The 62,780-nt window shown below is 38.5% G+C and overlaps 8 protein-coding genes, 1 long non-coding RNA gene and 2 pseudogenes across 10 annotated transcripts in view; 6 read left to right on the top strand and 5 right to left on the bottom strand.

Moving 5' to 3' along the window:
- Positions 1-596, top strand: part of LOC109128514 (light-mediated development protein DET1-like) — a 4,333-nt gene extending 3,737 nt beyond the window's left edge. The window contains exon 2 of the mRNA XM_019235136.1: positions 1-596. Within this exon, the coding sequence (XP_019090681.1) occupies positions 1-582 (582 nt within the window). The 3' untranslated portion in view covers positions 583-596.
- Positions 897-3,723, top strand: LOC104737020 (light-mediated development protein DET1). The gene is made up of 9 exons (XM_010457118.2): positions 897-1,631; positions 1,722-1,916; positions 2,354-2,422; positions 2,507-2,563; positions 2,662-2,742; positions 2,823-2,984; positions 3,064-3,159; positions 3,237-3,336; positions 3,448-3,723. The coding sequence occupies exons 1-9, from the start codon at positions 897-899 to the stop codon at positions 3,585-3,587; spliced, it is 1,635 nt and encodes a 544-aa protein (XP_010455420.1). The 3' UTR covers positions 3,588-3,723.
- On the top strand, positions 5,373-6,499 carry LOC104738344 (annotated as a pseudogene).
- On the bottom strand, positions 14,528-15,184 carry LOC104738345 (UDP-glycosyltransferase 71B7-like). The gene has a single exon (XM_019234583.1). The coding sequence runs from the start codon at positions 15,182-15,184 to the stop codon at positions 14,528-14,530; it is 657 nt and encodes a 218-aa protein (XP_019090128.1).
- On the bottom strand, positions 19,190-21,048 carry LOC104737021 (UDP-glycosyltransferase 71B8-like). The gene is made up of 2 exons (XM_019234413.1): positions 20,514-21,048; positions 19,190-20,287 (listed from the first exon to the last, which is right to left on the bottom strand). The coding sequence occupies exons 1-2, from the start codon at positions 20,988-20,990 to the stop codon at positions 19,316-19,318; spliced, it is 1,449 nt and encodes a 482-aa protein (XP_019089958.1). The 5' UTR covers positions 20,991-21,048; the 3' UTR covers positions 19,190-19,315.
- On the bottom strand, positions 37,761-39,944 carry LOC104738346. Its single transcript, XM_010458534.1, has 4 exons — positions 39,915-39,944; positions 38,808-39,077; positions 38,329-38,756; positions 37,761-38,238 (listed from the first exon to the last, which is right to left on the bottom strand). Exons 1-4 carry the CDS (start codon positions 39,942-39,944, stop codon positions 37,761-37,763), a joined length of 1,206 nt encoding a protein of 401 aa, XP_010456836.1.
- Positions 48,141-50,394, top strand: LOC104737023. Of its 2 annotated transcripts, XR_759681.2 has the most exons (6): positions 48,141-48,512; positions 48,857-48,983; positions 49,299-49,330; positions 49,511-49,576; positions 49,653-49,714; positions 50,065-50,394. It is a non-coding gene; the product is annotated as an uncharacterized LOC104737023 (long non-coding RNA). The 2 variants fall into 2 exon arrangements; XR_759682.2 differs by lacking the exon at positions 49,299-49,330 and having other exon boundaries at positions 48,142-48,512.
- Positions 51,332-52,453, top strand: LOC104738347 (annotated as a pseudogene).
- On the bottom strand, positions 54,726-55,617 carry LOC104737024 (B-box zinc finger protein 23-like). Its single transcript, XM_010457120.2, has 2 exons — positions 55,134-55,617; positions 54,726-55,059 (listed from the first exon to the last, which is right to left on the bottom strand). Exons 1-2 carry the CDS (start codon positions 55,332-55,334, stop codon positions 54,775-54,777), a joined length of 486 nt encoding a protein of 161 aa, XP_010455422.1. The 5' UTR covers positions 55,335-55,617; the 3' UTR covers positions 54,726-54,774.
- On the top strand, positions 56,165-56,999 carry LOC104737026 (22.0 kDa heat shock protein-like). Its single transcript, XM_010457123.1, has one exon. The coding sequence runs from the start codon at positions 56,250-56,252 to the stop codon at positions 56,832-56,834; it is 585 nt and encodes a 194-aa protein (XP_010455425.1). The 5' UTR covers positions 56,165-56,249; the 3' UTR covers positions 56,835-56,999.
- LOC104737025 (probable fructokinase-5) lies at positions 57,091-58,480 on the bottom strand. Its single transcript, XM_010457121.1, has 5 exons — positions 58,306-58,480; positions 57,807-58,217; positions 57,595-57,729; positions 57,400-57,516; positions 57,091-57,321 (listed from the first exon to the last, which is right to left on the bottom strand). Exons 1-5 carry the CDS (start codon positions 58,477-58,479, stop codon positions 57,187-57,189), a joined length of 972 nt encoding a protein of 323 aa, XP_010455423.1. The 5' UTR covers position 58,480; the 3' UTR covers positions 57,091-57,186.

The raw sequence follows: 62,780 nt of genomic DNA on the forward strand, positions 1-62,780 counted from the left end.
ACCGAAGACGGTCTCTTCCTCATTAGCTTTTCTCGTAACCACCAAGAACTCATCGTCTATCGTCCTTCTTGGCTCACTTACTCAACAACACAAGACGATTCCACCGCACCTCCTCCTCCTTTACCTCGCCGTGCTTCTAGATTCGATAGCTTCTTCACTCAGCTCTACTCAGTCAATCTCGCTTCAGCTAACGAACTCATCTGTAAAGACTTCTTCCTATACCACCAAACTCGTCGTTTCGGTCTTTTCGCTACTTCTACAGCTCAGATCCATGACTCTGCTCCTTCCCCTGACGCTGTACCTGGTGTTCCTTCGATTGATAAGATCACTTTCATACTTGTTAGATTAGATGATGGTGTTGTTCTTGATGAGAGAGCGTTTCATCACGATTTCGTCAATTTGGCTCATAACATGGGTGTGTTTCTATATGATGATCTTTTAGCGATTCTTTCGTTGCGTTATCAGAGGATTCATCTTCTTCAGATTAGGGATTCTGGTCACCTTGTTGATGCTCGTGCTATTGGTTACTTTTGTCGTGAGGATGATGAGCTTTTTCTTAATTCTAGCTCTCAGGTAAACTGAGGACTACAGTTATTCTTTTGTGTNAGAGTCAATATCCAAAAAATCCGAAATCCGAAAAATCCGAATCGAATCCAATCGATATCCAAACGCCCAGGCCTCATGGCCTTCAATTCCAATGGACCCAATATTATAGCTATTGGGCCAGTCTCAAACACCAAAATCACAGGCCCATTACTAATCTAAAACAGATTGAGAAACCAAACCCCTCTCTCTCTCTTCCATCGTCTCCTCCATTTTCACCACTGAACCAGAAACCATAAACACAACTCAAAAAAGCTTCCATTTTTTTTTGTTCCGTGTGCCCTCTGGGGGCAATGTTCACAAGCGGTAACATCACCGCCAGGGTATTCGAACGACAGATTCGAACTCCACCACCGAGCGCTTCCGTGAATCGTTCAAGACTCTTCTACGAAAACCTAGTCCCAAACTCAACACTCTACGATGTCGAATCACCCGATCACTGTTTCCGCAAATTCACCGAAGACGGTCTCTTCCTCATTAGCTTCTCTCGTAACCACCAAGAACTCATCGTCTATCGTCCTTCTTGGCTCACTTACTCAACAACACAAGACGATTCCACCGCACCTCCTCCTCCTTTACCTCGCCGTGCTTCTAGATTCGATAGCTTCTTCACTCAGCTCTACTCAGTCAATCTCGCTTCAGCTAACGAACTCATCTGTAAAGACTTCTTCCTATACCACCAAACTCGTCGTTTCGGTCTTTTCGCTACTTCTACAGCTCAGATCCATGACTCTGCTCCTTCCCCTGACGCTGTACCTGGTGTTCCTTCGATTGATAAGATCACTTTCATACTTGTTAGATTAGATGATGGTGTTGTTCTTGATGAGAGAGCGTTTCATCACGATTTCGTCAATTTGGCTCATAACATGGGTGTGTTTCTATATGATGATCTTTTAGCGATTCTTTCGTTGCGTTATCAGAGGATTCATCTTCTTCAGATTAGGGATTCTGGTCACCTTGTTGATGCTCGTGCTATTGGTTACTTTTGTCGTGAGGATGATGAGCTTTTTCTTAATTCTAGCTCTCAGGTAAACTGAGGACTACAGTTATTCTTTTGTGGTCTTGAAAGGAGTATACAAAAAGTTTTGAGATTTGTGAAGTTTTGATTTGTTATATAGGCAATGATGATGGGTCAAGATAAGAGCAAACAACAGAGTTTAGTTGGGAATAAGGAAGATGATTCTGCGGAGAATGGGTTGCAGCATCATAGTAGTCAACCTAGTGGTTCGAATTCGTTTCTTAGTGGTATCAAGCAACGGTTGCTTTCTTTCATCTTCAGAGAGATTTGGAATGAAGAATCTGATAACGTTCTGGTTTGTTATTCTTGAACATTGATATGCATTAATGCTTTTAGTTGGATTATGTTTGTGTCTGAGAATCTGTTACTGCTTCCTATCTTAGGTGTTGAGTAGGAAATTACTATAGCTGTTAGATTGTACAAGAGGATTACGGAAGTTTTAAGGTTTAGGATTGATGCAGTTGACAGTGACATCTAAGTTACTTTGTGATTTCCACCTCTATTCGTAGTTTGCAATGTATGTTGTATATCAGTCAACTATATCTTGGATTGAACTAATCGTGGAAGTTTAAGGTTTAGGACAGTTGACAGTGACATCTTAAGTTGATGCAGCTAATCTTAGAAGTTCTTTGTATTTTCCACCTTGCTTCGTAGTTTGCAATGTATGTTGTATATCAGTCAACTACATCTTGGATTGAACTAATCGTAAGATACGATTTTTTTGTTTGTCAGAGGGTTCAAAGTCTTAAGAAGAAGTTCTATTTCCATTACCAGGACTATGTCGACTTGATTATTTGGAAGGTAAAATCAATCATGTGTCCCTGTGTCAAGGTTTTGCTTTTAATGTAGAAAAAACCTAACCTTTTGGGTGTTTTTGATGCCCAGGTTCAGTTTTTGGATCGACAACACTTGCTAATAAAATTTGGCAGTGTAGATGGTGGTGTAAGCAGCTCTCTACAATACAAATTCTAGATTACATCGAACTGTCAAAACTTTTACAATTTGTTTAATTTGATTTATGATATCGATGGATAACTCAGGTAACAAGAAGTGCTGATCATCATCCAGCTTTCTTCGCGGTTTATAATATGGAGACAACTGACATTGTAGCATTCTATCAGGTAAAAGGGATGTGATTTTTGCCAGTTGGAAAATTGCATTTATGTATAACTTGACTAATATACTACATTGATTTATGCAGAACTCAGCAGAAGATCTTTACCAGTTATTTGAGCAATTCAGTGATCACTTTACGGTATCAAGTAGTACACCATTCATGAGCTTTGTAACATCGCATTCTAACAGCGTCCATGCTCTTGAACAACTAAAGTACATGAAGAACAAAGCAAACAGCTTCTCTCAGGTTAGGACACATCTTCATATAATCTCTCCTTTTGTAAGTCAAAATTTTCGATGCGAATCTAATCGATTTTTCTACACAGTTTGTGAAGAAGATGTTGCTCTCTTTGCCTTTCAGTTGTCAGTCACAGAGTCCCTCCCCATATTTCGACCAATCTCTCTTCCGGTTCGATGAAAAGGTAACCGTTATAAACCCCTTATTCTCTCTTCCATTTCAGGATTGACTTCATCTCGTTAATTTCGGATATGGTTACAGTTAATTTCCGCAGCAGATAGGCATAGGCAATCCTCAGACAATCCAATTAAGTTTATATCTCGAAGGCAACCGCAAACGCTGAAATTCAAAATAAAACCAGGTTGGTTGTTTCAGTTGTTTTAGATATTAACATAACGAAAAAAACCGAACCGAACAGAACAACGATCTAACATTAGGATTGATTATTGTCTATTAAATATGGTGAACACAGGACCAGAGTGTGGAAGTGCAGATGGTCGAAGCAAGAAGATATGTTCATTTCTCTTCCATCCCCATTTACCACTTGCCATCTCCATCCAACAAACACTTTTCATGCCACCTTCTGTCGTCAATATCCATTTTCGACGATGACTCTTGTGGTTTCCACTAGTCTAGTAGTCTCCTCCTACATGTTGTAATCTATTGTTTGTTTGTATTAAAAAAAAACAAAATATCTCAGAACAACACATAATTTTGTGAAAATGTCTTAAAACACACAAATTTCACCCATACACACATGCATAATGTGTTTGTATCTGTCCTCAAAGGAAAAAACAATTTATTAATTGACACAATAAATAAATAAATTGTAGTTTTGGCCGACTGTTGTAACTACTCTTTAAAAATATTTCTTTGTTACAACTAAAAATTAACAATCACATTTAGTAATGAAATAAGATTAGGTGGGGTGATATTGATACATTAGGTGATTAAAGACAAATTAGGTGAGATGATATGTTCATGATGCAGAGAATCTAAGATACTCCCTCACTCTTACTTGTTATCAATTTTGGTTATGGTCAAAACAATTTTCAGGTCTCAAAACTCTCATCTCCTCTATCTCTTGTAACCAAAGTTACTGGTCTGCTTTAGAGATGACGGCGACGAGTAGATCATGACGATGAAGAATCTAAATGCTCACTTGTTAGTTATGTTCCAACTTTGGTTCGAATCCAACAAGGTTCATAGTTCTTGGAGTGATGCAGAAGGGAAGTACAAGAGCTAGTAGTAATCTATTAATTAAAGTTATGATATTCAATGAATAAAAAGTCATGTTTCATATATTTAACAAAAGTACTTGATTCCTCAACCAGCTGCTTTTCTTGGAATAATGTATGTATGTGTGTGTAGACTTTATTGATAATATAAAAACGTTTATTATTCGGCATCAATGGCTCAAATTTGGTGCGATCTCTAAAGGACTTATGATAAAAGTAGGTGTCTTGTCTAGTCCCTGCTTCAATTATCTGTTTATGTCACTCTGAATCTCTGATCATGGGTTATGTCACCATACTATGTCTTCTGTTGTAGCATTCTGCTCTATAAGCATCGTATTAGCTTCATCTAGAGCCACAAGCGTATGTAATCTTCCAACCGCCTTGCTCTGACTTCTAGTTTCCATGCTGCACGATATTCTCAATACCCAGCCACAAAGACATAAACATATTAGTATTGAGACTGCCCAAACAGCAACAAGTTTCTCGACCTATTTTCATTCAAAGATGCAAAGTTATTATTATTGTGTCGTCTCTCGCAATCCCACGGTTTATCTTTGTACTCCAAATTAAGGGTTTCACCCCCAAAGACACTCTATCTTCTAGTGATTTATCAACAGTCTTCCCATGATGTAACATGATATTATTTCACAATTAGGTATGCACCAAAGTTAACATTAACACTAGTTGAACTTACCAAAACAGAATCAAATTTTGTGATAGCATGCGCTTGTGATCCGGCTTCATCTAGAGCCACAAGCTGATGCACTCCGCCTGTGGTGCAATGTGCAATGGCTGCATCATCCTCAATACATGCATGAACTCTCTAAATTGATCTCTGAAGACTGCAACAGCAAAACCTCTGCAACGTCTAGAGACTTTTGCTCTCATTTTCCAACTCATCACATAGTCAACCGTTGACTTCCTCTGCTTCCTTGCCTCTACCTGTAAAGTACTAAATAAAAAATTTCGGGTTAGATATGACCACGGAATTAACTATTAGTCATTACACAAACAAATTAAATTAATTGGCAAAAAAAACTAATTAAATTATCTAGTCCATAAACTAATTAAATTAGGTCTCATAACTTTTATCTCCTTCTCTTGCAACCCTAGTTTCTTTGGAAGCAAGTTATCATAAAACAGTCAGTTTTTAAAGATGATGATGAAGAGAGTAAACATAGTGGATCTTCCCAAGGATTTGGTAGTTGAAATCTTCTCTAGGGTTCCAGCGGTATCTTTGGTAGGACTGCGATCTACATGCAAAAGATCAAACGCTCTGATCAATGATGCGAGCCTTGCTAAGAAACACTATACTAATGCACCAAGGCAATCTCTGATCATCATGTTGATTGCTTTTAGGGTTTATTTGGTGAGCGTGGATCTTCATAATAATCACAACAACAAGGTAAAGATAACAACTCAATTAAGCCTAAACAATCCTCTTTCTGATTCGTTAAAAGAAGTTGATATACGCAACATCTTTCATTTTGACAGCTTATTGCTATGTACCACCTTAGACAATAGACTGGTTGTTTGGAATCCGTGTCTACGCGAAGTTAAGTGGATCAAACCAGGAAAGTCCTACAAGAGATTCACTATCTTTGCCTTCGGTAAATCCTCATGCAACAAGTACAAAATCTTGAGGATGGATCAATTTAATCATACTTGCCCACTATTACTTGACTAGGAAATCTATGACTTTACCTCTAAGTTGTGGAGAGTTGTTGGTAAGACTAGGGACTGGTTCATACCACGGAGTGCGGACCGCGGCGTGTCTGTGAATGGGAACACTTACTGGCTTGCTTCTACTGAAGACATTACAAGTGGGATCTTTTTACTTAGTTTTGATTTTTCAACAGAGAGATTTTCAAAGGTGTCTCTTCCCGGTGATCATCTTTCTTATCATAAATTTGCTTTATCAGTGACTAGAGAAGATCAAAAACTTTGTATGTTAGCTACTCGGGCCATGCAGCCATCCATTAGAGATGTATGGATTGCAACTAAGATTGAGAGTACCGGAGCCGCGTCATGGAGCAAGTTCTTATCAATTGATGTAGATGTGCTAATATCAACAAGCATTTTTGCTTTGGTACTGGGATGAATTTCTTGGTCGACCAGGAGAACAAAGTTTTGGTGTGTCGCGGTAAACATGGGGCCTCTAACGTTTTCTTACACGTAGTGGGAGAGGAAAAATGTATACAAGTGGATCATCATGATGCAGAATCTAGATGCTCACTTGTCGTCAGTTATGTTCCAACTCTGGTTCAAATCCAACAAGGTTCATAGTTCTTGGAGTGAGGCAAAAGGGAAGTACAAGAGCTAGTAGCTAGTAATCTATGATTTTCACATTAAGTAATATTCATATCTATGCAATTCCCAAAACAAGTGATAAGCCTTGCTTTGGTTGTTTTATTGTTTAAAATTTAAAAAGTCATGTTTTATATATTTCCTGAGATAAGTCTGTTAAGCTTACCAAAACAGATTTGAGTCCTTTACCAGCTTTTTCTTGGAAAAATATATACATATGTATGTGTGTAGACTTAATAACTTTTTATTATTAGACATCAATGGCTCATTGGGTGTGATCTCTAAGGACTTATGATAAAAGTAGGAAAAATTGGCTATCTCAGCAGAGTTTACAGCTTCAGTTTCCTCACTGAATACTGACTATTCGTAGAAACTTTTGTGTGAATTTGATAAGTTTCAGAGCAATATCAAGTCCTGCATCCGGAGTCTTCAGCACTTACGAGTGATCAGAAACTTGGACTCCAAGAAAGTAAGAATTTTTGGTGAGAATTACAAGTGTGAATGGCTCCATCATAGTCATTGCGCAGTAATGCTCTGTCCTATAAGCAGAAGAAATACCCTTTTCTCTCCTGCATACATATGTGTTTTGTTGAGACATCCGCTAAAGAACTCAGCAAGTGTCAAAAGAGAAAACAGAATGGAACCTGCCAGAGATATCACATAGACGCTGTGGTGGCTGAGGCTGCATCTTTTTATAAAGCGACTCGGTGATGTCTCAGGAAAAGTTTATTATCTTCATGAACTTTAATGTCACATACTGACATGGCTTGCAAAGAACAGTTTCATCTGAACAGGAAAATACTTCTGCTTCAGCCTTCTTGCACACTTCATTTTGTATCTTCATCCTTCAAAATTGGCAATATGAAAACAGAGCAAATGTGTCTTAATCTTTATATAATAGCAAACCCATTTTTTTGTGTCAACTTTAATCTAACGAATGTGATTAGTTCTATTATTCCATCTAATAGTCTAAAATTGTTAATGATTCTAACAGTCGCAAGTTTTATTTTCTTCAAATAATCATGTCTCTTTGTCACACCCCCATCTTTAAAAAAATCGCACCTTTTTAATTTTTGCATCTCTTCGTCTTACTCCATCTTTAAAACATCACACCTATTATTTTTTTCGTCTTTTTGTTTTACACTTCTATGTTTTACATCTTCATATTTTACCCCTCTTTGTTTATTATATATATTAGCCATGGACGTTCGGATATCGGAGCGGGTTTCGGGTCGAATGATTTGGGTATCGGGTAAAATGGATATGGATTCTAATATCCATACGGATTATTAGGCATTGACGTTCGGATGTCGGATCGGGTTCGGATCGGGCAATTCGGGTATCGGGTAAAATGGATATGGATTCTAATATCCATACGGATAATTTATTAAATGTTGGATCGGATTACGGGTCGGATATTCATAATTCGGATACAGGTTTCGGATATTTTTATACCCGATTGTTCTTTGGAAATGTGAACAATCCGACACTATGAAAATAAACAAGCCAATAACATCCTCAAATGTTTAAAACCATGTCAATAACAACCCAAAAAATGTGAAAACCATGCCAATAACATCCAAAAAAGTAAAAAACCAAGACAAGAACATCCTAAAAACCAAAGTAAATCATCATCCAAAAGAACAAAGATGAGTAAAAAGATAAAAGAGAATTGAAAGTAGTTCAAGTAATGCATTGTTGAGGTCCTCAATGATGGGTTTAGCCTACATCAAGTCTTCTAGTTTAAGTCTTGACATTCAAACTCTGAAAAGAAAGAGAATTAGTAAGTGATAAGTGTTATCCATTAAAACTACTAAGAATGAATAAACTCGGTTTGGCCATACCTTTTTCAAGTTTATCAAGCAGTTCAATGTCGGCAAGCAATTGTGTATTCGTAACAACTCCTTTCTCACCTAAGTGATTCTCATTCTTCATCCACTGCTGTGTGCATATCAAAACTTCCACCATGTAATGAGTTAAACAACTTCTGTGTGGCTCTATGACCCTCCCACTAGTACTAAATGCACTTTCAGATGCAACTGATGACACCTGCATTGCAAGAACATCCCTAGCTATTTCTGACAAAATAGGATACCTACCTCTATTGAGCCTCCACCAAAACAGTACATCCCACTCTGATCCAACAATAGTTCTAGGATTTTCAACTTTTTCCTTTAAATATACATCCAACTCATCCCCAATCTCATCAACCAACTCCTTATACACAAAGTCCATCCTCTCATACCCTATACTATCACACATTAAATCAGTGGACTCACCTTGGCTAAGAGAAGTCGAAGACTGTGATGATTGACCACTTGGTACTTTCTGGAGCCGATTGCTATACTCTTTTTACAAGGATGTCAAAAAGGTTGTGATTGATTCACTCATCTCCTTAGAATCGGTTGTATCTTTCCCATAAAGCTTGTCAAAGCACATCTTAGCAAATTGCATTTTTTTCCGTGGATCAAACACACTTGCAACAATCAGAAAAACATTGATGTTTCTCATTCCATCCCAGTACTTATCAAACTTCAATAACATAGCATCCGCCTTTGATTTCAAGTCACTATCAATACTATTGCTTAGTGTCATCAAATTCCTCTCTATAGTCACTATCTCTCCATAACACTTATAAGAAGCAACTGAAGTTGAAGCAGACACAACCAAAGTAGAATTGTAGAATATGATTAGAAATCTCACTAACCTTTCTACGACATTCCAATCAGCTCTTGTAGGCGGCCCAATCTTTTTTTTCCCATCCTCAAACTCACTAAAGTAGTCATTGTATATCTTGTCTTCTGCCTCCATTCTATCGAATGCCAATCTAAAATCAATAGCTCTTGACAACATTAAGTAAGTAGAATTCCACCTTGTTTTGATGTCCAACGGTAGACTCCCTCTAGTCATCTTCCCTGAGACAACTTTTTGCTCAAATGAATCACATCTTGAAGTAGAAGACCTCACATACTGAACGCATTTTGTATGGCTGTCACATTCTCACTCAACCCGTCCCTAACAATCAAATTGAGTATGTGCGCACAACACCTCATATGCATACACTCTCCATTTAAAACAAATGCTTCACTGTTCCTTAAGCTGAATGCCTCCTGAAATTTTTTCAAAGCAGTACTATTTGCAGTTACATTGTCAACTGTCACAGTTAAAAGCTTCTCTATGCCCCACTCAACCAAACAGTCAAGCAGAACTCGTGATATTGTTGCTCCTTTGTGATCTGTAATATACTTAAACTCAATAATCAGCTTCCTCAACCGCCAAGATACATCAATGAAGTGTGCAGTTATGACCATGTAACTAGCACATGTTGCTTTAGCAACCCAAATGTCAGTTGTCAAGGAGACTCTTGGCTTACTAGCAACAATCCAAGTTTTCAGAGATGCTTTCATCTCCACATACATTCTAACAATGTCCTTTGTAGTTGTTCTTCTGGAATGTGGTTTGTAGAGGTTGACTTTATTGTAGAAATGTTTCCAACCGATGCTTTCAATGAAAGCAAGTGGCAGCTCTGACAGCACAATCATCTCATTCGAAGCCTCCCTGAACACTTCTTCAGTAACTTTTCCACTCTGAAGCTGTCCCTGATTGTTAATTACAGTCTGTGATTGTTTCTGCTTCCATGCTTGAAAATGCTTGCAGCTCTCCATATGAGCCTTCAAGTGAGAAGTCCCTGACTTTGAATCACAACCGTAAGACTTGTGGCAGTAATTGCACTTACATCGCTTAAAATTGTCATCAAATCTTGTGAAATGTCCCCAAACAGTAGATCTTGTACTCGGCTTTCTCTTTGGTTGGTCCGGTTGTGTTGAGCCTCCACCATCTGCTGGACCATCTTTCCTTTTGTTTCCACTCTCAGGTATCAAATTTGGGTCATCTTTCTCCTTGTCAATGTTGTCTGGAAATGGTGAGGAATCCATCTAAAAAGAAAAAGAATGCAAGTTAATAAACCAACTTATACGAAGCATATGATCTTTGTTTCTAACTGGAGAAGATAACAATAATACTCACTAGTAAGAATCGGGATTGAGTAGAAGACTTATACGGATCATAGTTGTCATTCACTTCACACTACTCAAACTTTTGTTTCAATCTAAACTTGAAAAACAAACTTATACGGATCATAACTTTTTTTCTAAATGGAGAAGAGAACTATAATACTCACTTCTAACAAGAGCAGAGAACTATAATACTCAGAATCGAGATCAAGCAAACCATTAGCTAATCTAATTTAGGAGTTAAGAATCAAGCAAATTAAAATACAACATTAAGCAACTAAAATACAGATTTCACTACAACTTGAATTCCTCTCAAGGAAAAAGAAGAATAATAGAATAACTAAGAAGAATATGAATCATAGACTTACCGATATCGATTTCTTGATGCCATGAGAATTGTATTAGGGATTCAATGGAAAGGGTTTTGCTTTTATATGTAGAGAATCGCGAGAGATAAGGGAAGAAGATTATGGATACAACCATACCTGTGCATAGATCGCGAGAGATAAGGGAAGTGGAGATCGATGTATCTCGAAGGATCGAGAGAGAAAAGGAAACGGGGATCGGATGAGTTCGGGTGTTCTTCGGGTTTCGGTTTTCCTCCGATCCGGTCGGATGCCCGATGGATTGATAAATCAACAACCGTTCGGTTATTGTCTTCGATTCAGTGCATATCCGTATCCAAGTTTTTCGGATCGGATACGGTTCGGGTGATCGGGTACGGGTAAAACGCCCAGGCCTAATATATATATATATATATATATATATATATTTTTTTTTTATGGACTACAAAAATAAGTTTCGAATTTATTGTTTTCTGAGTATTTTTTAAACTTACAAGTTAATAAATAAAATAAAAGAATTGTTTTATTGCTGTGTTTTTAAATTAACCTGCATCAATCTTCAATTCAAGGTATTTTTATATTTGCGTTACATTGTAATATATATAAATAGATTTTTGAAACTCACCGAACCAATGACAAAAGCTTACGAATTAACTCGTTAGTGTCTACTTATGAACTTGTTAGTGTTCATTCGGTTAAATACAAATAAAGTTAATTTCTTCTATGTTAGATTATTATTACTATTATTATATAGTTTGGAAAGAGTATAACATTAATGATCTATAAAGACATAAACCTTTAGGCATACAAAGTTTATTTTATTCATTTTTGTATTGTTCTATTTCTAATTAAAATCATTTTTTGGGGTCAACTGTAATCTAACGGATGAGATTATTTCTATTATCTCATCTAACGGTTTAGAATTATTAATGATCCCAACAGTTGTAAGTTTTTTTTTCCAATAACCGTGTCTTTTCGTCGTACCTCCATCTTTCAAAAATTGCACCTATTTATTTTTACACCTTTTTGTTTCACACCTCTATGTTTTACAACTCTGTATTTTACACATCTTTGTTTATTGTATATAGATTTTTATGGACTATTAAAACAAGTTTCGATTTTATTGTTTTCTGAGTATTATTTTAATTTTAAACTTACAAGTTAATAAATAAAATCAAAGAATTGATTTATTGGAGTGTTTTTTTTAATATATTTTTTATATATAATAGCAAACCCACTTTTAAGGGTCAATTTAAATCTAACGGATGAGATTGTTTTTATTGTCTCATCTAACAGTTTAAATTTGTTAATGACCTCAAAAGTTGCAATGTTTTGATCCAACAGTTGTGTTTCTTCGTTGTACCCCTAGCTTTCAATATTTGCTCTTGTTAATTTTCGAACTTTTTTGTTTTACACATTTTTATTTCATACCTCTTTGTTTTCACACCTCTTTAACTAACATTGATTCACTCATCTTTATTAAAATTTGGATTGTTTTATTTATTGTTTCATTCATGATCTAAATTTTGTTTGGTGTCATTTTTCATCTAATACCCACATCGATCATATCTTCCAAGTATAAATGTAGGTAACTGATTATGATTTCTAATTTTTCATAGATTTATCTTTTTAATCAATTTGGTTGGTTGCAGGCTTGCATCTATGAGCTCTTTCTCCCTGCTTCTCTTATTATTTTTCGTAAATTTCGATAAAATATCTATTTTTTTTTATGTGAATATCTTTCAAAATTGATTATCTAAGTATGATTCAGGAAGCTAAAATTCATATATTTTTAACATTATTCTCTTATTGCCACTGAATCAACTTTTATATATACAATAAAAAAAATATTTAATTAATTTGGTTGATTCATCTTATTCATTATTTCTGACTTTTATCTTATACAAAAAAAATTATCATAAAGTTTCCACTAAATATGTGAAATTAACAATGTTAGTCATTTCAAGTTTTCACTTTCCCCTGCGGTAACGCACGGGCCGACATCCTAGTCCTTATAAAAGAGAAAGAGAGATGAGAAACACACCTCTCGCCATCATGCTTTTGGTTTTCTCCTGAGAAGCAGCTCTGTCCCTGAAACTGGTTGTACAAAGTATGTACCACTCATCCATTGCTCTCTCACCCAACCACGTCGCTAACAGTTCTGGGTTTAAGAAGAAATTATGGCACACCGGGCAGAGAGGATCCACATCTCCCTGGTGAACAAACATCAAGACATGATTGTTGAGACAAACAATGCAGACACGACACTTGCAGTCTATGATAAGGACTTCTTCCTCCAAACGCCAGCACTTCGCACATACTCCCTTAAAATTACAGAAAAAAAGAGTGAGGCTACTTCAATCCATACAGACAAACTTCTATTGAACAATGTGAACACATTTCACAAAGTCAGAACTCACACAAACTAAAATCTGTTTCACACAATTCACAATCAATCATATTTCACTAACACAGAGGAGGATTAAATTGTATGAAAGTTACACACTTCTATTGTAGGATTAGTAAAATAAAACGTAGAAGTAAAACATGTAGCTACTTATTTATCTGTTTAGTGTGATTGTTAATTTTCTTTAATTGTTTGATCATTTTCTTTTTTGTCGAAATATTATTAAACCATGACAATTGACGCGCGCCTAAATGTTGCGTCAGACAAGTGACCATGAAAATAGGTTCTTGACTTCTTGTGCCCCAAGATAAGATTTTGGTTTTTTACTTGCGAATCTTTAAACGCATCTGAAACAAGCAATCACATGGTGATGTAGGACCATGTTACATTGTAGCGCATGTACGCCACGTCGAGACATTTTGACGAACGTTTGCGTAATGGGTGTTTTTGCATTATTTTTGTGGTAACAATTCATGTCGTAGCTCAGTCAAGGCAGAGGTTGACATAGTGTATGAATAATCACAGAGAGTACTCCAATACCCAAACACATTATTAGTTTTATACTGACTAATAATGTGTTTTCCGAGAAGTAAATGTGAAATTTTAATATCAAGCATTATTTTAATATCAAGCAACGTAACTGAGATAAATAGTATTTTCTTTTTTTTTTGTGCAAAAGTAAATTATTTGACTTATTGAATTGTTTGTACTATTTTAATACTGACTCAACTTAGATCTAATTTCAATAAACATCTAAATCATTCAAGTGCATTCTTACTGAACACATAAGAAATCACAAACTCTAGAAACATTATTTTTATCATGACCGTTCATAAAACACATGCCTATCATTCAAAAGCGTTGCATGAGCCATTTCCCTAGCTAGCTATGATCATGTTAAGCACATATTTTTCATAACGTCTTGAATAAACGTTTGCAACGCAGTTTGAGACGATCCACTATCCATTAAGGCTACGTGACAGCCCTCGCTCATCTCCTTCACTCTCTTCCTCACTTCACTATCCTGTTCCATCAGACACATGATTCCTCTCTCTATTTCCTCTGCCGTCACCAAAACCGTATCCTTTCCCAATCCCACAATAAGACCACCTCGCCAATATTTTCTTATCTCCACAGCTAGTCAAAGCTCGTCCACCATCTCGAAAGCATTGGACTTCTGTTCCGCGTATAACGGCCATGGCGCCGTGGGAACACCGAACCAAAGACTCTCGAGGATCGAATTTCAACCACCGTGAGTGAAAAAACCTCCAACCGCCGGATTAGCTAGCACGTCCACCTGCGGAGCCCATCCAATCACTTTCCCTCTCTCCTTTGTCCGATCAAAGAACCCCTCCGGGAGAACTTCTTCAAGATTTGTAAACTGTCTTGGAAATTCTTTGAATATATTCGGAGATGCACGACAGAGAGACCACAAGAAACGGTGGCCGGTTCGTTCCAACGCAATGGCAATTTCTCTTGCTTGTTCCTCACGGAAGCCTCCCATGCTTCCGAAGCAGAGGAACACTACTGATCTGTTTGGTTGCTTGTCAAGCCACCCTAAAATCTCTGATTGCTTCTCGTCCTTGGAATCACCAACTCCAACTCCGTTCTCGAGTTGCAGCAGTGGTCCTACTGGATAAGGAGGAGGAGTCTCACAATAACTAGATAGAAACTTTAACGCATACGGTTCTAACTCAACAACCGTATTAATCAAAATACCCTTCATCTCTTTAAATTTTCTAGCTTTGTTAACAAACGTCGGAAGCCATTGTTTAGATGCGTAAGCGTAAGGAAGGCACTTTACCGGATAAGGAGGAGTCAAGCAACGAATGTCCATCACAGCTTCTGACTCTTCAAAATCACTTTCACTTATATCGTACTTATTGTCATCGTACAACATCTGGATGTTAAGTTTAAGTGCAAGAATGATGTGATTCTCCCAAGGAATCGACGCTCTAAGGTTGGTAGACTGATAATCCTAGAACTCCGATGGCTCGCGAAGCTGGATGATAAGGTGTGAGATAAACTAAAAGATCCTTATGCCCCAAACTCTCTTAAAACAAACCAAACAAAGCAAGGCGGTGGAACTTTAGATAGAAGCTTAGCAGAGACCGATGACAAGGCGTGAGACGAATCCCAAAAATCCTTGTGCCCTAGACTCTCTCGTAACGACTCTTCAATCCTCAGCTAATGAATGGCAACATCAATTGCGGCGGAATCACTTGATATACCGAAACTCTTTGATGTAACCCACCAAGGAGAAAGAACAAGTTCCAAAGGAACAAAGGAGTTTACCACTCTCAAATAAAAGATAAAAGACTTCTTGATTGAATCATTTCTCAAATGAGATTACATTTGTTTATATAGGGATAGAAAACTTGGTCACAAAGCCAAGTATTGATTATTCTTGAAACAATAAACATTAAAGATACTAAAAGTTGAATGAAGACCCAACTCTTGGTGCATGTTTCCAAAGTGACTCTTGATGCATGTATCTCTTATTTTCGTCACTCTTCTTTGACCACAAAATAAAGTGATTATTTTGGGCTTTCTTGGGCTTGTAATAGGCTCAAAGTGGCCTGGACTTGATAGATATCATCCCCAATACAATTTTCCATGTTCTCTTTGCTCCAAATATCTTCAAATATCAAATGAACAGCTCGAGCAAGCTGTTTGGTCCTTGCCCTTGTCATTGGTCCAACAAGTACAAGCATAGCATCCTCATGAACAAGCTCAGCTTCCATTTGATCATCCTCATTGCTTTTCATGATCATATCATGCCCCTCCTCTTCAAAATGATTTGTCCTAAAATCCGGTCCATTTTCAGCTGGAAAGCGTTCCTTTCTCAAGTGTATCTACAATAGATCTCCAACTTCAAAAACCAGCTGTCGTCTTTCTTTGTTTGCTTGCTTCTCATACTGCTTAAGAGACTCATGATCTGTGTGAATCACAAACTCCATCGGCCAAAGATAGTGTTGCCAAGTTTGTAGAGCTCTAACCAAGGCATACAACTCCTTGTCATAAGTTGGATAATTCAGGGTTGCTCCTCCAAGTTTCTCACTGAAATAAGCAATGGGTCTCTTCTCTTGCATCAACACAGCTCCAATTCCTACACCAGAAGCATCACATTCAGTTTCAAAAGTTTTCTAAAAATCTGGTAAAGAAAGAAGAGGTGCAGAAGTTAGTTTTTGTTTCAAGAGTTGAAATGCTTCTTCTTGTGTTGTCTCCCATTTAAATTCAACGTCTTTCTTGATAACCTCAGTGAGAGGAGCAGCAATGGTGCTGAAATCCTTCACAAATCTCCGATAGAAGTCAGTTTTCCACTCATCACCCTCCTTCATACGAATTTGGTGATATCCACTCTTAAGATCAATTTTAGAAAACACACAAGACTCATGTAACTCATCTAGCATGTCATCTAAGCGAGGGAGGGTGGCGATACTTTATAGTGATATTGTTGATGGTTCTGCAATCCACGCACATTGTCCAACTACCATCTTTTTTTGGCACAAGTAACACATCGACAAAGCACATGGGCTCATGCTCTCCCTAATGTATCCCTTTTCCATGAGCTCACTGACTTGTTTCTGCAGCTCTTTTGTCTCCACAGGATTGGTTCTATAGGCTGGCCTATTAGGAAGTGAAGCTCCTGGGACAAAGTCTATTTGATGTTCAATTCTCCGAATTGGTGGCAAACCATCTGGATTCTCTTCTGGAAAAACATCTTCATAATCCTGCAAAAGGGAAAAAATATTGCTCGGAAGTTTCGGCTCAAGATTAGTCAAACTCATGAGAGTTTCCTTGTACATAAGAACAATGATAGGTTGATCCAAAAATAAAGCTCTCTTAATCTTACTTGCTCTCACAAAGAAGTTAGATTGTCTCACAAGGTTACTCTCAAAGGCTTTTTGCTGGGTTTTTCTCAAACTCTCACTCTCTTCTTTATGGTTTTTAGTGTTTAGGGGTTCACTCACATTGTTCTTTCTAAGGTGCAGCTGATCTTTGTAGACCTCTTGTGGTGTTAATGGAACTAGTGTGATCCTCTTTCCTTTGTGCTCAAAAGAATGTTAGAAAAGAAACGAGATAAAAGATGTCCTTGACAAAGACTTAAAAAATGTATTTATAGTAAAAACATGTGAACCCCTAAAACTCAAAACGACAAGGTAAGGAGTCGGTTTGGGAATCCCCTGAAGCGTTTAAGACAGAGCGTCTTCCTGACATGTGTGATCGAGTCGGTGTGCGTCCAGTGGCTTGATTGGTATATGAAAGTGGCTCGAGTGGTGTGAGTGAAAATGGCCCGAGCGTGGTCGGTGAAAGTGGCTAGAGCGTGGTCGGTGAAAGTGACTCGAGCGTGGTCGGTGAAAGTGGTTCGAGTTGGGTGTATACGCATCCACTAAAACGGTGATAACTCTTGAACCACATCTTTGATTGGCTTGCAATAAACGGCGCTGGAAAGATAACTCAATTTCCTACAACTTTGGTGAAGACGTTGAAAGCTAAATCCCACTCGAGTAGAACGGATCGAAGGGGGTGACTCAAGAGACGGTTCCAGGAGTGTTGTGAGATTATCTCGAGAGAGGGTTCCGGGAGTGTTGTGAGATTGACTCGAGAGAGGGTTCCAGGAGTGTTGTGAGATTGGATTGGGAGAGAGTTCCGGGAGTGTTGTAAGATTGGCTCGAGAGAGGGTTCAAGAGAGCGTGGCGAGCGAGAGTGGCTCGGTCGGACCTCTGGGGTGTGTGGCGAGTGAGAGTGGCTCAGTCGGATGCGCTTTCAACGTCCCCTAAATACCTGAAATACTCCGAAATGCACAATGTATGCAAGAATGATGCAAGAACTACCTAAACATGCAAAATGTATAGAAAGGAGTAGAAAATGATGCAAACCAATGAATTATCCTAGCTAAATGAATGATAAATATATGATAAGGAGAGACAAAATATAAACATATCAAGCATCCATTTCGCCTCCGGGAAAAATGATTATGGAGATAGAGAGGCGGGTCTCTCTCGCAACTAGTAGCTTTGCCATCTCCACGGCTGATCTGAGATGACCGGTTCCAATAAAAGGGATGAAGACAAGCTCAACTTTCATGATTATTTTTTTTCTTGTTCTGTTTCCTCTTTTTTTTTTGTTCTGTGCTTTGTCTGAGTCATCGAGATGATGAAGCTCTACTAATTAAATAGTAACGAGTTTTGGCTTCTTATGTTTAGCACTATTGTTTGAGCCGAATAAGTCACTAATTTAGTAATTTCTATGGTTTCAACTTTTTTAAGACTTTTTGATTTTTGATGGATATGGTCAGTAGTGAGTAGATATCATTGTCGTCATATGTAAAATCAAAATGAGTTTCTCCACTTATTGAACGTCACTTCGGTACTATGGTTGTTTTTAGTTGAGTTGAACTAAGGTCAATTGGTCAAATATAAAATTTATATATCACTGTCCGCTTAATGTACGGGTTTAGAGTTTTTAAAATAAAAAAATATAAAGTAAATAATTTTAGTAAGTAAAACTATTTATAAAAGTAAATAGACACACCGAGATGTCCAATATAAGTATCTGGTGTAAAAGGTGCGACTTTAGAGTTGAGACTATTAATCACATTTTTCTTTGAATGGCCTCACTCGTGGGAAGTTTATGATTTATTTCTAACTCCGGTTTCATCAGAGGGTTTTCCATATGAGTCGATGTACTCAAATTTGGATTTTGTTTTCTGGAGGGATGTCTCTGATCCTGATCAACTTCTTCAATTACCATGATTTTTATGGGCAATCTGGAAGACCATAAATAAAAATATTTTTTTAAGGTTTAGAGATCGAGACGAATGATATAATTGCTCAGGTTTTGGACGATAAATTAGCTTGGAAAGATGTGCTATGTTTTATGGCGGTCATGTCCGCTTCAATATTGAAAGATTTGGTATTATTTTCTCATGATCATTAAAATAAATGCAACACACGTAAGAGACATGCCACATTGCCATTCCCAAGAGCGTTGCATGCTCCGGTTTATTAGCTAGTTTCAACTTTAATTAAACAACATTCTTCGTAACGTCTTGGATAAATAATTTCAAAGCAGATTGAGACGATCCACCATCCGATAACGCCACGTGACACTTCTCACTCATCTCCATCACTCTCTTCCTCACGTCACTATCCTGCTCCATCAGACATCTGATTCCTCTCTCTATCTCCTCTGCCGTCACCAGGACCGTCGCAGCTCCCACTAACTGATCGCCTCGCCAAGACTTTCTTATCCTCACCGCCAAACCAAGCTCCTCGACCATCATGAAAGCATTGAATTTTTGCTCTGCGTATAACGGCCATGGTGCCATCGGAACACCGAACCAAAGACTCTCGAGGATCGAGTTCCACCCGCCGTGAGTAACAAAACCTCCGATCGCCGGCTTAGCTAGCACGGCCACCTGCGGCGCCCATCCAATCACCTTTCCTATATCCTTTGTCCGGTCAAAGAATCCTTCCGGGAGAATCTCTTCAAGATTCTTGAATTCTCCGGGAAGTTCCTTTTCTATAACGGGAGATGCACGGCGGAGAGACCACAAGAAACGGTGACCACTTCGCTCAAGGGCGATATCGCTTTCTCTTGCTTGTTCCTCACGAAAGCCTCCTATGCTTCCGAAACAGAGGAACACTACCGACCTAGGTGGTTGCTCGTCAAGCCACCGTAAGATCTCCGAACTTTTCTCTTCTTTGGAACTGCCAACATGGTTCTCGAGATGCAATATTGGTCCCACTGTGTAAGCACGAGGAGTATCACCACTCGAGAGGAGAGACTCCAACGCATAAGGTTCAAGCTCAGCAAAAGTGTTTACCAAAAAGCCTTTCATCTCCCGGAACCTTCTCGCTTGGTTTACAAACATAGGAAGCCACTCTTTCGTTCCCAAACCGTAAGGAAGACACTTCACAGGATAAGGACGAGACAAACTCGGAACGTCCAACAAGGCTTCCGAGTCTTCAAAATCAGTTTCGGTGGCATTGTATTCCTTTTTATCGTACAACATCTGGACGTGAAGTCCAAGTGCGAGAACCCCAACGTTCGAGGTGTAAAACAANTGTTAAATTTTATTTTTTTGTATCATTCATAAAAAGTAATTCAAATTTGAATCATTTATTTATTTGATACAAAATAACTGATGCAACATGCCCATTTTTTTGTAGTGTCGGAACGTCCAACAAGGCTTCCGAGTCTTCAAAATCAGTTTCGGTGGCATTGTATTCCTTTTTATCGTACAACATCTGGACGTGAAGTCCAAGTGCGAGAACCCCAACGTTCGAGGTGTAAAACAAGTAACACGGAACACCAAACTCGTTAGCCACGTCTATCACCGAGGTACAGAACATGTCCACGACTAAACCAGCGAGCCTAGGCAAGTCCGGTAGCCTTGAATAGCCATCGACGAGTTTTGCAACGGCACGTTTCACCCTCGGGATGTGGTTCTCGACATGTAACTCAGTGGTTGTTTGATCTTCGCAGGAGATCACTTCGTAGTGAAGGCGGTCGTTGGATGCGGCGACGAGGGCTGAGATATAAGCGGAAGTACTGATATCGTCAACTGAAAGAAGAGGAAGGATGATAACGGAGATAGAGAGGCGAGTTTCTCGCTCCACTAGTAGCTTCGCCATCTCCACAGTTGATCTGAGATGACCTATAACAGGATACGGTACGAAGATAAGCTCAAATTTCATTTTGTATTTCTTTTGTTGCTTTTGATTCAATCGTAAGCGATAAAAGCCGATGGGAAGTTGTCTTATAAGCTTCTTTCGTTAGCTCTGTTTATAGGAATGATAAGAAGAATAAAATAATATTTTACTTGTTCCGAAGTTTCCTCCAATTAGTTGTCGATATAATAAAAATAAATTAACGAACAGTTTGATGTGTTAATCTCAAACTCTAATCACAGGGTATACACGTATAAAACATGCAAACTAAGTAGAGAATCATAGTAATAATGTATATTATTGTTGTGACCATATACTAATATTTTGTGAAGTGATGATATTCTCTGTTAATACGAGACCGAGAAAAAGCCGCTCCACCACAAAAACGAATCAAACTCGGAACGTGGCTTACAAGTTTCGGGTCTTCAATCACTTTCACTGACATCAGTTTTTCATATAAATATAATGTTGCCAACAATATAGTTAATTTAAACTAGAAAGAGATCATATATTTTCTAGGTGTGAGTAGTACAGTTCCAAGAAAAGATATAGATTCATGCTCAAATGGGGTTTATGGGAGCTTTGTTTAGTGCAATAAAAATGAAGAAATGAAAAGGGAAGCTTAAATTGCAAATGAACATCAAGATCAAATTACATGGGAAGCGGATAGGCGCAACCCTCAAGATTAATACCATTTGATGCTTATTACAAGACTATATATACTATGAATCTATTTGCTGAGACCTAGTAATATTAATAAGTAGAAAAATAAGTGACTCTAGACAAGAGGAATAAGAACGAAAAAGCTTGAATTGGTTCACAATTACATCATGATGTGGTTAGGTTCATTTCTCTTTCATCCTCATGTACCACTTGCCATCTCTCTATTCAAAAACACTTTTCGGCAACGACTCTTGTGGTTTCCATCAGTCTAGTCTCCAGTGTTCTTTGTAATTGTATATATATATATATATATATATAATGATCACCAAACAAAATTTTTGTGAAAATGTCTTAAACATAGAAATATATAGTCAACACATACATCATGCATGGAGCAAAATATTTTTATATAAATTCCTAAAATGACTAAGAATTATATTAACCTAGGTGATATAGTACATGTGTGTTATTTTAATGTTAAAAATAAAATAAACCTAGACGTGATTACTTTGGTATGAGAAACACATCACAGTCCCATCCCATCCCCTCAAGTTCTATCACATCTCCTCTTGTCCTATCTCATCTTCTCTCATCTTGTCTCATCTTGTCTCATCAACTTTTCTCAAAATTTAATTATTATTTATTTAAAGTATATATACTTAATTAGTAAATTAAATTACTTCAAAAATACACTGGTAAAACATATATTTAATCAAATAATACACCTTTTTAGGTCGTAAAATTTTAACTGTATAATAATAGTATTTTTCCATAAAAATTAGTTGGTCACTCTTTTACGGTGTTTTGTCATTATTTTAGTGTTTAAGTAGAATATTACAACCTGTACCAAAAATAAAATGATCATCATCTTCATTAGCTAGAAAATATACAATTTTTTTTTGTAATCTGTCAATAATAATCAAACACAGCCCATGTTTGTTGAAAATGTCAAAATAAATTTTTTACGGGGTGTTAAATCTCATCCAATCCCATCCCATCTTGTCTTGTCCCGATCCATTTGGCTAGAAATTTTATGTCTTTGAACCATTCTCTTTTAAATAATTACTAATGTAATAATGTTATTGATAAATTTTGGCTAAGAAATTTAGACAAAATACATGTATTCTCCATTTGAATGTTTAATTTATATAGTATAAATTATAATTCCCAAAAACTCTCAAAATATTTTTAAAAATACCCAAAATTCTCAAAAATACCTTTCTCAAGATAGTTCATATGTCACATAGTCAACCTCTTCTTGAAAAATGTTAAAGTAAAATGTTTTCTATTATACGAAAAACCCATTTATGTCTCATGTCCACTACTTCTTATCGTAATACCATAAATAGATTGGACTTTTAATTAAAATTTAATTTCCATTTTCTGATATGAAATTATGTGCATAAACATTAATATAATTCCGATTAAATTAAGAGTATATTTAAAAAATCTTATAATTAAAAATTTCAGTCCGTCTTTTGATTCGATTTTGGTAAAAATTTATGTTTTAATTTTGAATGTTTAGGTACGGTATAAGTAAAGAATATGCCATAAAGTAAAACTTAAGTATAGGAAGTGTCGAAAATGACTTATTTAAAATATTTAGACCATGTAATGAATCAATTATGTATTTCCAAATTAGTTTCAATGCGATTTTGGTAATTTTTTTAAAGGAATTTATTAGTTGATAGCCGCTAAAGATGCACAACATTTACGATGAAATTATTTTGTTCCTTCTTTTTTTTTTATGCAGAGATTTTGGATTTTGTTAACTAAGTTCAAGGAATAGTTTCGTTAATATAGCCGCTAATGGTGGTACCATTTATTATTGAATCAAATACATTTAATTTCTACTTTATGTATTGCTAAACTTGTGGAGAAATCTTTGAATATAATAAATTATATATTATTAAAGTTAATAATTTGGATTTGCTAAGTATCAGCTTTCTATATTAACTATTAGTCTATATTCGAAGATATTTGATTATCAGATTAGTTCAAATCAAAAATCGAATTCAAAAATTGAACTTGATTAAAAAGTGAGATTGATGATAAAAAAGAATATATTAGTATTAAATAATTAATTTTAAAAATATCCTTGATTTTTAAAAAAGTTTGTTACCAAATTTTAAAAAATGAATTCGATTTAACTTAAATTTTTTGAGAATTAGGAAACTGCAAGATTATAATTTTGAAATTTAGTAGGGTAAGTAATTAAAAAATAATATATTTTAAATATATCAAAGTTTAGTAAGTATCAGTCTAGTAAGTAAGGGTAAGTAAGTATATTTTAGTATATTTTAAATAGAACAAAATTTAGTAATTTATACTTCCAGTAATATAGTAAATTTATTCCTCCTATAATATATATGATAGAATTTTATACCAATTAACACCATAATTATAGGACATGCAATCAAATAATTTGCGTTAAAAATCCAGCTTAAAGTTTGGTATATCTAATATGAAGATTTATATTACAGTTTAAATTTTTCGTCTTTTTTTAAAAAATAAAGAAATAATAGAAAAACATTAAATTAATGTATAATATCTTTTAAATATATACCGTTTGTGGAAGTAGAGTATATAAAAGAGTCCAATATTAACAAAGTGGTTAGTTGGTTACAATATCGATTGGTTCAATAATATAACAAAGAAATTGAACATTTCACAACACGCAGTCATTTTCTAAAATATATACACTAACTTTATAAATCTGTTATGAGTGAACGCTTACCATGTGATTGGAAGATGATTCCATCGATCTAGATAAAAAGAAATCAACTTCCATATATTTGGTGGAACGAAACGTTAACTAAAACTTTAAACAGAGCTGATTGTAAAAAGAAGAAACACACATAGCAAGAAATTTAGAACTATATGGATTAAGAAAAAAAAAAGAGAAAACAACCATCATAATTGAGAACAAACAAAAAATATGAAGTAATCGGATGTGTATAGTATTATATTTATAGGGAATTAAATAGTTTGTTATTGTTTCCTAAAATTCCTATAATAATAAAATTTAGAAAATATTAAATTGATTATGGTTTCTGAAAGGGAAAATATAGATATGCCGATATTCTTTCCATTTAAACCTTAAATGCTCACGGTTTTATCCTTGTATGTAATCTAAATTAGTCTTTGGGAATTAAATAGTTTGTTATTGTTTCCTAAAATTTCTGGAATAAAAATATTTAGAAAATATGAAATTGATTACGGTTTCTGAAAAGAAAAATAGATATATACCCTTTTTTAATTGGAATATTTGGTCATAACTCCAATGACATACCCTTGTAATTTCTTACAAAACAAAGGTTTATTAGTTAAACAACTTTACAAATAATAGTAGAGATATTATGAATATTTCACAACGAAGATGTAACTGTAATCTTCACCGACAATGATAACTACTTCAGAAAATAGGATTATACACGTTATATGATTTCTTGTTTTATTTTCTAATATTTTTAATGATGATTTCTTGTTTGATTAATGGAAAACAGATAAATCACCAAGATATCTTCAAAATCCACCTATTTTTTTTTTTTTTTTTGAATTTAATGTTAAATTATATTCAAAGAAAAAATAGCTTTGTTACAACAATTGCAGTTAGTGTTTGAGTGTTTAAGCTAGAAAGGATTACAAATTTAGCTAGAAAACAAAATCAAGGTCTAGTTTGGAATCAAACCTGAAGGCTATTGTCGAACCTCCTATCCCCCGTTCGCTGAATGGACAGGATGTGATCCCTCACCTGGCGATCAATCCATTTGATCAATTGTCCTGACGTGTTGGCATGTTGCCATGTCGACGTCCGTTGCGTTCTCTCCATATGGTGTACACTGTAAGTTGAAAAGTGTAATGTGTTAAAAAGCTTCCAAGGCGATCAAGGCATGTGTCTGATAAAAAATTCAGAAGCTGGTGCCAGTCAGTAGAGTACTCGGTTCGGAAAACCCCCTTTGCTGTCGCAGCCCACACTTCGACACTTTGCTGACATAAGACACATGTCCCAGTAGCCCCAATGTTCCACTTTAGCATTCGATCCCTTGTGGCCAGTTTATCATGAGCTCTGTTCTCTGTTGAAACTACAACCGTAGTGTATCCACAATCGAGAGGAGATGTGGGATACGAGGTGTCCGTCGTCGCCTAGTCGACCAGGCCTCTGCCACAGACATTGTTCGACTTATCCCCAGATCAGTGACCCCTTGAGACCCAGTCACATCCACCAACCTGCCTAAAGAGGACCAATTATCATACCAAAAAGAGGTCTGCATACCATTTCCCACCTCCACCTTACAAAACTGTTGGGCTACAGCTCTGTATTTTAAGATCTTCTGCCAATTACAAGAGTCTGATCTCGTATTCTCCTGAACCACCCACAACGACCTTCCCCACAACAAATAACGTTTAACCCATTGAACCCAGAGGGAACGACCATGAGAGAGTATCCGCCAGACCAACTCTCGCAAGCTACGTAGACCAAGCCCTCCCTCCCGGCATGGTTTACAAACTTTTTCCCATTGCATTTTAGCCTTTTTTGGATTGATATCAGCTCCCGACCACAAGAAAGCAGAGCAAATCTGCTCCACTTCTCGAATGCAAGCACGGGGAAGCCGGAAAGCACCTATCCAGAAGTTGCAAATGCTCCACAGAACAGAGCTGACGAGATTGTAACGACCCTGCAAAAAGAAAGGAAGCGTGACGTCCAAGATCCGATACACTTCCTTATTTGCTCAAGCAAAGGGGTGTAGTCAGCGGATGTAAGACATTTAGTCACCAATGGCAAACCTAAATATCGAACAGGGAGCTCCCCAACCACAAAATCGAACTGATGTGATATTTGTTGACGTGCTTGATCCGCAAATCCAGCAAGATATACCGTTGATTTCTCCATACTTATTTTAAGGCCTGAGATCTTGGCAAATTGATCAAAAACGGATACAATACCTTCAATGGAGCTTGGTTTACCATCAGATAGGACCTTCAAATCATCAGCAAACTGACCGGCACCTATAGCGTTATCTAGAAGCTTAGACAGGACATCCATACAGATGACGAACAAATAGGGGGACAGAGAACAGCCTTGCCGTAACTCCCTAGAACTATGAAAATATCCTGCAAGCTCTCCATTTACTTGGACAGAGAAAGAAGCGGTTGTAACACATAATCTGATCCAATGGATAAAATCTGCTGGTAGCTGCAGTGCCAAGAGAACATTCAAGAGGAAGGGCCATTGGACCGAATCAAAAGCTTTCGATATATCAATCTTAATCGCACAATGCTCCGAGATTGTCTCCTTATGATAGTTCTTGACCAATTCTGTAGAAAGCAACACATTTTCAATCAGCAACCGATCCTTGACAAAGGCCGATTGGTTCCCTGCAATGAAACTAGGCAACACCACCTTCAGCCTATTTGCAAGAATTTTTGAGATGACCTTATATAGAACATTGCAACAGGAAATTGGCCTATCATCCTTCATCTCCATAGCATCCAATTTTTTGGGATAAGCGCTAATATAGTGTCGTTAATCCCTTTAGGCAGAAAACCTTTAACAAAGAAAGATTGAACTGCAAGAGTAAACTCTTGGCCAAGTATATCCCATGTCGCCTTATAGAACTCAGAATTAAAGCCATTCGGACCAGAAGACTTGTCATTTGGCATAGCAAAGAGAACATTCTTAATCTCCTCAGCAGTAACAGGCTGTATAAGTCGAGCTTGTTCAACCGAAGAGCATCGAAATGGCAACAAATCTTGGAGCATTGCAACCTCAGCCCCTTCAAAGTCAGTGGGAAGGAATTGTAAAACTCCTTAAAGTATCGCTCAACCTCCAAATTAATATCCTCACCCTTAGCAACATTGCCATTTGGGCAATTAACCTCATTGATAGTATTCACCGCTTTTCTAGTGCCAACAGCTCTATGAAAAGCTTTGTTATTCTTGTCTCCAACCTGCAGCTAATATAATTTTGACTTCTGCTTGAGAAACCTTTCCTCTAACGAGGCGACATTGTAGTGACCCTCATTAAGGGCAGAAATTCTAAAACAAAGTCCGGAGAATCAACCCGGAAAAGACTCAGACAGAAGAGGAAGAGGAAATAAGGAAAAACGACCGAAGGAAGTCCGAAGAAAAATCAATGTGTCGAAAAAATGGCCAATGATCGGAGGTTAAAGGCCAAGCCTAAAAAGGTGTCGAAGAAGAACAATGGCCGAGTCAAAAACCACGAAAAAGGTCATGGTACGGTCAAGACAGACGTACACGGACAGGGACGGTACGGACTGACGTACATGATCAGAGGCGGTACGAACGAACGTACAAGGTCGGACACGGTACAGACACATAGGACGTACGCATATGGAGATGGTGCACACAGGTCGGGTGTACATGAACAAAGGCGGTACGGACCGGGAAGTACGGTCGTAAGCCGAGTGGACACGGTAAAGGACGAGTACCACCAGTGAAGACCGGTAAGTTGCGGTACTGTCAGGAAGTTTCGGTACTGTTAGGAAGTTTCGGTACTGTCAGGAAGTTGCAGTACGGACATTGGAGTTGCGGTACGGTACGTACCAAAGAAGTGCAGAATGGCCGAAGCGTTGCGGTTGAGGACCGAGTTTTGCGGACGAGCCAGACGATCGACAGACAAACCCGACAGAATCCTGGATTTTGCGGAAATTGTCGGCAGCGCAAGAAAGATTCCTATTTTGCAAATCAGCCAATAGGGATTCATGCAAAACTGATGTTCAATCATTGTGTCTTTCCTAAGTGTTGGCCAATGAAGTTGCACCAAGTGGGAGACAAAAGAGATTTTATTCTCTTCGTTTTTGCCAAGGGAGAAGGAGAAGAATCTTTGGAAGCTTAGGCGCCAAGTGTTAGCCAAAGAAGAGAGAGGAGGAGGATCGAGCAAGTGCACGCCATCCATTGGCGAGTTGCACCGCCCATTTCACTATAAAAGGAAGACCATTCCTTCTCATTTCATCACTTAGCTCATAAAAAGAAAATCACTCAAAGTTCTCTAAGTCTTACTCTCTCTCGAAGTAGAGTGAGACACTCTCGAAGCAAGGGAGGTGCTGTCGAAGAGAAGAGAGAAGCTGTCCAAGTGGAGTTTGACGCTGTTAGGCGCGAAGGAGGAGAGTCGTATGATCCGCGGTGCTGTGATGTCTGACATCGATCTGCTAACTGCTGTGAGTCATGTAGTGTAATGAGTTCTGTGGTAGGTTGGGTGGGGTGCTGCATGGTTCTTAGGACCCATGCACATACCCATTGTGTGTTGCATTTAGACTAGGTTCATGTTGGAATCAGTTTAATATGTCGCATGCGTAATATGGTAGGATTCATGCTAGATTCTTGTTTAAAAGCACATAGAATTTATGCTAGGAATCACCATGCATGATGAGAATTGGGGAATTGAACTGCATATTTTCTTGATGAAATTGATGCATTTTTTAGCAATATGGATTGCTTAACATTTGGACCACAGACTTGCATGTTGGGTAGAACTAATGGATTTTTATTTGCAATAAATTCTTGCTTGAAAATCGGATAAATTAGTTGCATGCATGTAGAACAATCTAGGATCCTTGAATTTTATTTCTTGTTGCCTGTTGATTGTTGCTTGATTTTCTTGCTTGTTTGTTTGATATCTTGCTTGAATTTGCTGTTGTGGTAGTACTAATCTCTTAGTGTGTTGCTAACCCTTTGAGTTGTAGTACTTGTCTTAGCTAGTCTCTTGAATTATATTCGTTATTTTTCTCGAGTCGTAGCTAGGATAGAATTGCCGATCTTCTGTTCCAAGAATAGTTGGTTGTCTCGCGTGGAGTTCCCGATGACCACTCGCACGGGGAAAAGTCATGTCTAGTTGGCCACTAGAATGACCGCTACTAGACGTAGTAGCTTGTGGGGGCTCATGCTGGGTTGCCTTTGTGGTTTCAGCATGGGAAGTGTTGTGTAACGGAACAGATTATCGAGGGCTTAGGCGAAAAGAGTCTAGAGTACTCAAGTAACCCTTGTAGTATTCTAGTCGTCTTTGTCGTTGTAGGTGAAAAGAGTCTAGACTACTCAAGTAACCCTTGTACTATTCTAGTCGTCTTTGTCGTTGTAGGTAAAAAGAGTCTGGAGTACTCAAGTAACCCTTGTTGTACTCTAGTCGTCTTTGTTGTTGCGTAAGAGTAAAGAGTCTAGAGTATCCAAGTAACCCTTGTCTTACTTTAGTCGTCTTTATTGTCGAGGGAAGAAGTGTAGGTTGATCGAGTCAAGTCTTTTGATATGCTCAAATTAACCCTAGAGCTACTCTCTCAAACAAGAGATCAATGTAGTACTTAGGGGTCGAATCCACAGAGACTCAAGATCAAACACAATAAATTATAGAGTTTTTGATATTACGCTAAACAGATTAAATTGCATTAAAAACAAAAGAAGACAATGCAAAATATTAAATCAAGGTGTTGTGAAATCAGGAAATCAAAAGATTAAGCCTAGGAAATTTCTCAGGTAATTATGAAGTATTAATTCAATAGATTAATTAGGGTTAATGCAATAAAAATCAGATCTAGAACTCTAAACTTTTTGGTAAAATAATTCAGTTCTCACTGCAATTATTATCTAAATTTAAAACCAGAAAATCCAAATCTCTTTGTAAAATTCTAAGTTAAAAATCAGCTTTAAAAACAGGTTTAGATAAGTTCACAAAATCACTAATCCAAATCTTTTTGTAAAAAGTAATTTTGTTCATCAATGGTTTTAATCAGGAAAACAATTATATTCTCATATCAATTAATTTCCCTAAGATAATAATTCTAGGTGATCAATCAAGAACTATTGTGAAGAACAACCAAAGATGAAGATCATAAAAGATTAAGAACCCTAAAAATCACAGATCTAATAAATCATAAAAACCCTGTGAAAAACCCTAAACCTAACAAGCAAACTAGTCAGACATATTTAATGAAAAACAAGACATCATACTGAATAATAAGCAATAGATATTAAAAAATAAGAAGGGAGTTCAAGAATTCTTCTCTACAAAGCGGTTCTGATCTCTTTCTCTCCCAAAAGCTCTCAATATCTCTCTCTCAAAAAATTGCTAGAAAATAACTTTCGGGTTTTCTTAAAACACTATTTATATGTCCTAAAACACGTCACGGACTTGTGTTGCAATTTAGGAAAACTTTGGGTAAAATTGTAAAACTTCCAATTTCTTCTTTCTCTCGTCGGATAAACATAAGTGTCGACCGATGCTCCTTCGGTGCCGGTCGACACTGTTACTCTGATCCGAGTCCAAGTTCTTTTCCTTCTGTAAAATGCTCCAAAGTCATCCAAATAGCTCCACTTTGCTCCTTCCGTGCCAAATTCCTAAATAACCTGTAAAGACTTAAAAACAATCCTAGAAACAAATGAAAAGACTCAAAAAGCACACTTGTATCAAGGTTAAAAACCGTAAAAACCATGATATATCAACTCCCCCAGACTTAGCCTTTGCTTGCCCTCAAGCAAAACAGAAACTTAGACCTGTGGAAGAGGTTTGAAAACATAGGAACTCCCTCAACTGCAGACAACTGATCTTCGCACTCTTCATCGCCTTAACTCTCAAGAACATTCCTTACTTAAATCCCATAATCCTCTAGAATCTCTAGTCTCACCATTGTCATCTCATTACATAAATTAAAGCAAATACAGATGAGTTCTTACCTTGGTGTATCGATCAGTGGCATATGGACTCTCTTCAGACCAAGACATTCTTCATACAGCTCCTTTCCTCTCCCTTTTCTCACTTCTAATGAGTTGTTTTTTTTCTCTTTCAAATCAAGGATGTAAGCAAATATTGGGGTCATTGGTAATTTACCTATCCCTCGCTTCCAAGCTTTGTGTGATCATTTGATTCAATAATAGAATACTGAGGTCACAGGTAATTTACCTACCTCTCTAAACTGATCAAAATCATCTCATCTTTTATTCTTCCTTTTTTTTTTTCACAAAACACTGAAGGGAAGAGAGAGGTGAAACATACCTTGAAAAATTGCACTGTCTTGTATGGCCTGAAAAGGAAGTTTAGTCCACTGATTTCCAACCCCAAAATAAGAGATTAAGTCCGGTTAAAATCCTGATAAAAGTTGAGACAACGTTAATTTAACTAGATATCCTTTGAATAAGGGCTTTCAGGATTGTTGATACAGCTTATAGTCTTTTCCACACTTCAGTTCTGAGGTCAAGCTTAGTCAAGAGTCATTAGAGTATTAGCCAAAGAACGGTAGTCATTAGTTAAAGATCATAATTCCAAAATTTTGAAAAATTTGAACCAATAAAAACAAAAATCGGTTTTGACACACTAAAAACCCAAAACTAAGTTAGTAGTTAGTACTAACTCCCCAGACTTAAACGACACTGTCCCCAGTGTTTTCAAGCAAGGGAAGGGTAAAGAAACAAAAATTGTGTTGAAAAATTTGAATGAAAAGATGAATTTCCTCGGGTTACCCTATGGTGCCGACCGATGCCAGAGTGGTGTCGATCGACACCCTCGGCGAACAGTGAATTTGGCCAAAACTCCTTAGTTGCAGTTAGTTGTGTTCTTGTGTTGTGGGATCAATCCTTTTGATGTTAGTTCTCTTAAGAACTCAAACATAAACACAAGTTAAAAGCAACATGATAGAGAGATAATTCATAAGTTCACACAAATTTCAAACACAAACTGACTCAATGCAAGAATAAAAATGACTCAATCCTAAAAAGGGAAAAAAATAAAAAAAAACCATGATCAGGGGCTAGCAGAAACATCATCGTCATCAGAGACGGAATCACCAGGTGACCTGCGCCTAGTACGATGCCTAGTACGACCAAGGCAACGACAACGAGACAATCGAGCAATCGCGTTCCAGATGGCACGCATGGTGGATGTCTGGTACTCCTGGTAGGCGGTAGGACTCATAGTAGCAAAAGGTTGTGGAGGCTCAGGAAAAGGGGGAAAATCAGATGCTGAAGTACCAGAATAAGAACCAATCTCCAAACCCCCAACAGGGTTAGGACCATCTAAGTCCTCAACAGGTGCAGCAGCGGCAGTAGCCCTTGAAGTCCGATGGCGACGGGAAGGAGGAGCAGTGACAAGGTCAGCAGCGGACGGTAGAAAACGTAACTGCTCTGGATCATCTCCAATAGTAGTGAGGTCTGGTCGGAGAAGGCGTATCAGATGCTCTCCAGTCTCATCCCTGAATCTCCACAACAAACCTGGCTTCATACAGGTTGTACTCCTCATATACTGCTCATCCATGAGAACCCGTTGTTGCAGCATACTGTACCCGTCAGTCGGAACGTTCTTCCACTGAAGAATAGCTGTGATAAGGCTCCCAACATACTCAATCTTGCGGCCGCGACCCAAAAACGGCTTGCTCTGAAGATCAACCAAGTGATGTGCAAAAACAGCCCCATAGTTGGGCGCTGAAGGATCCTGCCGCACAGTCAAATTCGGAATCAATCGTCCAATCCCAATACCCAATAGATAAAGCTCAGCAGCTCTCATCTTGTTAGGCTCCATCTTACACTGAAAAGTGGTCCCAAAAGCCCAAAGAACGTATCGAAGTGCGGANGATGCTCTCCAGTCTCATCCCTGAATCTCCACAACAAACCTGGCTTCATACAGGTTGTACTCCTCATATACTGCTCATCCATGAGAACCCGTTGTTGCAGCATACTGTACCCGTCAGTCGGAACGTTCTTCCACTGAAGAATAGCTGTGATAAGTCTCCCAACATACTCAATCTTGCGGCCGCGACCCAAAAACGGCTTGCTCTGAAGATCAACCAAGTGATGTGCAAAAACAGCCCCATAGTTGGGCGCTGAAGGATCCTGCCGCACAGTCAAATTCGGAATCAATCGTCCAATCCCAATACCCAATAGATAAAGCTCAGCAGCTCTCATCTTGTTAGGCTCCATCTTACACTGAAAAGTGGTCCCAAAAGCCCAAAGAACGTATCGAAGTGCGGAATGGCGAACATCTGTCTGAACACTCTTCTTAGAGTCATAAACTCCATTTCCTATATAAGACCACAAAACACCAACATCCGAATAGGTCTGAGGCAAAACAGTACCTTCGTAAAAATGTGGCCAGTCAAACACATCACATATCTCCTGCAACCTAATCGTGTACTGTTTTCCCTCAATAAAGAAACACAACCAACCATCTCGTGCCTCTAGTGCCTGCTCATTAGCATAAACAACTCTAACACTAGCCATAAACCGTCTGACTAGATCCGGAGAGCAATCGTACTGCTTAGTGCAAATATTCCCCAGATGTATCCTATCTATCAATCTCATGACCTCATCATAAATTCCAAGTCTGCGCAGAAGAGCAGGATCAACAAACTTGGTTGGTTCAATTTCTACTCCTAACCAAGCATTATACAACATTGTCTCATACTCTCCCCAAACATCTAATGGTTTGTTGATAAATTCAGCCTTCTTCGGTTTTAACGGTATCGACCGATGCCTAGTAAGTGGCATCGATCGATGCTACTTCTGTCGGACCCGGCCCAGTGGCAAATTCAGGCCCATTTTCGCAAACCCAAATTGCTTAAACCCATTAAACCTTTCTTTGATCACCTGCGATCCAGTAATGGTGCCGACCGATACCCAGGTGGTATCGATCGATGCTGAAGTTTGATCAATGGTATCCGAAACTTTTTCCTTTGTTTTTTTTTCTGAAACAATAAAACTCAAAACCACAAATTAATATGTTAGTAATCGTAAAAATTGAAAATAAAAAAATTCCCAAGTGGGTTGCCTCCCACTCAGCGCTTGTTTTAAGTCATTAGCTGGACTTGGCAACGGATTAGGCGGAGGGTGCTTCGTCCAGACGCACAATGTGTCCGTCTAGTATCTCTGCTTTCGCCCAATAATGTTTCACCCTTTGGCCATTAACAGTGAACTTATCTCCTTTGGAATTCAGCAACACAATGGCATCATGGACAGTAAAAGGACCAGATTAACGGGAACTGAGTTTACCCGGAAATAGCTTCAAGCGAGAATTGTAAAGGAGTACCTGGTCATTAGGCTCAAAGTGCATGGAGATGATCTTCTTATCATGATATGCCTTGGTTCTCTCCTTGTACAGATTTGAATTCTCAAATGCATGAAATCTCAGCTCATCCAACTCATTCAACTGCACTAACCTTCTCTCTGAAACTGTCTTGGCATCAAAATTCATTAACTTAACTGCCTAGGCTGCCTTGTGCTCTAACTCCACTGGAAGATGACATGCTTTCCCATAAAGCAGATGAAAAGGTGTGGTGTCAAGTGGTGTTTTATATGTAGTCATATATGCCCATAGTGCATCATCAAGCTTTGCAGCCCAATCCTTCCTTGTAACACCAACTGTTTTCTCAAGAATCTCCTTAATCTGCCTGTTGGAAACCTCTACTTGCCCACTAGTTTGAGGGTGATATGGAGTAGCCACTGTATGTTGAACTCCATACTTTTTCAGTAGCTTGTCAAACACTTTATTGATAAAGTGCTTACCTCCATCACTGATGACAATTCGAGGCACTCCAAACCTTGGAAAGATAATGGTCTTAAACAGCTTAAGAACCACTGCAGAATCATTCTTTGGACATGCAATTGCTTCAACCCACTTGGAGACATAATCAACAACAACTAGGATGCAATTTTTCTTGTAGGAAGATGGGAACGGTCCCATAAAGTCAATACCCCAACAATCAAACACTTCAACTTCAAGAATGAAGTTTTGTGGCATCTCATTCCTCTTGCTAATCTGACCTTTCCGCTGACAAGCATCGCATCTTGAGACATATTCATGAGCGTCTTTGAACATCGTTGGCCACCAGAAGCCTGCTTGGAGGACCTTGGACACTGTTTTGAATGTAGCAAAATGTCCTGCATAGTCAGACTCATGACAATGAAACAAAACATCAGGTACCTCAGTCTCTGCCAAACATCTTCTGTAAACTCCATCACGGAAATGCTTAAATAAATAAGGTTCATCCCAATAATATCTCCTAAGCTCTCTCAAGAACCTCTTCTTGTTATAGCCAGTGAATTGCTCTGGTTCTACCTCAGCAGCAAGCTAATTGGCAATATCAGCATACCAGGGTGGATTGGAGCTAGCCACAACAGCTAAATCTCCATCATACGACCAGTCTGTCTCTAGAAAGCATGGGTGTCGACCGATGCTATGGTGGTATCGATCGGCACCACCTGCATCCGAGGACAGACACTTGTTTTCATCAGTTGAAGACCATGTATCCACAAAATAGACGTGTTCCTCAGGCAAACAATCTTGGATTGGCACATCATCATCAATTCTAATCCTAGACAAGTGATCAGCAACACCATTCTCAATCCCCTTCTTATCCTTCGCTTCAATCTCAAACTCTTGAACTAAAAGAATCCATCTCAAAAGTCTAGGCTTTGCATCCTTCTTTTGCATCAAATACTTCAAAGCAGCAAGATCAGTATGAACAATGACTTTGGATCCAACTAGATAAGAACAGAATTTTTCAAAAACAAACTCAACCGCCAACAACTCCTTTTCTGTTGTTGCATAATTTATTTGTGCATCATCAAGTGTTCTGTTTGCATAGTAAATTGCATGAAGCTTCTTGTCTCTTCTCTGTCCCAGCACTGCTCCCACTGCATAGTCACTAGCATCACACATAACTTCAAAAGGGAGATCCCAATCTGGTGGCTGAATAATAGGAGCACTCACAAGTTCTTGCTTAATCCTTTCAAAGGCTATCCTGCACTCATCAGTGAATTCAAACTTGACATCTTTGCACAGCAAATCAGAAAGTGGTCTACCAATCTTGCTGAAATCCTTGATAAATCTCCTATAGAAACCTGCATGTCAAAGAAAACTCCTTACTGCCTTCACATTCTCTGGCATTTGAAGACCTGTCATCACCTCTATCTTAGCGCGGTCAACTTCAATACCAGCTTCTGAAACCTTGTGACAAGCACTATACCATCTCTAACCATAAAATGGCACTTCTCCCAATTGAGCATTAAATGCTTCTCCTCACACCTTGCCAACACCTTGCATAGATTTTCTAAACAGTTCTTGAATGAAGACTCATAAACTGAAAAATCATCCATGAATACCTCCATATAGTCTTCAATAATATCAGTGAAGATAGACATCATGCATCTCTGAAATGTCGCAGGAGCATTACAGAGACCAAAGGGCATTCTTCGGTAAGCAAAGGTGCCATAGGGGCAAGTGAAATTAGTCTTCTCTTGGTCATCAGGATGAATCGGAATTTGGAAGAACCCGAAATAGCCATCCAAAAAGCAGTAGTATGAATGATTGGCTAACCTCTCAAGCATTTGGTCAATGAAGGGCAGCGAGAAGTGATCTTTTCGGGTTGCAGCATTCAGCTTCCTGTAATCTATGCACATCCCATGTCCGGTGATTGTCCTTGTAGGGATCAGCTCATTCTTGTCATTCTGCACAACTGTGACTCCACCCTTCAGAGGAACAACATGTACTAGACTAACCCAATTGCTGTCAGATATTGGATAGATGATCCCAGCATTCAGCAATTTCATGATCTCCTTCTTGACAACATCTTGCAAATTGGGATTCAGCCTCCTCTAATGCTCAATGGATGTCTTAGCTCCTTCCTCAAGATGAATCCTATGCATGCACAAGTCTGGAGAAATCCCTACAATATCATCAAGAGAATAGCCAAGAGCCTTGCGAAACTTGCGCAGCTTGCTTAGCAGTAAAGTGAGCTTTGCATTGTTTAAGGAAGCATTAACTATAACAGGATAAGAAGAATTTTCACCCAAGAATGCATACCTTAAACCAGCAGGAAGTGGCTTGAGATCAAGCTTTGGAGCTTTCTCTAAACTCCAATCGGAAAAAATTTCAGCTTGTGAAGAAGTACTAACCAATTCCTCTTTAGCAACCAGCTTCTTCACTTGTTCATTAGCATCAAGTAGCTTGACATACCCAGCAGCAATGTCATAAAGATGCTCAACCTCTTCTACATAAGTAACCAATGCTCTTTCAAGTGGGTCTTTAGGATGCAGCTCCTTGAATACCTCTTCAGCAAGATTAGACAAAGTGTCTACATAGAATGTCTGACCAGCAATGGTTGGCCTCTTGTCCATCTTGTCCATGTCAAAGCGCAGTTATAGATCACCAATATTAAGCCCAATTTGTCCCCTCTTGACATCAATTATAGCTCCAGCAGTGGCTAAGAATGATCTTCCCAGGATAAGAGGGTCCTTAGGTTCTTCTTCATACTTGAGTACCACAAAATCAGTAGGTAACAAGCATTCACCAATTTTAATTGGAACATCTTCAAGTACACCATCAAGAATGCGAATTGAGCGATCAACAAGGATAAGAGTGAGCTTGGTAGGCTTGAAGTCTGTCATACCCAGGCGAAGAGCCACTGATCTTGGCATAAAGTTGACACTAGAACCAAGATCACACAAAGATCTAGCAAATCTGTCAGTGAATATAGTGCAATGAAGAACAAAACTACCTGGATCAGGAAGCTTCTCTAGGATCTTGTTCTGGATAATAGCACTGACTTGAGCTGATATCATCATCACTCCTTGCTCAGCATTCAAATCCTTAGTCACCATCCTCTTGACATATCTCCTAAGCATTGGAGAAGTCTTCACAGCATCAATCAAAGGTGGCTCAAAAATAAGCTTGTCCATCATTGCCTTGCATTTAGCATCATCTAACTCTTGTTTGGACTTCCTTGGATTCTTAGGAAAAGGAACCTTGGGTTTGTAAACTCTCTCTGCAACTGGTGTGGAAGATGTGTCTTTCTGGGTTTCGGTCCGTGGTTGGCATCGATCGGTACCAAGGTGGCATCGATCGATGCTGACTTCTAGTGTAGAATCTGTGGCTTCGGGTGGACAGGGTGTCGACCGATGCTCTTCTGTGTCGGTCAGCACTAGTTCCGCAGAAACATCCTCATCCTCTTCAACATCAATCAACTCAAGTAGATCATGAGATTGATCCTTCTGGGGTGTAGAATGGAGTTGTTTGCCACTTCTCAAGGTCACTGCATTGCATGAATGCTTGGGATTTGATTCAGTTATCCCAGGGAGAAATCCCTCTTGCCTTTTGATGGATCCAACTGTTTGTGCAACCTGACTTTCTAGCTTCTTGACATGAATATTCAAAACTTCAAACTTCCCATTAAGCTCAGTGTAGACATTGTCAAGCTTCCCATTGAAGGTCACTGTCATCAGTTCTTGACCTTGCAAAAGCTGCTCAAGCATAGCTTCCACACTACTACTCTCAGCTGTTTTTGGAGGTGGAGACTGATATGAATTGTTGCCATAGGTCCTTGTGTATCCACTGCTTTGTTGCTGCTTTTGATAGTCAGGTTTGGGAGTGAAACCAGAAGAATTGCCTTGAAAGTTACTGCGTTGGCTGTTTCCACTGTAAGGTCTGTTACCTTGCTGATTTCCAAACCGTTGTCCCTGATTCCCATAGACATAGTTAACATCCTCTTACTCACGATTTTCTTGATCAGGTTTTGGCTCATATGTCTCAGCTTCAGCAGCAAATTGAACATATTTCTTACCCACAAGGAGATTGTGCACTGAATCCAGCTTTGCATCAACAGAAGCTAACTGGTTTGAATCAAACCCTCCATGTAATCTCTTCTGTTCAGCATCAGCTCTCTTAGTACTATTGCTGGAGGCCAAGTTTTCAATCAAAGCTTCAGCATCTTCTGGAAATCTTGTCTTGAAATTCCCATGACTTGCAGCATCTAAAGCCAACTGATACTCCCAGTCACACCCTCTGAAGAAAATGCTCAGAAATTGAACCCTTGAGAAACCATGGTGTGGGCAGTCCCTCTGATAATCTTTGAATCTCACCCAAGCGGCCTTGAAAGCTTCATCTGGTCTTTGCTTGAAAGATGACAGCTTTACTCTCAACTCATCTGACAATGCATCATCATAAAAGTAGTTGAAGAAGGCTACCTTGACGTCATGCCAATTTGTCAATGATCCAGCTGGTAACTGCTTCAACCACTGAGATGCCTCTCCTGCAAGTGAGTAAGGGAAAAGCTTGCAGAAGATGTAATCCTCGTCCCTCCATTAGCCTTGATACTGGTTACAAGATCCTCAAAATGCTCTATGTGGTCCAAAGGCTTCTCATTGAAAAATTGATAAGAAGATCATCTCCAGGGCATATCATGATAAGAAGATCATCTCCAGGCACTTTGAGCCTAATGACCAGGTAATCCTTTACAATTCTCGCTTGAAGCTATTTCCGGGTAAACTCCGTTCCCGTTGGTATGGTCCTCTTACTGTCCAAGAAGTTAGACCATATGGAGCCATTGTGTTGCTGAATTCCAAAGGAGAGAAGTTCACTGTTCATGGCCAAAGGGTGAAACATTATTGGGCGAAAGCAGAGATACCGGACGGACACATAAAATAAGTCTGGGGGAGGAATAATAGCAGACCGGTTCTCATACACAAGATCAGCCCGGTTGTAGTCAGCAATGGTCCTGATCAAGTCTCGGTTGTTCTCCTGTCTTCGAACCGGATTATTGACATGGTTTGCAGCTCCACGTCTGTCTGCAGGAAGGGGGTGTCGACCGATACCCTGTTGGTGTCGATCGACACCGTCGGCCTGTTCGTCAACTACCAGATTTTGGTCGTTTCCGACAGCAACTTCAACAATAATATTCCCTTCTGCATCAAGCTTTTGGCCCTGCTCATTGTACAAGTGGCCCTCTTGATCCGTCAAAGCACCATCCGCATCTGGTCTCAATATGATTGGGTTGACCATCTTGGCTGATTTGGCTGCTTTTGTGTTATCACGCTCTAGTTGTCCTAACTCTTGGTTTGTAAGCTTAACAACTGGACCAGTATGATTCTTCCGGGTGTTAGGCTTAGGCCTGTACCTGAAACACACAAGAGAAAAGAAACAAAAGCGTGTAAGTAGAAAATAAAATGAAAAATTTAGACGAAAAACAAAACTCAAATCTAATGGTAGATCAAAGAGTCCCCGGCAACGGCGCCAAAATTTGATATGCTCAAATTAACCCTAGAGCTACTCTCTCAAACAAGAGATCAATGTAGTACTTAGGGGTCGAATCCACAGAGACTCAAGATCAAACACAATAAATTATAGAGTTTTTGATATTACGCTAAACAGATTAAATTGTATTAGAAACAAAAGAAGACAATGCAAAATATTAAATCAAGGTGTTGTGAAATCAGGAAATCAAAAGATTTCTCAGGTAATTATGAAGTATTAAATCAATAGATTAATTAGGGTTATTGCAATAAAAATCAGATCTAGAACTCTAAACTTTTTGGTAAAATAATTCAGTTCTCACTACAATTATTATCTAAATTTAAAACCAGAAAATCTAACATCTCTTTGGAAAATTCTAAGTTAAAAATATCTTTAAAAACAGGTTTAGATAAGTTTACAAAATCACTAATCCAAATCTCTTTGTAAAAAGTAATTTTGTTCATCAATGGTTTTAATCAGGAAAACAATTATATTCTAATATCAATTAATTTCCCTAAGATAATAATTCTAGGTGATCAATCAAGAACTATTGTGAAGAACAACCAAAGATGAAGATCATAAAAGATTAAGAACCCTAAAAATCACAGATCTAATAAATCATAAAAACCCTGTGAAAAACCCTAAACCTAACAAGCAAACTACTCAGACATGTTTAATGAAGAACAAGACATCATACTGAATAATAAGCAATAGATATTAAAAAATAAGAAGGGAGTTCAAGAATTCTTCTCTACAAAGCAGTTCTGATCTCCTTCTCTCCCAAAAGCTCTCAATATCTCTCTCTCAAAAACTTGCTAGAAAATAAGTTCCGGGTTTTCTAAAACCCAAAAACACTATTTATATGTCCTAAAACACGTCAGGGACTTGTGTTGCAATTTAGGAAAACTTTGGGTAAAATTGTAAAACTTCCAATTTCTTCTTTCTCTCGTCAGATAAACATAGGTGTCGACCGATGCTCCTTCGGTGCCGGTCGACACTGCTACTCTGATCCGAGTCCAAGTTCTTTTCCTTCTGTAAAATACTCCAAAGTCATCCAAATAGCTCCACTTTGCTCCTTCCGTGCCAAATTCCTGAATAACCTGTAAAGACTCAAAAACAATCCTAGAAACAAATGAAAAGACTCAAGAAGCACACTTGTATCATGGTTAAAAACCGTAAAAACCATGATATATCATCTTGTCTTATACAACCTTATCACTTGCCTTTTGGTTTGTTAATGCTTCCGCTATCGTTTCTGTTGCGTGACTTTGATTGCTTTGCTTGTTTCCTTGCTCGTTGGGGTAGTCGGGTGGGGGAAAAGTAGAATGCATGTTTAGGGAAAGGGTACCCAGGCTCTTTGAGTAATACTAGATTACTCATGATAATATTTTTGTCTCGCAGGAAGTCTAGGAAGTGTCTAGAGCTGGAGCAAACGTTAGGGTACTGGATAGGGCTTGTTTTCATGTGTTTTTGTAAAACCCTATATATTTTCAAGATGCATTCTATGAAGTATCCGACTATTTATGTATATTGGTTTGATAACTATTTTAAATGTAATAATTATTAAAGTAATATAATTGTTTTTAAGGAAACATGGCAAGTTGCATTTGATACTCGGCCTTATATATTTTTAAGGAAACCCTTGCGGTCAACACAACGCGCCAGGACCGCAAGGGTTGCAAAGCCTAAGCGAACCTCGGCCGCGGGCGGAGTCGTGTCCAGGAGGACTGGTCGGGAAGTTGCAGCTTTTGTCCCTCGACCGGACCATCAGGGTGCGATCTCCCAACGTGACGTCCTGCGGGCTGTCTGTGTCCTTGTCCGGGGCATAGGTACGGTTTGGGGGCGTTACAAGCGGTGGTATCAGAGTGGTGTTTTCGGACCCGCTGGCACTTGTGCTTTTCAATGTTTTCTCTTGTAAATGCGTCGCAAAAACACATTTAGAATTCCGGTTGTTAGCTTGTCTAGTTTTAAGTTTGAACCTTAGAATGGACTAGCAATTTACCTACCCTTGTGTGTGTTTAGATGTCTCCAGGTGACTCAAATTGCGGGGATTGTTCAGGTGGAGGGTGGCCGAGACATGGGGATGGTTCAAGAGGAGAGTGGCTGGGATACGGTGATTATGGGAATCACAATGGGTACTTGTCGACCGAGTCAGAGAGCAGTAGCCTAGATACTTGGAGCTTAGAGGGTCTGGAAGGGTTGGAAGAGATGGAAGTGGATCAAGATAATCAAGCAGTGGTGTTGGAGATTGGAGATCCAAGTCGTATCCAAGTTAAGATGGACGCGCAAGGGAACTTTCAAACCGTTCCAGTTGGAGATCATGGGGAGAAGGAAGTCGAGATCGCTGACAGGTTGCGGCATCTACTGTTGGACCTTGTCGAGGACCAGATTGGCGACGAAAGTGCATACGAATATATGAGAGAACACCCAGAAGCAGTCGACAGAATTCTCAATTTTCTGCTCGAAGTGTATCCAACAAGTGAAGTTGGTGGTGAGGAAGTGACGCCGGGAGAAGTTGCTGGAGTTGGTGGTAACGAAGCAGTACAAGAGGTCGAGAGAGATCGAAACCCAAGTGACGGAGACTTCAAGTCGTATGAGCCAATACCAGAAGCGAAAGAAAACATGGAGGTGATCGAGGTATCTTCGGATGTGGAGGATTACGTCGAATTGATCGAGATATCGTCGAGCGATGGAGAAGGAATATCGACCTTAGTGGTCGAGGTGAGAAGTAATCAAGGCAGGATGCCGCGAGACCAAGAACCCAAAGTTGAAGCCAGCGTGGAACCGAGAATGGATGCGAGTGCGAAGAACAGACCAGATAGAGTTGTGCCAGACCCGAGATGGACCAGACCATGTGGAGCCGAGACAAAACAGTCCAATTCGAGCTATACCATTTCGAATGGTGTTGCCTGACCAAATTGGAGAACCAAGAGTCATAGAGACGAGAAGGATCAGCAGAATGTTCGAGCTAGGGAGATTGAACCGAGAATATGCAAGGTTTGAGGAAGAAAAGAGTAGTACCAAAAGGTCAAGGGTGATCGACCAGGAGGTGCATTCAGGGGCGCAGCCGGACACTCATTCCGCATTTTTGCAGCCAAGAGGACGCCTAACGACCAGGGCTACCGCTCAGAAAAGGGTGACCTATCCAGATCGTGTTCAACTTAGGAACCACTACTATTGCGATTTGTGTCAAGGAGTGGGACACCGAACCAGAGATTGTTGGAGAACGTCGCTTAGACGCATGTTCAATTCAGAGCATGCTGAGTGTCTCGAGTGAGGGATGCAATGGCACTTTTCCTATCGTTTTCTGAACCAAGTAGTCCAAGCGGAAGTGAATCCGATAGGCCAAGTTGTGCGTGCGAGTGAGACCCAATCAGCTTAGGATGTTTGAGCCGAGAACCAGCCGGACCAAGTCGGAACCTCATCGTCTGCTGCCCCAATCTCAACCGAGCCTCCCGCTGAACCACAATCTGACGAGCCAAGTGGGTGGTGTGTGTGCACTTGTGAGGAGTGCAGTAAGCCACAGAACCAGTGAAGAGTGGGTTACGGGAAGTTTTTCTTTTGGGGGTGTGTGTAAGGGTCGAATAGGTTTTCCTTTTGTGTAATCTGCTAGACTTAACCTTAGTTGTGTTGTTTTTTAGGATTCGAACCATGTTTAGTAGACGGCTAGGAGGAGGAGGAACTCATCTATTTTTTCCTTCGGGGTGTAAAATATTTGTGTTAATCTCTAGTGCGGTTATCTACTTGTTGTGTGTTGCTTGCTAATCTTGCTTGTTTAACTGCTTGCTTTAATTGCATTAGCATCTAGTAGGTTGCATAGTTAATTATTCATAATTAGCTTGCAAAGGTTTAGTATGATTGATTAAGGATTCACGTAAGCCACCACGAAGCGCGATCAGACAAGAGAATTCGACCAAGGAGAGGTGAATCAGATCAGTTAAGGAGAAAGAGCTAGAAAGAGTAGTGATGAACAGGACTAGGGCGAATGAGATTGAGTAAAGGGCAGAATCAAACAAAAGAGGAGAAGTGCAAACCAATCAAAAATTGGCAGAGCGAATTGAGAAGGAGGATTGATCAAGCATGATCAAGAGTGTGCAAGAAGATAATTCATGGTCAAGAGGGATCACATGAGTGTGAAGGAGAGGGTGCAAGAAAATAATGCATGCCAAGGAGGAAAAGCAAAGTTTATATTTTACGCCAAAACCAGTGAGGTTCTATCGAACCAAGCGTGGTGAAGAAGATAAATGAGGCGTGCGAGGCGAACGAGAGTTTGTAAATAAATGCAAACAGCAAAAGTGAAGAAGTCAATGGTTTATACCAAAGACCATGTGAACAAGTCCAGTGATAAAATCAATCAAGGACATGGAGGTTACAGAATGAGAAGATAGAGTCCAAGTAGACTAGAGGAAGAGCTAAGAAAAAGAGCGAAGGTTGAAGAACCAAGAAGTCGGAGTAAATCAAAATTTACGACAAAAGAAAGGACTCAGGAACAAGCTGAAGAAAGAGAAGCATGGAGACAAGGAGTTAAGTGATTAGATGGATCACGGTACACCAAGGAAGCAACTTTAGTACCTAAAGGAGGTAGTATATGAAAATCGGATGAATGCTGGAGATGAAGAAGCTTAACAATGGAGTGAAGGGATCAAGTCTATGGCGTAGTGGCAAAAGTTAGGAAATTGGCAAGGTATATTGCTGGTAGTAAGATGAAGACGCAGATGACAAGAAGCAATATCATCGCGTTAAAAGAAGAAGAAGACTCCAGAATTCGAGGACGAATTCTTATAAGGGGGGGGAGAATGTAGTGACCCTCATTAAGGGTAGAAATTCTGAAACAAAAGTCCGAAGAATCAACCCGGAAAAGACTCAGACAGAAGAGGAAGAGGAAATAAAGAAGAACGACCGAAGGAAGTCCGAAGAAAAATCAACGAGTCGAAAAATGGCCAGTGATTGGAGGTTAAAGGCCAAGTCCAAAAAGAGGTCGAAGAAGAAGAATGGCCCAGTCAAAAACCACGAAAAAGGTCATGGTACGGTCAGGACAGACGTACACGGACAGGGACGGTACAGACGGACGTACATGATCGGAGGTACAAGGTCGTGCACGATACAGACACATCAGACGTACGCGGATGGAGATGGTGCGCACAGGTCGGGCGTACATGAACAAAGGCAGTACGGACCGAGAAGGATGGTTGCAAGCCGAGTGAACACGGTAAAGGACGAGTACAGCCGGTGTAGACCAGTAAGTTGCGGTACTGTAAGGAAGTTGGGGTACTGTCACAAAGTTGCGGTAATATCAGGAAGTTGCGGTACTGTCAGGAAGTTGCGGTACGGACATTGGGGTTGTAGTACGGTATGTACCAAAGAAGTGCGGAAGGGCCAAAGTGTTGCGGTCGAGGACCGAGTTTTGCGGACGAGCCGGACGATCGACGGACGAACCCGACAGAATCTCAGATTTTGCGGAAATTGCCGGCAGCGCAAGAAAAATTCCTATTTTGCAAATCAGCCAATAGGGATTCATGCAAAACTGAAGTTCAATCATTGTGTCTTTCAAAAACAAAAAAGTATGACATAATCATTATGTTCCTAAGTGTTGGCCAATGAAGTTGCACCAAGTAGGAGACAAAAGAGATTTTATACTCTTCGTTTTTGCCAAGGGAGAAGGAGAAGAATCTTTGGAAGCTTGGGCGCCAAGTGTTAGCCAAAGAATAGAGAGGAGGAGGATCGAGCAAGTGCACGCCATGCATTGGCGAGTTGCACCGCCCATTTCACTATAAAAGGAAGACCATTCCTTCTCATTTCATCACTTAGCTCATAAAAAGAAAATCACTCAAAGTTCTCTAAGTCTTACTCTCTCTCGAAGTAGAGTGAGACACTCTCGAAGCAAGGGAGGTGCTGTCGAAGAGAAGCGAGAAGCTGTCGAAGTGGAGTGTGACGCTGTTAGGCGCAAAGGAGGAGAGTCATCTGATCCGCAGTGTTGTGAAGTCTGACATCGATCTGCTAACCGCTGTGAGTCCTGTGGTGTAGTGAGTTCTGTGGTAGGTGGGGTGGGGTGCTGCATGGTTCTTAGGACCCATGTACGTACCCATTGTGTGTTGCATTTTGACTAGGTTCATGTTGAAATCAGTTTAATATGTCGCATGCGTAATATGGTAGGATTTATGCTAGATTCTTGTTTAAAAGCACATAGAATTTATGCTAGGAATCACCATGCATGATGAGAATTGGGGAATTGAACTGCATATTTTCTTGATGAAATTGATGCATTTTTTAGCAATATGGATTGCTTAACATTTGGACCACAGACTTGCATGTTGGGTAGAACTAATGGATTTTTATTTGCAATAAATTCTTGCTTGAAAATCGGATAAATTAGTTGCATGCATGTAGAACAATCTAGGATGCTTGAATTTTATTTCTTGCTGCATGTTGATTGTTGCTTGATTTTCTTGCTTGTTTGTTTGATATCTTGCTTGAATTTGCTGTTGTGGTAGTACTAATCTCTTAGTGTGTTGCTAACCCTTTGAGTTGTAGTACTTGTCTTAGCTAGTCTCTTGAATTATATTCGTTATTTTTCTCGAGTCGTAGCTAGGATAGAGTTGCCGATCTTCTGTTCCAAGAATAGTTGGTTGTCTCGCGTGGAGTTCCTGATGACCACTCGCGCGGGGCAAACTCATGTCTATTTGTCCACTAGAATGACCGCTACTAGACGTAGTAGCTTGTGGGGACTCATGCTGGTTACCTTTGTGGTTTCAGCATGGGAAGTGTTGTGGAACGGAACAGATTATCGAGGGCTTAGGCGAAAAGAGTCTAGAGTACTCAAGTAACCCTTGTAGTATTCAAGTTGTCTTTGTCGTTGTAGGTGAAAAGAGTCTAGAGTACTCAAGTAACACTTGTAGTATTCTAGTCGTCTTTGTCGTTGTAGGTAAAAAGAGTCTGGAGTACTCAAGTAACCCTTGTTGTACTCTAGTCGTCTTTGTTGTTGCGTAAGAGTAAAGAGTCTAGAGTATCCAAGTAACCCTTGTCTTACTTTAGTCATCTTTATTGTCGAGGGAAGAAGTCTAGGTTGATCGAGTCAAGTCTTGTCTGATCTAACCTTATCACTTTCTTGTTGGTTTGTTAATGCTTCCGCTATCGTTTCTGTTGCGTGACTTTGATTGCTTTGCTTGTTACCTTGCTTGTTGGGGTAGTTGGGTGGGGAAAAAGTAGAATGCATGTTTAGGGAAAGGGGTACCCAGGCTCACTGAGTAATATTAGATTACTCATGATAATATTTTTGTCTCGCATGAAATCTAGGAAGAGTCTAGAGCTGGAGCAAACGTTAGGTTACTGGATAGGGCTTGTTTTCATGTGTTTTTGTAAAACCCTATATATTTTCAAGATGCATTATATGAAGTATCTGACTATTTTACTACAAAAAAAATCTACATTCATAGCACATGATAATAGCTGGATTTCCTCAACTGCTAAGATAGATAATCTCTGGGTGGGAATCTAAAATTTTTTTGTCCGCCAATACTTTAGCCAAAATAATTCACTTTGTACCGCCAAAACACTTTAGAACCTAGGAAAAAAATCACTTATTAGTTATTACCAACTAAAACCTAATTTCTCTCATTTGTTTTCTATCGTTCTTCAGTTCTTCTCCTCTCCTCCAATACCTCTTCGCTATCTTCAGATTCAGATTTTTTTTCCTCTTCAAAATCTTTGCGATAATTACACTAAACCCTAGATTTGATTTACAATATCGTCGCTTTTGGCCATTTTGTGTTACCTTCGAGGCACCGACGACAAGACGAGACCAGCCACAGATCTGTGCTTGAGGTAGGAGGTAGAGATTACTAAGATCTCTCCAATTGTCCCAGATATGGCGTAGCATCTTTCAGGTTTGTTGAATAATATATATTTTTTTTTACTTTTTTTTTTTAATTTTTGGTGGATTCAGATTCGTGGATCTCTTAACATGTTGGTGTTCTTCTCTATCGTTAAGTCTTTGTCTTAAATTGTTGCCTTCTAGGTCGCTTTAATTGTGTGTGAAAGGTGAAAGCTTTTAGCTTTGTTTCTATCTCTTTGAGAACAATGGTGTTTGACTAATTCTGACATAAACCCTAAATATAAAATCGATTTGTGATATCTTAGTCTAATTGAGACTTTACTGTCATAAACCCTAAATATAAAATTGAGTTGTGATATCTTAGTCTGTCTCTTGCCAAACTTTGTGTGTGGGCAGAACTACAAGACCAAGAGGCAAGAGCCTTTTTCAAGATATCTGGAGATAGAGATCTAAAATAAGCATTTTTGGGTGAGAAGGAAGTAATTAACGCCCTTTTCTTAAGAATTCTTCCACAATCGCCGCCGTAAGCTCTCTCTTTCCCTATTAAATCCGAACGAAACAACTCAAACACATTCTCGTTTCTATTGCAAACTTAAGATGATGTGTGTGGAATTGTTGTGATTCTCATTAGGTTCATTTGGATTTGAAAGTTAAAACATTTTTATCTATCACTAGTGTTACTGCTTTGGAAATGCTGAACTTTGTTTTGTTTCTTCTTGTGTGCTCCAAGTTCTGGAGATAGAGAAGCTTCTATTTTCTTGTAATCACAAGACATGTTAGTATTTGGTATGGTTAGTTAGTACATTAGTGTTGTCTAAACGTTTTAACTACGTTGCAGGTTTTTGCATTGAGATATGGATGATAGTGAATGTAAGCATCAAACTTTTGTTTAATTGATTTGGTTTATGAAACATCGATTGGTGAACTGGTAGTTGTTTGATTTCCTGCTGGTTCATGATGTTCAGTTTCATGTTCAAGGCTTGGCTTAGTTGCAGTTAGTCAGTTACCATCTATTATTCATACTGATTGCTTGTTTTTTCTCTTATTTAGATCATTTTCATGAGGTAAAGAACAAATAAGAGACAAGTAAACTCTTTTATGATTCACAACTTTCACGTAAGTATTATTTCCCTTGCTCTTGTTAAACCTTTAAGTCGGTAGCTATCAAGTTCTTTATTTCGAGATTATGCAGTTGGACGATCAAGTCCTTCTTCTTCTTCCCCCTGCGTCGTGCGTGCTCTCTCGAATTCACAGGTAAGCTACTTCGATTCATACTCTTAAACAAATTGCCTTCGCATTCCCCCTTGTGGCTCGTTTCTAAACGCAATTTTTTTAAGGTCTGTTTCGATCCCCAACTAGAGAGATAGATTTTTAAACCTAATAACTGTTCCGTTTTCTTGTACAACTACTTTACATAGATTAAGTCGTCGTGATCTAGTTGTTGCTGTTGACATAGTAAGCTTTTAAGTTCACGCAGCCTCAGAAACGGGCTTTGCTCGGTGATGTCGCTTTGGGGGTGGGGTTATGGTTTTTTTGAATTTGTGTTTAACTTGCGTTTCGTGTTTGATTAATCTAATTCAGAGGCGTAATTTTAACAATCTCAGATTTTTAGCAACGAAGCTGAATCAGTTTAATACTGGCTGACGTAAGAGGAATACGATATTTCAGAAGACCGGCCATCATCCTGTAGACATGGTACGATCTGAGCCTCGTTAAGGTTCCAAGATCATATCTAAAGAAAGCGTAGAGATCCTAGCCTTGTGCAAGAACATGATGATATACAACTCCATGTACCTTCTAGAACTTAGAAGTTTGTCTCTATTTTTTTTTGTGATGTTAGTTTATTTTAGTTAAGATTGTTATGTAAGACTTTATGTTATGTAAAACTTTTTTCTGAGAATGTAATAATAATTTTATGTATGTTGGTGATTTTATCAAATAAAAAAATTATATATAGATATATATATATATATATCCAGTTAAATAAATTCTGCAAAATAGGATTCAAATATACAAATTATAAAATTTATATAGCAAAAAAAAATAACACTAATTTTGTGTTACCATAAAATGTGTTATAGCATTCGATTAGTGCTATAATATGAAAATACTATCTTATGTAGGTATTTACTATATCATGTCAAAAATGCTATTGTATGTGGGGGGTCTATCATGGCTGCTGATGTCACAGCATTTACGATAACGCTATGTAATATCTATGATAGCAGTTTTCTCGCGCTAACAATGTATATATTTGTTGTGTTTATGTATATTGCTTTGATAACTATTTTAAATGTAATAATTATTAAAGTAATATAATCGTTTTTAAGGAAACATGGCAAGTTGCATTTGATACTCGGCCTTGTCCGGGTCAACACAACGCGCCAAGATCCCAAGGGTTGGCAGAGTCGCGTCCAGGAGGACTGATCGGCAAGCTGCAGCTTCCGTCCCTCGACCGGACTACCAGAGTGCGATCTCCCAGCGTGACGTCCCGCGGGCTGTCCGTGTCCTCGTTCGGGACATAGGTACGGTTCGGGGGTGTTACAGACATGGTCCCATCGAAGAAAAGCTTCATTTTCCTCTTCCATAGATAAAACAGTAGGATTAGTCATATTCTGCGTTTGCTTCGCACATAACTCCTCAAAACTTTGGATTTGAGATTTTGACCAACAATAAAAAAAAAATATATCTTTGTTCTGCATCGTTTATTTCGGATTCGAGATAGACCACGGAATTATTAATTACACATAATAATTAAATTAAATTAACCATCACAACTAATAATTAAGGAACTATTTTAGGTCTCATAACTTTCATCTCCTCCTTCTCTTGCAACCCTGTAGTTTCTTTGGAAGCAGTCAGTTTTTAAAGATGATGAAGACGAGAAGAAACATACGGGATCTTCCCGACGATTTGGTAGTGGAGATACTCTCTAGGGTTCCAGTGGTGTCTTTGGTACGGTTACGATCTACATCCAAAACATGGAACGTTCTGATCAAAGATGGGCGGGTTTCTAAGAAACACTATGATAATGCACCAAGACCTAGGCACTCACTGATTATCATGTTGATTGCTTTTAGGGTTTATTTGGTGAGCGTCGATCTTGATTCAAATTACAATAACAAGGTAAAGATAGCAAGTCAATTTAGCCTAAAAGGTCCAGTTTATGCTTCTTTAAAAGAAGTTGATATACGCCACGTCTTTCATTGCGACGGCTTATTGCTTTGTACCACCGTATACAACAGACTAGTTGTTTGGAATATTTGTTCAAATGAAACTAAGTGGATCCAACCAAGACATTTCTTCAAGGAATCCGATATCTTTGCTCTCGGTAAATCCTCATGCAAAAAGTACAAAATCTTGAGAATTAATCAGTCTGATTGTATTAGCGGGTCAGTATCATTACTTGACTGCGAGATCTATGTCTTTACCTCTAATTCTTGGAGAGTTGTTGGGAAGACTAGAAGCTGGTTCATACCAGAGTGGAAGGAGTGTCGTAATGGTATGTCTGTGAATGGAAATACTTACTGGCTTGCTTCTTTGACTAAAGTCTGGACAGATTTTTTACTTAGGTTTGATTTTTCAACGGAGAGATTTGTAAGTGTCTCTCTTCCGAATGATGATGATAATCTTATCTCTTTATCAGTGACTAGAGAAGATCAAAAACTTTGTATGTTAGTAACTCGGGCAATGGATCCATCCATTGGAGATGTATGGATTGCAACTAAGATTGAGAGTACCTGAGCCGCGTCATGGAGCAAGTTTCTATCACTCAATTTGGTTTACCGGCCTTTTAGCTTTGCTAGTGGGTTGAATTTCTTGGTCGACAAGGAGAACAAAGTTTTAGTGTGTCGCGGTAAAAATGGGATTTCCCACTATTTCTTACACGTTGTGGGAGAGGACAATAAATGTATACAAGTGGATCATCATGATGCAGAATCTACATGCTCACTTGTCATCAGTTATGTTCCAACTTTGGTTCAAATCCAATAAGGTTCATAGTTCTTGGAGTGAGGCGAAAAGGAAGTACAAGAGCTAATCTATAATTGTCTAACTAAGTTATGTTATTTAATAAATTATGCATTATATATCCTAAGTTATGGGAAGAACAAGTCCTAAGTTATTGATACGTACGTGCTATGATTAATAGTAGGTGTCTTGGTTAATGGGTTCTTTTTAATATCTCCTTTTAAACATTAGGATTAAGGTTTGGAGTTTTATGCTTTGCTTTAAAGGACACCTTATGCTAATGAGAATATCAAACTCCAACAATTAACCTAATTCTCAAAGAGAGTTGGGTTAAAGGGAAGCTTTTGCTTAAAGTCTTTCTTGTTCTTTACGTTAAACAAATGCTGCGATATGAGTTTGAAGACAATAACTTTGGCTCATATCAACTATGCATTATATATACTAGAATTTAGACCCGCGCACGCGCGGGATTTTAATTTAATTTTTTTAATCAATATAAGTTGTTGAATTCAAATATAATTATTCAAACTTTTGAGTATAAATCTATATAAACACTAAACTTACTTTACTAATTGATATATTGTTGAAGTTAATATTTATTTCGTATATTTATTTGTGTGAGATTTTTTATTTTTTTTCTTAATAAAAATCATTGAATATTAAATATAATTATTTCAAGATTAAAAGATAAATCTGTATAAAGACTGTAATTATTTTTACTAATCTATATATATGTCATATATTGTCTAGTGTCCAAATAATGTTTTTCTGACAAATCAACAATATATCACGTGATAACAAAAAATGACTTAAGAATCTCACTGGAAAAGTAAACAATATTGTCGACAATCTTCTGGCCTTTTATCCTTAGAAGAGTTCATTCTATAATCATATCCCATGAAAACATCTTTTTAAAAGCTCTAACGTCGAATGTCGATTGTTGAACTAATTATAGAGACTATTTAAACATATTGATATCCCATATTAAATGCAAATATACAAATTTTGATGAACAATTTTAGTGTTATGTCGCTACAATAGGGTTGTCCAAATGCATCATCTGCCATAATAGAATTTCGACCAAGTCAAGAATGTCTAAATGTAGAAACGTTTAAACCTTACAATGAATATCCGTTCACTAAAAAAACATGTTCACACTAAAATTGATTTTGTTTTTTAGATGGATTATCTTTTCCAAATTATTTTTCGTAGTTTTCCCAAAAAAAATGTGATCCTTACAATTTATTTGTTTTAGATTAAAACTTTTAAATTGAGTTAAGTAATTAATTTTTTTTTGTCATCATTGAATCAACAAGACCAATCTCTACTACGCAGAGTAACACGACTTAGTGGAGTCGAACTCTCGTGGATTCGGTCGCAGAAGTGGTGTTGTAACCACTTGACTCAAGATATTTCCCTAATTTTTTATTTTTTATAAGTGAAATTTAATAATAAATCTTTGTAGTATATGTTTCTTAGAAACTAATGTTCCACTCTAATTTTTTTTTGTTTAGAGTTTTATAAATACAATTACATAAATTATTATTTTACTCCACCATGCATGAAAATTTTACTTCCATTATAAAATTCATTAACCCAATATAGTTTTTGGAATGTGATCATTTTTTGGTTATAATTTGAATAATAACACTATTACTATAACAATTTCATAATATTATTTTTAATATTTTAAATTTTTCATTTATTTTACTTAATTTCTTTTTATATAGTTATTATTTTTATTATTAACTAAAAAAATTTATGTTATTGTTTATACTATTTTAAAATTTAATTAAATTTATTTAATTCGTTTTTAGTTATTTTAACTATTATTAATTATAAATAATAAATAAGCAATTGATGATTATTTAAAATAGTACTTTTTTAATGCAAAAACAAAAAAAAATATTAATTAGGTGGATGATGATGTGGAGAAAGGAGAAGAGAGAAAAGTTAACTTTATATATATATATATATATATATATATATATTCAAGTTTTAGATACTTGATTTTAAAATAAAGTCCTACTACTTTTTCTTTTAGGTAGTGAAAAGGCTTTTTTAGTGAAAAATATGTGTACTAGCTCGTTTCTTTATGTCTTGCGACACGCCGACACCTACCTTCCGAGCTGTTGTGCTCGTACCAGTGCATCGAGAAAGGAAATGATTCAGGCTAATAAGGTTCATCGGTGGTATATCAACTCATCGTGTGGTACAAGCTCCGAACAACATTTAAGAATTAATATAATACATATGTAAGGTATGTGTGTAGACTTGATCCGTTACAGAAATTTTTATTATTAGACATCAATGGCTCCGGACCAGACCAATGATATTGTCTATGTCTAAGGATTTAATATTACAGAAGGATTCTTGTCTATCGCAGCTGAGTTCCCGGCTTCAGTTTCCTCATTAGAGTACTGACTATTCAGAGAAGCTTTTGAGTGAGTCTGATAAGTTTCAGAACTAAAACTAGTGCTGCATCCGGAGTTTTCAGTTAAAGACTGATCAGAAACTTGGACTCCAGGAAGTAAGAATCTTTGGTGAGAATTGCAAGTGTGAATGGCTCCATCACAATCATTGCACAGCAATGCTCTGTCCTCTATGCAGAAGAAGTACCCTTTTCTCTCCTACAAACATAGATATATGTTTAGCGATCGGTTAAAGAACTCAGCGAGTGTTAAAAGAGAAAGTACGACCAAACCTGGCATATATCACATAGAGGAGCTCCAGAGCTTGTGGTGGCTGAGGCTGCATCTTTTTGCAAGGCGACTCGGTGATGCCTCTGGAAAATTTTATTAGCTTCATGAACTTTAATGTCACATGGCTTGCAAAGAACAGCTTCATCTGAACAGCAAAGTACTTCTGCTTCAGCCTTCTCGCACACTTCACATAGTATCTTCATCCTTGAAAATTGGAAATATAGAAAGAAAGAAAAAAACAGAGCAACAACGTGTCTTAATATCAATAAAGAAGTAGGACAAGAAGTGAATCTAAACAAGAGGGAATAAGAAATAACAAGATTGAATAGGTTCACATGCTTGGGTTAGGCCAACTTTTGGGTGGCATTTAAATCAATAAATGTTTTCTCCTACCAAAATCTTCATGACAAAGATCTTTTTCAGAAGCTTTCTTATTAGTTTACTTCCTTTTGAAACATAAATTGGCAGACATAACGACAAGCTTCTCTTAAGACACAAGCATGGCAAGCCAAAAATAATGGGAGGACCACAATATGTATAAAAAGACTGTGGATTTTAAAGTAACTAGCCATAGGACAATAGAGGTAAAAGAAACTCTAGAGCATGGCACATTCCAACTCTTACCCATCCCTTTCCCATGCAGCAGCCAAAACTCTAAAGACTTATCAGCATTCTCATCTTTGAATTCATCAAAAAAACAGTTTTGGTCCCAATTACAGTAATGGGCTAATGATAAATAGGCCTGCATGCATAGAAACTAATAATATCATGGGCTAGTCCAAACATAACTTATGTTTCGATTCAACATACGTAGTTGTTACAAGAAGTCTCTGGAACATGAGAGAAAAGCCCTCAAAGACCATCCAATCCAACGTGTAATAACATAATTAGTTACAACTTACAAGTCACATAGCTAAAATGCTAGAACAATCCCAACATACCTACAAAAATCTACCAATAGATATTTCAAGAAACTTCTTCATTCTTCATAGAATGTGTATATATGCACCAGCGGACTGAGACTTAATTTCATACAAAACAACAAAAAACTGAAGTTAAAAAAACCTACTAACACGTTGGTTTCAACCTTCTATACAAGAAAGCCAAATCAACCGACCATGATGAAACACTTGCTAAGCCTCTTCATAGGAGCTTTGTTACTTGGAAACATCAAAACAAGTGAAGGGTCTTTGTCTTCTGCACTTGAAACTACTCCAGGAAGCTTACTATTCGATCTCTGGATGGATCGGTTTCCGGATCCGTTCAAGATCTTGGAGAGAATCCCATTAGAACTCGAGAGGGACACGAGCGTGGCTCTGTCCCCAGCGAGAGTGGACTGGAAAGAAACAGCAGAAGGGCATGAGATAATGCTCGATGTTCCTGGTTTGAAGAAGGATGAAGTGAAGATAGAAGTGGAGGAGAACAGAGTTTTGTGGGTGAGTGGAGAGAGGAAAAGAGAAGAAGAGAAGAAAGGAGACCAGTGGCATAGAGTGGAGAGATCATATGGTAAGTTCTGGAGACAGTTCAAGCTACCTGATAATGTGGATATGGAATCAGTCAAGGCTAAACTTGAGAACGGTGTGCTCACTATTAACCTCACTAAGCTATCCCCTGATCAGGTTAAGGGTCCAAGAGTTGTTAACATTGCAGCTGAAGAGGGCCAAACTGCAAAAATCAGCTCTTCTGAATCCAAAGAACTGTGATTGAATAAACTATATACAGTACTACTTTCTGAGTGTGAAGAAGAGTTATAATTCCAAGAGTTTTGAGTTTCATATTGTGTAAGCTAAAAGTGGAGTGTTATGTTATGTAACCTATCTACCAAAATACCTGTAACCTTTCTATATGTAATAAATTTTTCAAGTCTCTTGATAAATTGTTATAGATAATCTAGCTTAAGGTTCCACAATAATAAAGATCAGGTAATGTGGATTATTTTAAAAATGATTTTTGGCAGAAACTTGAAACTAGATTTATTACTCAGATAACAGAGAAAATACTCTGACAAAAACCTGGAATCCAAGAAACAGAAACAGGACAGAAACAAAAGTGAAACTATTTGGACTTAGATTTCATGAGCTGCTGAGCATCCGATGTAGTTGGAAGTGCAGGAATAGCTCCTTTCTGAGTTGTACACACAGCTCCACATGCATTTGCAAAGGCAAGAGCTTCCTTCAGCTTCCCTTCATCCTGCAATATTCACATTTACTCAATCACACATTATCTAAAACCTGAAAACGTCATCAAAATGTTTGCGGTTGAACGTACATCGAGTATGGAGCCATCTTTTCCCAATGAGACAAGAAATGAACCAACAAAAGAGTCACCAGCTCCAGTTGTATCAACTGCTTTCACAGCGTATCCAGGCACTCTCCCTTTGAATTTCTGAAGATTTCCCCAGTCGAAAAAAAGCGTTTGCTTAGATCACTCCTAACAAGAAACAATCATATCAAATCTGATTACCTTTGTGTAGTATCTGCAACCTTTCTCTCCATCAGTTACAATAAGCAGCTTCAGCTTATCATGCATGAGAGACAAAACAACATCATCCTTCTCTGCATCTCCACGTGTGAGAAATGTTACCTCATTATCACTTACCTAAACACACCAAACTCAACACTAAGATCACCAAAACAGAACACATCATTTACAACAAAAGAAACATATATATACACCTTGATAATATCAGCCTCATTCCAAATACTCTTGATGCCTTCAATTGCAGCTTCAGTGGAAGGCCAAAGAGGTAACCGAACATTCGGGTCATAAGAGAGCAAAACTCCAGCATCCTTTGCGGTTTTCATAGCAGCCATGTGAGCGGTTCTACATGGCTCAGAGATCAAACTAATAGAACCATAGTGGAAAATCTTAGCTTTCTTGATAAGATCCTTGTTGAGTTCAGATTCTGTTAAGAGCATATCAGCACTGGGGTTCCTGTAAAACATGAACTCTCTCTCACCATCTTTTTTCAATGTCACAAAGGCCAATGCGGTTCTTGCATTGGTGTCAAAGCAAACACCTTCGCTGTTCACACCGTTCTTTTTCAATATGTTAACCAACATATGTCCAAACTCATCATCACCAAACTGAAAAAACAAAAAAAGAACAGAATACCACACATCACTCTAGAGACTGCTAACATAGATTCTAGGTAACATAAGAAAAGATACAAACCTTGCCGATGAAAGCAGATTTGCCACCGAGTTTTGTGATGGCACAAGCAACATTAGCCGGAGCACCACCAGGGGCTTTGAGAAAACCTGTGGATTCAGCTAAAGATACACCAGAAGTGTCAGGGACAAAGTCGATAAGCATTTCACCAAAGGAAACAATTAATGGAGTAGCCATCTTTTTTTTGGATAGAAAAACAAATGGAAGCTATAACTAAAGATAGCATCTGTTTATATAATGATGAAGAATGTGCAACAGAAAGGCATGTAAAGTAGGATAAGCATTAACAAAACCCCTAATTTGTAGTACAAACTCAGTCCAATCTTTTGACTGTAAAAATCGAGTAAAGAACAATCGAAGATCAATAAAATTTTGGTTTGAACACACACAGCGTACCAAATTCTCTGTTACAGAGATTTTTTATATTCTCAGAGTATGGAACTGAAAATATAATTTTAACATATCTTCTGTATGAAATGAGACTAATCAATCACTAGTTCAAGGATTAAACTTGATTTATTAAAATAGTAAAAGTAAAAAGGTACAAAACAAAAGAGCATTAAACGAATAGATAAAAAAAAAAAAAAAAAAAACACAAAACATGACAATGCTCATTGCTTTCGCCTACTCCAAGGATATATACGTCTTGGCTTTAACCCTTCTCTGTCTGATTCATCTGAATCTGTGCCTGAACTATCTGTATCACCAAATGGAGCAGGGAATGACTTGAGTAGTTCTAAACCGTTAACATTAGGATCCTCAACGTGGTTTACAAAGGTGTGAACGCTACAAGGTTTCTTAAACCCTTCACCAAAACCTTGGATTTCAACACGTCGGAGAGTGTTCCTCTCGGGATTGAAGTAGAAGACATAAAAGGGTTGTCCACATGTATACTTGCGCATCGAAAACACTATTTCACCCGAAGCGGTCGATCCAGCGAAGGAAACTTGGTGACGGAAGAATTTATCATCGGTCCAAGTGAAGGCATGTTTCGACCATTCCTGTTTCGCTACATCCTCTAAAACCTACAAACGCAACTCATTAATGACACCAACGTCGACCTCACCCTCCCAATAAGTGTACACATCATCCGCGAAATGAAGAATCTTATGAATGTCGACATCATCCTCCCAATAAATCACAGCTAATTTGCCCTTATAGTTTATCAACCGACAAACCCTTTCTACGTAAATAAAGGTGAATTTTTCAGACCTAACATGAAAGCAAACTATGACATAAATATAAGTTAACTTCTTAGATTCCTCAATGTACGTCGTTTTACAACCTAAGTAATACAAAACCCCATCGATGCATACCCCATCACTCTTAATATCATGTCGTAAGGGACATTTTATCTTTCTCCACCTCAAACCTCCAGCTCTAAATGTAAGAATTCTATGATGACCAGTACCATCTGGGTAAGCCATAAACAATGCCTTATATTGCTTGCCAATCGGATCAAACCCAAAAAAGCTATACGCCTTTCTGTAACTATACCGTTTAGGTAAGATTGCGTACCATACATAATATATTTGAAAACCATACATAATATACATAGTCAGAAATTACAAAAGCTGTAAAACCTACATTGATTCGCCTAGGTCACGTTGCTTCTACTACGGAGATTTTTCGGCTAAAGATTCCTGGAAAAAATGAAGTAGAATCACAAGTAATCTAGCGTTACTTAGTGAGGCCGATATCTAAGGAAATCTTACCCGCGATACCTAAGGTAATTCTACCCATCTACCTATCCCCAAGCAGCAAGCAATACGAATTCAACCAACAAGCAATGATACAATGCAACAAGCATAGTGAAATGCAATGCATGAAGACTCGAATTTAAGAATGCAGCGGAGATGAATATGCATGCTTCTACCCTAAGTAAGGCCTTCTATGAATACATGATCTCCCAAGGCAATGCCCGACACCCCTAGACACAAAGTCTAAAAAGGGATCCACATTCTTTCATACTACATCGTCATGTAGCGTCCGACCGGGCATGACCCGCTCCGAACTTTCATAAGCCATAACGTTATGGAGTTACACGCAACGCACATCAGACGGATGGGATCCTCATGATTCGCCTAATGCAAGCTACCTAAATGATAGTAACTAACATGCAAGCAAACAATAATATAACAATCGGACGACATAACTGCAATGCGTCTAAACGACCATCATCACTGCTATACCTTCAGGACGTTATATCAAACAATCACACAAGCAACATAACAACAATGCATCTATGATCATGTACTAATGGAACAATGCAGGTGGTATCTAACATGATGCACACAACGATCACACAACAAGCAATAATACAAACAAGAATCAAGTCACACAAGGAATCGCATACTAATCAAACACATCACAATAACCAAGTAGTTCCATACTTAAGCGCTAATGATTACTTACCGGTTCTAACCTAGATGGTAACTAGTAAACATTCCTAAACCAGGCACTAATCACCGCTAAACAATTCTAATCTTAATGCTAAACACTAAGCAGTTCCAGCTTAAGTGCTAATCTTTATCTTAATCTTAACCAGCAACCTAATCTTAGTTAACTAAGCTTAATCCTAATTAACTTAACTTAATCATAATTATCGAACCTAATCATGATTAACTAACTTAACCTCAATTAACTAACATAATCCTACTTAACTAACTTAATCCTACTTAACTAGCTTAATTCTAAACTAATCAAGTATTAAGACCAACCTCAATTAAATAATAAAATAAAGAAAAATTAAACTAGCCTATTCACTAACTACTCCATACGATCGGGAACTCACCTAGCTTTTCCGGCGTTTCGCAGCTTTTCGCTTGCTCCTCCTAACTCTAAGGTTTTTCTAGTGATTTTTCGGGTCTAATGAACAAATGGACCGGGGGTTTATATAGCCTCCTAAGGTCGTGTTTACCTAAGCAGGATGTGGCATTGGGAGGCCCTTGGCGCGACACATGGCGGACACCCTTCGCAGCTCCGGTGGTGACACATGGCGAATGGATAAGGACAAACGTATCGGATAAGTTTCACGCTTTTGTGGATAAGGATAAGGGCTGATCGGATAAGCACCACCCTAGGACGATCCTGGCTGTCCATTCCCTTAGCTAATGTCTTTGTTTCACGACCATCAGTCTGTTAGCGTACCGGTATGGCCGTGTCCGGCCCTAGGGTACCAAACTGGTGGGTGGTACATAAGCTTACCTGCCCGCGTACTAGTTTAGGGAAATGATACTATCAGGACCAATCCTTCATTCATGCAAATTACCGAAGGCAACCCGCATCGACTGGTGATACCACTATTCGCGTTACCGATAGCCATCCTGCGCTGGTCAGGGCCACCTATGTCACCAATAATGCACTTATCTTTTCAATCAAAGGTCCTGAGAGAACTCCACAATTAAGCGTGCTTAAGCTGGAGTATTCTCAGGATGGGTAACCTTCCGGGAAGTGATTGTCGGAACTATGCGAGTAAGGACAAAACACAGGGAAAGATCATGTGGTGATTAGTAGGGACGGTAACAAATCTTTAAAGCCTCCCGGACGTAGCAAACCGGCCGTCGGATATTGATGGGCTCACGGGCCTAGTGAGAGGACGTGAGGCCCATTAAGAAACGTGGGCCCATGGACAGGGATTGGACATGAGGCCCACTGAGAGGTGGCGATTGGAGCGTTACAAGTGGGATCTGAGCCAAACACAGACGTGTGTGGAGTCAAGTGGGCTCACACCGTCGGGGGTGACGGTCCTGGTGCGCAACGAGGACGTTGCGATCTGTTAGTGGGGGTGAATTGTGACACCCCGGTTTCAGAGACTTTCTGAGATGTTTAAAAGAATTGATTTGGCCACCTATGTAATCAAATTGCACCTATTTTTTCGGTCAAAGGTCCTGAGAGAACTCCACAATTAAGCGTGCTTGAGTTGGAGTAGTTTCAGGATGGGTGACCTTCCGGGAAGTGATTGTCGGAATTGTGCGAGTGAGGACAAAACACAGGAAAAGATCATGTGGTGATTTGTAGGGACGATAACAAATCTTTAAAGCCTCCCGACGGTAGTAAACCAGCCGTCAGATATTGATGGCCTCACTGACCTAGTGAAAAGATGTGAGGTCCATTAAACAAAGTGGACTCTTCGATTGAGATTAGACATGGGTCATTAAAAAGTGATGATCGGGGTATTACAAAGCATAAGGACTAGGCACTATAGTCGGTATGGTAGAACTGTCAGAAGAGATGTCTATGACACTCCATGGTACTCCGAATGAACCGGATTGCACTATATGGTATTTACTAATGCCTCCAACAACTCAAGAAAAGCCATACGTAGACTCATCCGAAGTTATAATACTTTAATGACAATATGATTCATTCTATAAACAAAAATATAGAGAATATTCAGATATGGATGATGAACACATCAGCTTTGAACACTCCCACGGACGCGGAGATTCGCAGATTTGCCTTCTCGCTCTGCTTTT

The sequence above is a fragment of the Camelina sativa genome, chromosome 13 (assembly GCF_000633955.1).
Source record: "Camelina sativa cultivar DH55 chromosome 13, Cs, whole genome shotgun sequence".
Classification (NCBI taxonomy): Eukaryota; Viridiplantae; Streptophyta; class Magnoliopsida; order Brassicales; family Brassicaceae; genus Camelina; species Camelina sativa.

Coding starts and splice junctions, on each gene's coding strand:
- LOC104737020 (XM_010457118.2), top strand. CDS start 897: ATGTTCACAAGCGGTAACATCACCGCCAGGGTATTCGAACGACAGATT. Junction 1,917..2,353: donor AAGAATCTGATAACGTTCTG/GTTTGTTATTCT, acceptor TTTGTTTGTCAG/AGGGTTCAAAGTCTTAAGAA. Junction 2,743..2,822: donor ACATTGTAGCATTCTATCAG/GTAAAAGGGATG, acceptor TGATTTATGCAG/AACTCAGCAGAAGATCTTTA.
- LOC104738345 (XM_019234583.1), bottom strand. CDS start 15,184: ATGTTGTACGATGACAATAAGTACGATATAAGTGAAAGTGATTTTGAA.
- LOC104737021 (XM_019234413.1), bottom strand. CDS start 20,990: ATGAAATTTGAGCTTATCTTCGTACCGTATCCTGTTATAGGTCATCTC. Junction 20,288..20,513: donor ACGATAAAAAGGAATACAAT/GCCACCGAAACT, acceptor TACGATAAAAAG/GAATACAATGCCACCGAAAC.
- LOC104738346 (XM_010458534.1), bottom strand. CDS start 39,944: ATGGCTCCATATGGTCTAACTTCTTGGACA. Junction 39,078..39,914: donor ATGGTCTAACTTCTTGGACA/GTAAGAGGACCA, acceptor TATGGGAATCAG/GGACAACGGTTTGGAAATCA. Junction 38,239..38,328: donor CCAAGGAAGTCCAAACAAGA/GTTAGATGATGC, acceptor TCCAATGCTTAG/GAGATATGTCAAGAGGATGG.
- LOC104737024 (XM_010457120.2), bottom strand. CDS start 55,334: ATGAAGATACTATGTGAAGTGTGCGAGAAGGCTGAAGCAGAAGTACTT. Junction 55,060..55,133: donor CTCTATGTGATATATGCCAG/GTTTGGTCGTAC, acceptor CTATGTTTGTAG/GAGAGAAAAGGGTACTTCTT.
- LOC104737026 (XM_010457123.1), top strand. CDS start 56,250: ATGATGAAACACTTGCTAAGCCTCTTCATAGGAGCTTTGTTACTTGGA.
- LOC104737025 (XM_010457121.1), bottom strand. CDS start 58,479: ATGGCTACTCCATTAATTGTTTCCTTTGGTGAAATGCTTATCGACTTT. Junction 57,730..57,806: donor ATGAGGCTGATATTATCAAG/GTGTATATATAT, acceptor TGGTGTGTTTAG/GTAAGTGATAATGAGGTAAC. Junction 57,517..57,594: donor GTTGCAGATACTACACAAAG/GTAATCAGATTT, acceptor GGAAATCTTCAG/AAATTCAAAGGGAGAGTGCC.